The sequence below is a fragment of the Pristiophorus japonicus genome, chromosome 1 (genome assembly GCF_044704955.1).
Source record: "Pristiophorus japonicus isolate sPriJap1 chromosome 1, sPriJap1.hap1, whole genome shotgun sequence".
NCBI lineage: Eukaryota > Metazoa > Chordata > Chondrichthyes > Pristiophoridae > Pristiophorus > Pristiophorus japonicus.
In genome coordinates, this window is record NC_091977.1 from 34,282,835 (window position 1) to 34,354,923 (window position 72,089).

The 72,089-nt window shown below is 44.3% G+C and overlaps 1 protein-coding gene across 1 annotated transcript; it reads right to left on the reverse strand.

Annotated features, from left to right (window-relative positions):
• Positions 1-6,832: 6,832 nt before the first annotated feature.
• LOC139278311 (N(4)-(beta-N-acetylglucosaminyl)-L-asparaginase-like) lies at positions 6,833-51,207 on the reverse strand. The gene is made up of 9 exons (XM_070897009.1): positions 51,015-51,207; positions 39,728-39,881; positions 38,985-39,097; positions 34,580-34,692; positions 34,320-34,437; positions 34,098-34,173; positions 32,851-32,958; positions 25,312-25,445; positions 6,833-10,738 (listed from the first exon to the last, which is right to left on the reverse strand). Exons 1-9 carry the CDS (start codon positions 51,130-51,132, stop codon positions 10,644-10,646), a joined length of 1,029 nt encoding a protein of 342 aa, XP_070753110.1. The 5' UTR covers positions 51,133-51,207; the 3' UTR covers positions 6,833-10,643.
• Between the last annotated feature and the right edge of the window lie 20,882 nt (positions 51,208-72,089).

The following is a 72,089-nucleotide window of genomic DNA, read 5'->3' on the forward strand; positions in this document are numbered from 1 at the left end:
CATAGCTTGATAGAAATTGCAGCACAGGGGGAGCCCCCTCCTCTAATTCTATTCCTCCCTAGATCCTTTAGTATTCTCCTTTTCCAATCCTATTCCCTTTTACTATGAACTTTTTTCTTAATTAAACAATAAGAAGACACTGGTACAAAAGCAAAATACTGTGGATGCTTGTATTTGGAATAAGAACAGAATATGCTGAAAATCTTAGCGGGTCAGGCAGCATCTGTGGCAAGGAAGCAGAGTTAACATTTCGGGTCGATGACTCTTTGTCAGAACCAGAGAGTGTTCGGAAAGAACAGATTCTTACCAAGCACTGAAAGATGGAGGGGAAGAAAGAACAAAAGGGAAGGTCTGTGATAGGGTGGAAGGCAGGAGAGATTAGAGAGACAAAAGGGATGATGGGCCGAATTGAAATGGTAAAGCCAGGAGTTAGAAAAACATTTCAAGATATGATGTGAATGGCAGAATAATGACTAGCTGCCATTAGAGACAAGGAGAAAAAAAAGAAACAGAGAAACAAGCTCGGAGTGGGGGGGGGTGGCGGGAAGGGGGGAAGGGAGGAGGGGGTGGGGGGTAGGGAGCCAAAGAGTGGCAGCGGTTATGCTCTGAAATTGTTGAACTTGATGTTGAGTCCAGAAGGCTGTAAAGTGCCTAAACGAAAGATGAGGAGCTGTTCCTCGAGCTTGCGTTGAGCTTCATTGGAACAGTGTAGGAGACCGAGGATGGAAAGGTCAGAGTGGGAGTGAAGTGTAAAGTGACAGACGACCGGAAGCTCAGGGTCACACTTGTGGACTGAACGGAGGTGCTCCGCAAAGCGGTCACCCAATCTACGTTTGGTCTCCCCAGTGTAGAGGCGACCACATCGTGAGCAGTGAATACAGTATACTAAATTGAAAGAAATACAAGTAAATCGCTGTTTCACCTGGAAGGAGTATTTGGGCCCCTGGAAAGTGCGAAAGGAGGAGGTAAAAGGGCAGGTATCGCATCTCCTGTGCTTGCACAGGAAGGTGCCGTGGGAAGGGGAGAGTGTGCTAGAGGTGACTGCAGAATGGACCAGGGTGACGCGGAGGGAGCAGTCTCTTCGGAATGCTGAGGGGGAAGGGGAGGGGAAGATGTGATTGGTGGTGGGATCACGCTGGAGGTGGTGGAAATGGTGGAGGGCGATCTGCTGAATGTGGAGGCTGATGGGGTGAAAGGTGAGGACAAGGGGAACCCTGTCGTGGTTCTGAGAGGGAGGGGAAGAGGTGAGAGTAAAGGTGCAGGATATAGAACAGACACAGTCGAGGGCCATGTTAACCATGGTGGAAGGGAATCCTCTGTTGAGGAAAAAGGAAGACATATCAGAGGCACTAGTGTGAAAGGTGGCTTCATCAGAGCAGATGCGACAGAGATGAAGAAACTGGGAAAATGGAATGGAGACCCTGCAGGATGCGGGGTGGGAGGAAATGTAGTCCAGGTAGCTGTGGGAGTCAATGGGCTTATAGTGAATACTGGTCTTTAGCCTATCCCCAGAGATGGAGACAGAGATGTCGAGAAAGGGAAGGGAAGAGTCAGAAATGGACCATGTGAAGGTGAGGGAAGGATGGAAATTGGATGCAAAGTGAATGAAATTTTCAAGTTCGGGGCGAGAGCAGGAAACGGCACCGATACAGTCATCAATGTACCGGAAAAAGAGATGAGGGAGTGGACCCGAGTAGGACTGGAACAAAGAATGTTCCACATATCCCACAAAAAGGCAAGCATAGCAGGTTCCCATAGCAACACCTTTAATTTGGAGGAAGTGAGTGGAGTTAAAGGAGAAGTTGTTCAATGTGAGAACAAGTCCAGCCAGGCGGAGGAGGGCGGTGGGGGATGGGGACTGGTTGGGCCTCTGCTCGAGGAAGAAGTGGAGCGTCCTCAGGCCATCCTGGTGGGGGATGGAAGTGTAGAGGGATTGGACGTCCATGGTGAAAAGGAGACGGTTGGGGCCGGGAAACTGGAAACTGTTAAAGTGACGGAGGGTGTCGGAGGCCTCGCGGATGTAGGTGACAAGGGCAGAAAAGATAGAGTCGAGATAGCAAGAAATAAGTTCTGTGGGGCAAGAACAGGCTGAAATGATGGATCTATCGGGGCAGTCCTGTTTGTGAATCTTGGGAAGGAGGTAGAAGTGGGATGTGCGGGGCTGGGGAACTATGAGGTGGTGGCTGTGGAGGGAAGATCTCCAGAGGAGATGAGGTTAGTGACGGGAAATTATGGCTTGATGTCCCAGTGTCATCAAACTAAAAACCTAATAAAAGTGCCCCCTTTTTAAAGGGGCACAACTAATTTAAAAAAAAACTAAACCAAAGGAAACTTATGAAAATTAAATAACGACAGTCACCCGTGTCCACTGTGCCCACCAGTCCCCACAGTACCCACTAGTTGTACAACTTCAAGCATACCGGCAGACACCACCACATGGTCCTCATCCAAGGCCACGCAGGGTGGCCAATCCCATGGGCTGGGTCCAACCTGGACCTGTGGATGGCCACCTTGGATATGGCCAGGAACAGACCCAGGAGGCAGTCGTCCGATTTACTCTCTGCACCGGGTGGCCAAAGAACAGGAGTGTGTGACTGAAGTGGAGCCAGAGGTTGAGGAGTTGCCCCTTCAAATAATGAAACAGGGGCTGCAACCTTCCACACTCGGTGAAAATGTGAAACACGGATTAATCCAGGTTGCAGTAGTTACAGGCCGGCCTAGGGGTCCATGAAGTGACTTAAAAATCTGTTTTTTTAATAAACATCTCCATGCATCACTCTCCACCCCAATTCAATGTGAAGAAGTGTGAAGTGATGCACTTTGGGAGGACAAATATTGAAAGACAGAATATTATAAATGACATGATTTTGAAAAGTGTACATGAGCAGAGAGACCTTGCTGTCCATTTAGACAAATCCTTACAGGTAGCAGGGCAGGTTGATAAGGTGGTTAAAAAAGCATAATGGTTAATTGAGTTTATAAACAGAGGAATAGAATATAAAAGCAAAGAGATCATGCTAGAACTTTATAAATCACTAGTTAGGTCTCAGTTGGAGTATTGTGGACAATTCTAGGCACCATACTTAAGAAAGAGTAGAGAGGAGGTTTACCAGGATGTTACCAGGTATGAGAGACGTCAGTTATGAGGAGAGGCTGTAAAAGTTAGGACTGTTTTCTTTGAAACAGAGAAGGTTAAGAGGTGACCTATTAGAGGTTTTCAAGAGAGGTTTTGATAGAGTAGATAAAGAAGATTTGTTCCCTCTGTTGTTTCCCACATTACAACAGTGGCTACACTTCAAAAAGTACTTCATTGGCTGTAAAGCACTTTAGGACATCCGGTGAGTGGGTCAATAACTGCAGGTCATAGATTTAAAATCATTGGCAAAAAATCCAGAGGGAAGATGAGGAGAAATGTTTTCACTGAGAATGGTCGGGATCTGAAATGCTCTACTTGAAAAGGTGACAGAAGCTGATTCCATAAATTACTTTAAAAGGAAGTTGGAAAGGTACTTGGGGATGAGGAACTGACAGGATTATGGGACAAAAAGTGTGGATGTGGGACTAAGCACGACTGTTCTTACAAAGAGCCAGCACAGGCCCGACGGGCTGAATGGCCTCCTGTAAGTTTCTATGTTTCTATGATTCCTAACTTTCACTAGCCATAGCAACTCTGTATATTTACAGACTAATTCACTCATTTTAAAATTAAATATTCAAAGCTTTGGGGGTCATATTGTTGAGAAATTGAATGTGTTTGGAAGAGTCCTGGGCTGTTACAGTGGATTAGTCCACTATATTTTGGCAGTTCTGGGACCAAAGTTTCTTCTCTGATACCTTTGATTTTGCAATTATATTGCACTTTTATCACTGATTCTGTGATACCTTGGGTGATAAGCTTGCACGTCAGTAAATAGGATTTGCGATTGCAGTATGTCAGTGATCGATCAGGAGACTCGTGCCTAAAAAAACAGCACAAATTGGGGGCAGGGATCAAGTGGTGCAGGTGCAGGTCCTATTTTGTTACATACAACAATATGCCGGGTGGTGCACTTCTGGCTGATAATGAGTACACACTTCCTGCCCACCATATTGGGGGCTTAGGTGACCATTAAGCACCTGAATAACGCTCCAATCACACTTGAATCTCTTGGCCTAGGTTTCTGCATGGCAGGAGGACTCATTTACATTGTACCAACCAGTCAGCTGCAATACAGTTATATCATCATCATCATAGGAAGTCCCTCGAAACGAGGATGACTTGCTTCCACGCCAAAAAAGGATGAGTTCACAGGTGTTTCAATGAAGGACCTAATATTGCAGGTCCTGAACTACATCCTGAAGTTTGGAAGATGCCAGTGCGTGGATTTTTTTAACGAGTGGTGGCCGTTGCACACCAGCCACCACATGGGCTTGACAGAGTTCGGTCTTGGTCCAGTGGCAAGGGTTATCCAAGACGACTGAAGACCAGCTCTGCTGCATGAACCTAGTGCGCACACATATCGCAGTGTGGGCTGGCCCATGCTGCCCCTGGGCTCCTGGCCCCAAACTCATGCCTCTCCTGGGCCCCAATCACATCCCTCCACAATCTTTTGCCACTCCTGCTGTATCTGCCCACGCTCCAATCACCGACCTGGACCGTGATGACGTCACTCTTCGCTGCCGTCGCCCTCCTTCACCAGCTCCCACTGCTCCCTGAAGTGGTATGCCTCCATGCTGCTCCCGGGCTGCCGCACCTCCGCTCCTTTTATGGCCCCGGCCTGCCACTGGTGTTCTCATGCAGTGAGAACCAGTTATAACATTGCTCAACACCTAACTTGGCAGAAATTAAATCAGTCTTGCCCAGGGAAGACAGCTGCGTATATACCTGAATACAGAAGGGGGCATTACTCTATTTCCAATATTTAAAAATGAAAATGTTTAGAAAGCAGAGGACTAACTTTCAAAAGGGAATTAGATAAATACTTGAAGGGGAAAAATTTGCAGGGTTATGGGGAAAGAGCAGGGGAATGTCTAATATGATAGATTTGAAAGGTACAGGCAAGATATGGCCGGTGTGGCCTCCTTTTTTTGTGGTCGTCCTTTATTGGCCATCTCTAATTGTCCTTGAGAAGGTGATGGTGAGCCGCCTTCTTGAACTGCTGCAGTTCACGTGGTAAAGGTAAACCACGGCTTCTATTCTCCACAGTTAACCGTCATTTTAAACCCCTCTCCCCAATCTCCCCTCTCACCTCCGACAATGAGTGAGGAGCTCATGGACTTCTTTGTCTCTATGATTGAGACCATCCATTCGGCCGCCTCTGCCTCTTCCCTTCCTTCCCCTAGCCCACCAGACCATGCTTCCTCTGTGGTTCCCCCCTGCCCTAGCCCTGATCTCACATTTTTCTCTCCGATCTCTCCTCATGATCTTTCGGAGCTCATCCTGTCCATGAGACTTCCTGCTCCCTTGACCCTATTCCCAGCAAATTGCTGATCACCCAATTTCCTCTTCCAGCTCCCATGTTAGCTGACATTGTTAATGGTTCTTTCTCCTCAAATCTGCCATCATCATCCATCTCCTCAAAAAAACCCTTGACCCATCCGTCCTTGCAAACTACTACCCCATCGCCAAGTGGTATTCAACTTGGAGGAGTACTGATTCATCAGCTGAGGGAGGGCTGTAGGTGGTAATCAGCAGGAGATTTCCTTAACCTTGCTTGATCTGAAGCCATGAGACTTCATGGATCCGGAGGCAATGTTGAGGAATCCCAGGGCCACTGTATACCACTGTACCCTCACTTCTGGTGAGTCTGTCCTGCCGGTGGGACAGGACATACCCAGGGATGATGATGGAGGAGTCTGGGACATTGATAGAATGGTATGATTCTGTGAGCATGACTATGACTAGTCTGTGGGGCAGCTCTTCAAATTTTCACACAAGCCCCCAGATGGTAGTGAGGAGGCCTTTGCAGGGTTGACTGGGCTGGGTGTGCTGTTGTCGTGTCCGAAGCCAGTGAGGTCAATGCCGGGTGGTCCGTCCAGTTTTATTCTCATTGTTTCTTGTAGCGATTTGTTACAACTATGTGGCTTGCTAGGCCATTTCAGAGAGCAGTCAAGAGTACAATTCTGGAGTCACATATAGGCCGGACCAGGTAAGGACAGCAGATTTCTTTCCCTAATGGACATTAGTAAACCAGATGGGTTCTTACGCCAATGTGACAGTTTGATGATCATCATTACTGATACTAGCTTTTTATTCCAGATTTATTTAACTGAATTTAAATTTCACAGCTGATGTGGTGAGATTTGAAATCACAGCTGATTTTTAATCAGGTTATTACTCCAGTTCTCTGGATTACTAGTTCATTAACATAACCACTATGCTACCGTTCCGCGCTGTATGATTCCAGACTTCTAGAATTCTCTTCCTAAAATCAGAGTTTAAAACTGAGACATATACTATTTTCTGGGCCAACATTTATTACGCCGTGAAATTTTGTGAAGCATGAGAAGGAGAGCTCTTGTATTGGGCATTGGACTAATATCAAAATGGTTTCACTCAACTTAATTTGAAAGAAAACTATGCAGCAGCCTCCTTGCTCTTTCCAACAGTTACTGTTTGGATCCATCTGCTAATTTGGTATTTTGGCTTCTTGCTTTTCCAAGCCAAGCTGGCTTTAAATCCTCATTACTTACAGTTATTATCTTTATTACTTTAGTGTCAAGTCACAAATGGTTTTCCTCTGACTGAGTGCTTGAAGCTTGTTGTGAATGTAAGATTTCTAAATCTCTGGCATTAAATGGACAGCAAGACTGATTCTTTTAAAACAATTTGGAATAGTTTATTAAACACACACACATGCACATCTATCTGCAGTTGTCAGCTATCCTACGGATCGATTTAGTTACAACAGATACAATGTTGTTACAATAAAAACGGTATACTTTACTTCCTCTGGCAAAGCACACAGTCTGCTTCTTTGTCTATAGAGTGAGGTCCTGCTTTTGTCATGTGCTAAGGAGAAAAGAGAGAGCAATCTTTGGCTTGAGTTTTTATATCTCATAAGGCCATTGTTTCTCAGGAAGCCTCAGGATTGGATCTTGGTTCCAGGGCCGTTTCCGATTGGCTTCTCCTCATACATGTGTCTGTCTGGAGGGCCGGCGCCACTCCCTGACTAGGTTAATGGCTTTCCAATTAACACCTTTTTTCCTTTAAGCTCTGTCCAGCCAGAAGACAATAGACAAACAGAACATGCTGGAAGACTGTGAGCTTCCATTTTGTTTCAACACTGCAGCCTTTCCATATAATCTACACTTTTAACATTGTTATATATAAACAGAATCAATTTTGTCATTACTAAACACTTTTATTCTTACATGAGGAAGTTTATTCAGCTTCTCTCCTCGTAAAACAATCAAAGAATTGAGACTAGATTGGCCAGAAAGGGATCATTTGCATGGTGGGGCAGGGGAAGCGTGTGGATTTTCTCAAGAAGAAAATATTAACAATGAATGATATGGTTTTCCCTTCCCTCCCTGCTGCAGTCCCTGTCCCATTTATAGAACCTCCTATTACATGTGTGGTGGGGGGGAGCTTCAATGAATGGGAAAGACTGCAGTGAAAATAAGCAGTCACAGAGGATGGCCAAGTGAGATAAGCATCATCCAGTTGAGCAACGCCTCGATTTAAAAATTCTCATCCTTGTTTTTCAATCCCTCCATGGCCTCTCCCCTCCCTATCTCTGTAATCTCTTCCAAACCTACAACCCTCCGAGATCTCTGCACTCCTAATTCCGGACCCTTGCACATCCCCGATTTTAAATCGCTCCACCGCTGGCGGTCATGCCTTCAGCTACCGAGGCCCTAAGCTCTAGAATTCCCTCCCTAAATCTCTCTGCCTCCCTTTCCTCCTTTATGACGCTCCTTAAAACCATCTGCCCTAATATCTCCATATGAGGCTCAATGTCAAATTTGTTTGAGAATGCTCCTGTGAAGTGCCTTGGGACGTTTTACTATGTTAAAGGCGCTATATAAATACAAGTTGTTGTTGTTGACATGTAGAAATGTTCACAAACACAAAACCATTCTCCACAAAAATGCAAAATAGTCTTGCCAACTGAACTCTTTTCAATAGCAGTTACTGTATATACAAATAATTCTGCTTTTTTAAAATTATATTCCATTTTTTACTGCTGATTTGTAATCATTTTGTTTTAAGCTTGGAGTTGAGGTAGAAGATCAGCCATGATCTAACTGAATGGCAGAGCAGGCTCGAGGGGCCGTATGGCCTACTCCTGCTCTATTGCTTCTGTTACAAGGGCTGAGTTACACTGGCATGGGGAACACAACAAAGCTTATTCCTATGTGGTAAATGGAGATCTGCTTAACAATTGAGAACAGCTGACAGGCCACGAGCTAAATGGAAAATTAATATAGTACTTGTTCCAAAAGTTCATTGCAACAGCCGCAGCTGCAATACAACAGCACTTAAATGTTACAACTTTATCTGCTAATTCCAATGCTAGTGTCCAGTATTTAAACAAAACTGAAACAACATGACACAACACAAGAAAAGCATGTTAAGCGTTTTACTGTAACTATTCATCTCCAACCTGTATCTGTAAAATGCAACATTCAGATGTAAGTCTGCACTGGCTAGGAAACTGGCTGAGCGGCAGGAGAGAGAGTAGGGATAATGGGCAGGTACACTAATTGGCAGGATGTGACTAGTGGTGCGTTGGGGTCTCGCCTATTCACCGTATTTATTAACGACTTAGATGATGAGATAGAAAGTCACATATCCAAATTTGCTGATAGATAGGTGACATTGTAGGAGTGTAGATGAAAGAATAAAGTTACAAAGATATTGATAGATTAAATGAATGGACAAAACTGTGGCAAATGGATTTCAATGTAAGCAACTGTGAGGTCATCCATTTTGAACTTAAAAAGGATAGAGTAGGGTACTTTCTAAATAGTGAAAAACTAACAGTGGAGGTCCAAAAGGACTTAGGGGTCCAGAAAATAATCAAAAAGACTAATGGAATGCTGGCTTTTATATCTACAGGACTAGAATACAAGGGGGTAGAAGTTATGCTACAGCTATACAAAGCTCTGATCAGACCGCACCTGGAGAACTGTAAGCAGTTCAGGACACTACACCTTAGGAAGGATATAGTGGCCTTGGAGTGAGTGCGGCGTCCGTTTACCAGAGTGATATCCAGACTCGAGATTAAATTATGAGGAGAGATTACACAAACTAGGGTTGTATTCCCTGGAATTTAGAAGGTTAAAGGGTGAGTTGAGAGAAACTATTTCCCCTGGTTGGGGATTCTAGGACTAGGGGGCATAGTCTAAAAATTAGAGCAAGACCTTTCAGGAGTGAAATTAAGAAACACTTCTTCAATCAAAGGATGGTAGAAGTTTGGAACTTTCTTCCGCAAATGGAAATTGATGCTAGATCAACTGTTAGATTTAAAATTAAGATTGGTAGTTTTTTGTTAAATAAAGGTACTAAGGGATATGGGCCAAAGGTGGATATATGGAGTTCGATCGCAGATCAGCCATGATCTTATTGAATGGTGCAACAGGCTCGAGGGGCTAAATGGTCTACTCCTGTTCCTATGTTTGAGAGTCACACTTTGATTGCATCTCTCACTAAGTTCTCTCTCTTTACCAGTTTATATAAATACCCAGAGCTCTAGTTATGTTATTGAGTGAAATGGAGTGTCTGTTATTTAAACATTAAAAGTTTTGAGACAGTTATTGCAGTGAACTCCTAGACCCTTGTGAAATGTAGTTTTTCCACTGGGCTGATGTGATTGTATACCCAGTACAACTCAAAGCAGCGTGAGATTCTTTCGCAAAGAGATGGTCTTACATTTCTCAGTGCATTCAGGAATCAGAAGGCCGACCTGAGTCTTCAGTTTCATCACCACCCCGTTGATGCAGATCTGAAACTGTGGCTTTTCGGTTCTCAGACTTAAACTACATTTTGTTTTTACAGATTCCCACAAAAGGCAGCTAATGCTGGGTAAATTTAAACTTTCAAGACTTGAGATCGATAGATTTTTGTTAGGTCAGGGAATCAAGGGATTGTGGATCACAAAAGCAGATAAATGGAGTTGAGTTACAGATCTACCACTCCCTGACTGAATGGCATAACAGGCAGGAGGGGCTGAACAGCCTGCTCCTGTTCTTATAGATTTCATATATTTGCAAACAATCCCAGGAGTGGCTGCTACTATACAACTTTAGGGTTCTCCATTTATTTACTAGTTTTTTGTTTTTGTAAAGGTTCAAGAGATCAAAAGGTGGGTAACTGGTGTTGAGGTACAGATCAACCATGATCTAACTGAATCATGGAAGAGGCTGGAGGGCTCGATGGCCTGCTCCTGTTCCAATGTTCATGCATGAAATGTAAAAAAAAAGTAAATGCTTACAGTACCCCTCTGAAACCTTAGAAACTTAATCTACATGTACATACTTAATTGGCAATTAAATATGGCTCAATCTCCATGGCACATTCTCAACAATGTTCGGTACTAAATTTAGCAGATTGCAGGTGAATTTTTGTTAAAGTTGACATTTAGTTTCACAATTTTAGTGCAAATGGTTTGAATTTCACCAAGCCTTTAAAGTCTTGAAAATGATGCATCACAGCAGCTTTAAATGCAGTCCACTATCTCTTCCTTGGCCTTTGAGGGATTGTAAACCATAAAATGAAACTGATCGAGTCCTGGAGATTTGCTGCATGCAGCACCTGAAAGAAAAGACAACAATTTCAGGGGAACCCAGCTGCGGTTAATGTAACACATCAGAAGCAGGCCTGTTATTTTGAAGTAGCTGGCACTTATTCTAAAATGTTGCTAATGGTTTTGAGTGGTTCATATTTCCAAGTGAAATCGATGGAATGGTTTTCAGCTTTATACTGCGCTAAAAGTGAATGATATTTCCATTGAAAGGTAGCAGTCAATTTCCAAGTATTTGTATAAGTGGATGTACCAGCTGGAGAGCTTTCTCCCCACTTAAACCATTTTCATAGAATCATAGAAATTTACAGCATGGAAGGAGGCCATTTCGGCCCTTTGTGTCTGCGCCAGCCGACAAAGAGCTATCCAGCCTAATCCCACTTTCCAGCTCTTGGTCCATAGCCTTGTAGGTCACGGCTCTTCAAGTGCACATCCAAATACTTTTTTTAAATGTGGTGAGGGCTTCTGCTTCCAACATCCTTTCAGACAGTGAGTTCCAGTCACACACCCGCTCTGTGTGAGAGAGTATTTCTGTCTTGCTTTTGATGAGTAACTTCCAGAGTTGCTATTATGGTGCACGCACGAGAGGTCCTGTTGTCTGAGAGGTCCTGCACAGGCCGCTCACCGGATTTTACATTGTAAATACTGCACATATGCAAAAAATTTGAATGCGCCATACATTGGGGGAGGCAGGCCATGCAGGGGGCAGTGCAGTTTACAGGGGAAATTGGAAAAGTAGCAGAATGTATATAGAGATTAAAAAGCTGCCAATCCTTAATAATCAATAGTACTGATCATGCAACTTATGACTAATAACGTGACTACATTGTAATGCTTACTAATCAGCCAATACGTTCAGTGTCATCATAGGCGGTCCCTCAAACAAGGATGACTTGCTTCCACAAGAATTCACAGATGTTTCAATGAAGGACCCGATGTTCCAGTCCTGAACTCCAATTGAGGGTGTGGAAGATGCCTGTGCGTGGATTTTTTTTTAAACGTGGGGTGGCCGTTGCACACCAGCCACCACACAGGTTTGACAGAGCCAAGGCCTTTATCCAGTGGCAAGGGTTAACCAGGACGACTGGAGACCTGCTCTGCTGCACAGACCTAGTGCGCACACATATCGCAGTGTGGCCTAGATCATTGATGTGTACCACAAAAAGCAAGGGACCCAGTACTGAGCCCTGCGAACCCCAATGGAAACATCCTTCCAGTCACAAAAGCAGCCATCAACCATTACCCTTTGCATCCTAACTTTAAGCCAATTTTGGATCCAACTTGCCACTTTGCCCTGGATCCGATGGGCTTTTACCTTCATGACCAGTCCGCCATGTGGGACCCTATCAAAAGCTTAGGCATTAAAGGACTCCGCTTTCGGATGGAACTGCTGTCCCGTTAGATGAATTGCTTGTTGACTGAATGTTCCAGGCACAGGACAGCCAATGGTCAAAAGTGGTTCAAAATAAAAGGCTTGCATTTGTATAGCGCCCCTCATGATCTCAGGACATCCCAAAGCACCTGACAGGTGATGAAGTCGCTGCTGTAGTGCAGAAAATGTGGCAGCCAATTGCACGCAGCAAGCGATACCTGACAAAAACCCTGCACATGCGTGTCCAGGTAACAAAGGGATAGTTGGGGATTGGTGGAGATTTGCTGAGAAAACGCAGAGAGGGAGAGGAAATGGAAGGGACTGAGTGAGAAGGTGATTTAGTAGAAGGCTAAAGAGACGGCACCAGGGAAGGTGAAGGAGAACGAGAGCAGTGGGAAAGGGGAACGGAATCACGATTTCTACCCAAAGAACAATGGGGTAATATAATTCTCAATTTTACATTGTAAACTATTGCTTAAATACAGTAATGTATTCATTCTTACTTGTGTCAAATATAGTTATAACTATTACTTGCCTGGATGAGTGCAGCCCCTACAACACTTAAGAAGCTCAACACCATCCAGGACAAAGCAGCCCACTTGATTACCACCCCATCCACCACCTTAAACATTCGCTCCCCCCACTACTGGCGCACCGTGGCTGCAGTGTGCACCATCTAAAGATGCACTGCAGCAATTCGCCAAGGCTTCTTCAGCAGCACCTCCAAAACCCTCCAACTCTACCCCACTCATCATCATAGGCAGTCCCCCAGAATCGAGGAAGACTTGCTTCCACTCTCAAAATATGAGTTCCTAGGTGGCTGAACAGTCCAATACGAGAGCCACAGACCCCACCATTAGTGGGACAGACAGTCGCTGTGGGAAGCGGAGGGTGGGACAGATCCGCCACACGCTCTTTCCGCTGCCTGCGCTTGATTGCTGCATGCTCTCGGCGACGGGACTCGAGGTGCTCAGCGCCCTCTCGGATGCACTTCCTCCACTTAGGAACTCCCAGTTGTCAGTGGGGATGTCGCACTTTATCAGGGAGGCTTTGAGGGTGTCCTTGTAGCGTTTCCGCTGCCCACCTTTGGCTCGTTTGCCGTGAAGGAGCTCCGAGTAGAGCACTTGCTTTGGAGTCTCGTGTCTGGCATGCGAACTATGTAGCCTGCCCAGCGGAGCTGATCGAGTGTGGTCAGTGCCTCAATGCTGTGGATGTTAGCCTGCACGAGGATGCTGATGTTGGTGCGCCTGTCCTCCCAGGGGATTTGAAGAATCTGGCGGAGACATCGTTGGTGATATTTCTCTAGCAACAGCAATGTGATAATGACCAGATAATCTATTTTTAGTGATGATGATTGTGGGATAAATATTGGCTAGCACACCAATGATAACTCCCCTTCTGTTCTTCGAAATAGTGCCATGGGATCTTTTGCGTCCACCTGAGAGAGCAGACAGGGCCTCGGTTTAACGTCTCATCTGAAAGATGGCACCTGCGACAATGCAGCACTCCCTCAGTACTGCATTGGAGTGTCAGCTTAGATTGTTGTGCTCAAGTCTCTGGAGTAGGACTATGAACCCACAACCTTCTGATTCAGAGGCGAGGGTGCGACCCACTGAGCCACTGCCGACACTCAAAGTTACAACTTCCTTCAGTTTTTAAGATTTTGAAAGTTAGTGCGGAAAGCTAGAAGCCCCTGTAAAATGATATATTTAAAAACTGATTAATGAAGAGCTGAACCGAATAAAGCTTCTATGGCAGCATGGAATATTCGGGTGACATGATGACTTTGTTTTTAAACAACTCAGTGCTAAAAGAATCAGATAAATAGCGTGTTCTTCTCTTAACCTATTAACCAAGCTAGCTAATAAAATCTGTGGGAAAAATGTCCCAGAAGAACATTTAATCCAGACTGATAGAATATTTTTAAATATGCAGAATATCATGCCACCAAAGACACCATTCTCTGGCAACAACTCTATGAACCTGACTCCAACATCTATTTCATTCTTTTGACAAAACCTACTGGTTACCAAAATGTAAGCAACTGTTACAAAAATGTTACCCGGACAGAAAGGTATCAAAATATAATTGATTTGATATTCAGATGCCAAATACTCTATCCTACAGTGGTGTCGCAAGGCATTAATGCACAAACACAAGTGGGATTGTAACAGATTAGCAATATTCCCAGCGGGTAATGGATAGCATGAGACAAAACTAATCTAGCTAGCCGATTACAAATTCAAACTGTTTCTTTTCCAGCAGCTTTTGTTACCAGGTATTTCTCTATTGTGTTTTGATCTTATACAATGAAAGTATTTTGTAAAAGAACCACAGTCTTCAGTACATTTGTTAAAAAACGGTTGCAGAACCAGGAGGTAGAGCTACACCTGCTGAATTATGCATCCTCCCTGCAGATCAGAATCACATTTCAGATTACTCATGGGATTATCCACTTTAGTAAAGTAAATACAGTAGAGAGCACTGTATTCTGTCAGCTGAAACAATTTCAGTCCTAAATGGCCTGCCCCTTATCGTAAGACTGTGTCCCCTGGTTCTGGACTTCCCCAACATCGGGAACATTCTTCCCGCATCTAACCTGTCCAGTCCAGTCAGAATCTTATGTTTCTATGAGATCCCCTCTCATCCTTCTAAACTCCAGTGTATAAAGGCCCAGTTGATCCAGTCTCTCCTCATACGTCAGTCCAGCCATCCCTGGAATCAGTCTGGTGAACCTTCGTTGCACTCCCTCAATCGCAAGAATGTCCTTCCTCAGATTAGGAGACCAAAACCGAACACAATATTCCAGGTGGGGCCGCACCAAGGCCCAGTACAACTGCAGCAAGACTTCCCTGCTCCTATACTCAAATCCCCTTGCTATGAAGACCAACATATCATTTGCCTTCTTCACCGCCTGCTGTACCTGCATGCCAACTTTCAATGACTGATGAACCATGACACCCAGGTCTCGCTGCACCTCCCCTTTTCCTAATCTGCCACCATTCAGATAATATTCTGCCTTCGTGTTTTTGCCCCCAAAGTGGATAACCTCACAGTTATACACATTATACTGCATCTACCACGTACTTGCCCACTCGCCTAACCTGTCCAAGTCACCCTGTAGCCTCTTAGCATCCTCCTCACAGCTCACACCGCCACCCAGTTTAGTATCATCTGCAAACTTGGAGATATTACACTCAATTCACTCATCTAAATCATTGATGTATATTGTAAAGAGCTGGGGTCCCAGCACTGAGCCCTGCGGCACTCCACTAGTCAGTGCCTGCCATTCTGAAAAGGACCCGTTAATCCCGACTCTCTTCTTCCTGTCTGCCAACCAGTTCTCTATCCACATCAGTACATTACCCCCAATATCATGTGCTTTGATTTTGCACACCAATCTCTTGTGTGGGACCTTGTTAAAAGCCTTTTGAAAGTCCAAATACACCACATCTACTGGTTCTCCCTTGTCCACTCTACTAGTTACATCCTCAAAAATTCCAGAAAATTTGTCAAGCATGATTTCCCCTTCATAAATCCATGCTGACTTGGACCAATCCTATCACTGCTTTCCAAATGAGCTGCTATTTCATCCTTAATGATTGATTCCAACATTTTCCCCACTACTGATGTCAGGCTAACCAGTCTATAATTACCTGTTTACTCCCTCCCTCCCTCCTTTTTTAAAAAGTGGTGTTACATTAGCAACCCTCCAGTCCATAGGAACTGATCCAGAGTTGATAGACTGTTGGAAAATGATCACCAATGCATCCACTATTTCTAGGGCCACTTCCTTAAGTACTCTGGGATATAGACTATCAGGCCCTGGGGATTTATTAGCCTTCAATCCCGTCAATTTCCCTAACACATATCTATAGAACTTTTGCAGTCATTTTTTACGTTTCCGGCAAGCTTCCTCTCGTACTCTATTTTCCCCCTCTTAATTAAACCCTTCATCCTCCTCTGCTGAATTCTAAAATTCTCCCAGTCCTCCGGTTTGCTGCCTTTTCTGGCTAATTTGTATGCCCCTTCCTTGGAATTAATACTATCCTTAATTTCCCTTGTTAGCCACGGTTGAGCCACCTTCCCAGTTTTATTTTTACTCCAGACAGGGATGTACAATTGTTGAAGTTCGTCCATATGATCATTAAAGGTTTGCCATTGCCTATCCACCGTCAACCCTTTAAGTATCATTTGCCAGTCTAATCTCGGCAATTTGTGCCTCATACCATCAAAGTTACCTTTCCTTAATTTAAGGATCCTATTTTCTCAATTAACTGTGTCACTCTCCATCTTAATAAATAATTCTACCATATTATGGTCACTCTTCCCCAAGGGGCCTCGCACAACAAGATTGCTAATTAGTCCCTTCTCATTACACATCAAGGATGGCCAGCTCTCTGATTCCTCGACATATTCGTCCAGAAAACCAACCCTAATACACAAACAACATCACTGGTTTTGCAAGAACCACTGGACTCCAGACCTTATTACAGCCTTGGAACAAACATGGACAAAAGAGCTGAATTCCAGAGGTGAGATGAGAGTGACTGCATTTGACTGAGTGTGGCATCAAGGAGCCCTAGTAAAACTGAAGTCATCAGGAAGCAGGGGAAAAACTCTCCACTGGCTGGAGTCAAACCTAGCACAAAGGAAGATGGTTTTGGTGGTTGGAGTTCAATCATCCCAGCCCAAGGAGTTCCTCAGGTCCTAGACCCAAACAGCTTCAGCTGCTTCATCAATGTCCTTCCCTCCATCATAAGGTCAGAAGTGAGGATGTTCACAGCTGATTGCACAATGTTCAGTTTCATTCGCAACACTTCAGAAAATAAAGCAGCCCATACCCGTATGCAGCAAAACCAGGACGACATTCAGGTTTGGGCTGATAAGTGGCAAGTAACATTTGCATCACACGTGCTAAGAAATGCCCATCTCCAACAAGCGAGAGTCTATAACCACCTCCACATGATATTCAACGGCATTACCATCGCTAAATCCCCCATTGACCAGAAACTTAACTGGACCAGCCACATAAATACTGTGGCAACAAGAGTGGGTCAGAGGCTGGGTATTCTGTGGCGAGTGTCTCATCTCCTGACTCCCCAAAGCTTTCCATCATCTACAAGGCACAAGTCAGGAGTGAGATGGAATACTCTCCACTTGCCTGGATGAGTGCAGCTCAAACAACACTCAAGAAGTTCAACAGGACAAAGCAGCCCGCTTGATTGGTACCCAATCCACCACCTTCAACATTCACTCCCTCCACCACTGGCGTACTGTGACTGCAGTGTGTACCATCTACAAGATGCACTGGAGCAACTCAACAAGGCTTCTTCGGCAGCATCTCCCAAACCCGCGACCTCTACCACCTAGACTCATGGGAATACCATCACCTGCAAGTTCCCCTCCAAGTTACACGCCATCCTGACATGGAAATATATTGCGGTTCCTTAATTGTCGCTGGGTCAAACTCCTGGAACTCCGTCCCTAACAGCACTGTGGGAGTACCTTCACCACACGGACTGCAGTAGCTCAAGGTGGCAGCTCACCACCGCCTTCGCAAGGGCAATAAAAGCTGGCCTTGCCAGGTGATGCCCACATTCCAGAAGGAATAAAAAAAAAAATTGAAGCAGATTACAGGAAACAAAAACTTGCATTTATATAGTACCTTTCATGGCCATAGGTCATCCTGAAGTGCTTTACAGCAAATAAAGTACGTTTGTACATAGGAAATCTGTTCATTTATCTCATTGTTGTTTGAGAAACTTTACTGTCCAGATTATCTGCCACGTCTCCTACATCACAACAGTGACAATACATCAAAAATACTTAATTGGCTGTAAAGCACTTTGGGACATCCAGTGGTCATGAAAGGTGCTATATAAATGAAAGATCGTTCTCTCTTTACCCAATGTTAATCATATAATTCATACCAATGTTCTATAGAGCTGGCTGGTTTACATTTGGGACTGGGATGGGAAGGAATTTCTTCTCTCGGAGGGTTGTAAATCTGTGAAATTCGATGCCTCAGAGGGCTGTGGAAGCTGGGTCATTAAATAAGTTTAAGACAGAGATAGACAGTTTCTTGACCAATAGGGGAATGGGGGGTTTTGGGGAGCGGGCAGGGAAGTGATCCATGATTGGACCAGCCATGATCGTATTAAATGGCAAAGCAGGCTCAAGGGGCCGTATGGCCTACTCTTGCTCCGAGTTCTTATGTTCTTATGTTTAGCAATTCTCAACTACCAAACATTGAATTACTAACAGCCACTACTTTTACAAATAAAGATCTCCATAGATCAAAATGGCAGTGCAGCCATTTATTTAATAAAACATAGTGTAGTCCTAGATAACAAGGGTCAATGCCTGCCTTGCAAATTGTTACAAGGTTGCTAAATGCATTTCCAAGTCCAGATTTATGCAACTTTCTCCCCAAGCTTCCCCCCAAAAATCAAGTAACGTTGCCTCAAAGAAATTTATATTTAGAAATATTTTTAAATAATCAATGCCCTGAAATCGCGGCCTCCCTGGGTCCGTACGGAGTGTGTGCAGACCTGGGAAGGCACACACCTTTTTTCGGCACCCAATGCACACGCGCCAAAAAACAGCTTTTCTGATCTGTCAAGTTCTGGCTTTACAGATCTCCGCATCTTCAGGAGAAGGATATTCGCATGGGCACGATTACGCTAATTTCCCATTTCTTGCCCAGCAAATGTCCTTCAAACTCTTGCACCTGGAAAAAGCAGGCGCGTAGCCTACCTTTACCAGTGTAAGAGTTTTAAAACATAAAAAAAGTATTAGAAATAAAATTTAAAAACACATTGTTTAAAAACCCTGTCCATTAAGGCAAGTTTATTTTAAACCCTAATTAAAACACCTAAAAAAAAAAACCCCCACAAAATATATTTTTTTTCTAAACATTTAAATGAACTTTAATTTCAATTAAAGTTAAATATGTGAGGTGTGTTTTTTATTTTTTATGTTGTGTTTGTTTTTTTCTCATTAATAGCAATAAGAACTCGTAGATACGGAGTTCTCATTGCTATTAATGAGAATACTGTACCTGATTGATTGTGTAGTCACATTTGACTGCACCTTCTGCATCCAAACATCGAGGACGGGAGCCCACTCCGAAGCGCGGGAATAGAAAACATAGAAAACATAGAAAATAGGTGCAGGAGCAGGCCATTCAGCCCTTCTAGCCTGCACCGCCATTCAACGAGTTCATGGCTGAACATGAAACTTCAGTACCCACTTCCTGCTTTCACGCCATACCCCTTGATCCCCCGAGTACTAAGGACTTCATCTAACTCCCTTTTGAATATATTTAGTGAATTGGCCTCAACTACTTCCTGTGGTAGAGAATTCCACAGGTTCACCACTCTCTGGGTGAAGAAGTTTCTCCTTATCTCGGTCCTAAATGGCTTACCCCTTATCCTTAGACTGTGACCCCTGCTTCTGGACTTCCCCAACATTGGGAACATTCTTCCTGCATCCAACCTGTCCAAACCCGTCAGAATTTTAAACGTTTCTATGAGGTCCCCTCTCACTCTTCTGAACTCCAGTGAATACAAGCCCAGTTGATTCAGTCTTTCTTGATAGGTCAGTCCCACCATCCCGGGAATCAGTCTGGTGAATCTTCGCTGCACTCCCTCAACAGCAAGTATGTCCTTCCTCAAGTTAGGAGACCAAAACTGTACATAATACTCCAGGTGTGGCCTCACCAAAGCCCTGTACAACTGTAGCAACACCTCCCTGCCCCTGTACTCAAATCCCCTCGCTATGAAGGCCAACATGCCATTTGCTTTCTTAACCGCCTGCTGTACCTGCATGCCAACCTTCAATGACTGATGTACCATGACACCCAGGTCTCGTTGCACCTTCCCTTTTCCTAATCTGTCACCATTCAGATAATAGTCTGTCTCTCTGTTTTTACCACCAAAGTGGATAACCTCACATTTATCCACATTATACTTCATCTGCCACGCATTTGCCCACTCACCTAACCTATCCAAGTCACTCTGTAGCCTCATAGCATCCTCCTCGCAGCTCACACTGCCACCCAACTTAGTGTCATCCGCAAATTTGGAGATACTACATTTAATCCCTTCGTCTAAATCATTAATGTATAATGTAAACAGCTGGGGCCCCAGCACAGAACCCTGCGGTACCCCACTAGTCACTGCCTGCCATTCCGAAAAGTACCCATTTACTCCTACTCTTTGCTTCCTGACAGACAACCAGTTCTCAATCCACGTCAGCACACTACCCCCAATCCCATGTGCTTTAACTTTGCACATTAATCTCCTGTGTGGGACCTTGTCGAAAGCCTTCTGAAAGTCCAAATACACCACATCAACTGGTACTCCTTTGTCCACTTTATTGGAAACATCCTCAAAAAATTCCAGAAGATGTCAAGCATGATCTCCCTTTTACAAATCCATGCTGACTTGGACCTATCATGTCACCATTTTCCAAATGCGCTGCTATGACATCCTTAATAATTGATTCCATCATTTTACCCACTACTGAGGTCAGGCTGACCGGTCTATAATTCCCTGCTTTCTCTCTCCCTCCTTTTTTAAAAAGTGGGGTTACATTGGCTACCCTCCACTCGATAGGAACTGATCCAGAGTCAATGGAATGTTGGAAAATGACTGTCAATGCATCCGCTATTTCCAAGGCCACCTCCTTAAGTACTCTGGGATGCAGTCCATCAGGCCCTGGGGATTTATCGGCCTTCAATCCCATCAATTTCCCCAACACAATTTCCCGACTAATAAAGATTTCCCTCAGTTCCTCCTCTTTAATAGACCCTCTGACCACTTTTATATCCGGAAGGTTGTTTGTGTCCTCCTTAGTGAATACTGAACCAAAGTACTTGTTCAATTGGTCTGCCATTTCTTTGTTCCCCGTTATGACTTCCCCTGATTCTGACTGCAGGGGACCTACGTTTGTTTTTACTAACCTCTTTCTCTTTACATACCTATAGAAACTTTTGCAATCCGCCTTAATGTTCCCTGCAAGCTTCTTCTCGTACTCCATTTTCCCTGCCCTAATCAAACCCTTTGTCCTCCTCTGCTGAGTTCTAAATTTCTCCCAGTCCTCAGGTTCGCTGCTATTTCTGGCCAATTTGTATGCCACTTCCTTGGCTTTAATACTATCCCTGATTTCCCTTGATAGCCACGGTTGAGCCACCTTCCCTTTTTTATTTTTACGCCAGACAGGAATGTACAATTGTTGTAATTCATCCATGCGTTCTCTAAATGTCTGCCATTGCCCATCCACAGTCAACCCCTTAAGTATCATTAGCCAATCTATCTTAGCCAATTCATGCCTCATACCTTCAAAGTTACCCTTCTTTAAGTTCTGGACCATGGTCTCTGAATTAACTGTTTCATTCTCCATCCTAATGCAGAATTCCACCATATTATGGTCACTCTTCCCCAAGGGGCCTCGCACAATGAGATTGCTAATTAATCCTCTCTCATTACACAACACCCAGTCTAAGATGGTCTCCCCCCTAGTTGGTTCCTCGACATATTGGTCTAGAAAACCATCCCTTATGCATTCCAGGAAATCCTCCTCCACCGTATTGCTTCCAGTTTGGCTAGCCCAATCTATGTGCATATTAAAGTCACCCATTATAACTGCTGCACCTTTATTGCATGCACTCCTAATTTCCTGTTTGATGCCCTCCCCAACATCACTACTACTGTTTGGAGGTCTGTACACAACTCCCACTAACGATTTTTGCCCTTTAGTGTTCTGCAGCTCCACCCATATAGATTCCACATCATCCAAGCTAATGTCTTTCCTAACTATTGCATTAATCTCCTCTTTAACCAGTAATGCTACCCCACCTCCTTTTCCTTTTATTCTATCCTTCCTGAATGTTGAATACCCCTGGATGTTGAGTTCCCAGCCCTGATCATCCTGGAGCCACGTCTCCGTAATCTCAATCACATCATATTTGTTAACATCTATTTGCACAATTAATTCATCCACCTTATTGCGGATACTCCTTGCATTAAGACACAAAGCCTTCAGGCTTGTTTTTTTAACACCCTTTGTCCTTTTAGAATTTTGCTGTACAGTGGCCCTTTTTGTTCTTTGCCTTGGGTTTCTCTGCCCTCCACTTTTCCTCATCTCCTTTCTGTCTTTTGCTTTTGCTTCCTTTTTGTCTCCCTCTGTCTCCCTGTATAGGTTCCCATCCCCCTGCAATATTAGTTTAACTCCTCCCCAACAGCACTAGCAAACACTCCCCCTAGGACATTGGGAAGAGAAGGGCTCCCCACCGGAATCACAGGTGCCTCTGGGACCTCCAGGTAAATTCATTAAAAATTCTCGGGACGGAGGCATTCGAGCAAAGGAAGTCTCCGACCCGAATTTCAGACCCAATATTTAATGGCTCTCTGCATCGAGTCGTCATTATTTTTAATAAGCATTATTTAAACCTTTGGACTCGTCTTTCAAAATGCTTATTGTGATACTATAGCTGGGATAAAGCTAATCTCAACATGATACACAGTCGGTCTGGATGTAGAATGCCATCGGCGCCCCCTCTACTTCACCTTCCAGTATATCCTCCTTTCCATCTTCTCACCCTAGCAACTAGCTGGTTCTAATGAGCCCAACATCCTGGCTCCAGCCACCCTTTCAGGATTGACCACAGCTCTGTACAGCTTCAGCATGAGTTCTGGGGTCTGATTTGGCAATATATCCCAGCATCCTGTTCATTGTGTTTTCTGGCTTCACACTGTTTAGATGTGGTGAGCAATCAAGTCTACCAGCATCCTTGGGTCTCTCAATATCCCCTTTGGTACACGTAGCTCCTATTTTTACTTTGAATAGTTAGTGCCTTGCAGTGTCCAGTGAACTTCATTGGCCACTGTTCTACCCTATTGCGCCTTCTTTCCGGGATTGTGACTGCCTATTCCAAGTCCATCCCAGACCCACTTAATATTCCTTCCCCATTTTGACCTAGATTCCCTTATGATTACCGCTATTTCCTTTCTATTAGTCAGCTACCAGTCCACATCTTACCCACTGAACTTGGTTTATCAAAAGGAATCTCTCATTCAGGACTTTATCATAAGCCTTTGGGAGGTCTAGGTACTAAACCACATGGTCTCTCTTATCCACTCCTATCAATTTGTCATCTCAAAAAGTCCATGATGCAAGTCACCATTTAATTGTCCTGCGAACATTAAGAAATCATGAATTTTCAACATTATGACATTTTCTTTGCATAAATAGGGTGTGGGCATCGCTGGCAAGGCATTTATTGCCCATCCTTAATTGCCCTGGAGAAGGTAGTGGTGAGCCGCCTTCTTGAACCACTGCAATCCGTGCAGCGAAAGGACTGCCACAGTACTGTTGGATAGGGAGTTCCAGGAATTCGCTAAGTTCGCCAAGTGGCTAAGTACATAATTGGTTAAGTGACAGGAAGGAGAGAGTAGTGGTGAATGATTGTTTTTCAGACTGGTGGCGTTCCCCAGGGGTCGGTACTAGGACCACTACTTTTCTGGATATATATTAATTACTTAGACTTGGGTGTACAAGGCAGATTTTCAAAATATGCAGATGACACAAAACTTGTAAGTATAGTGAACAGTGAGGAGAATAGTGATAGATTTCAAGAAGACAGACAGGTTGGTGAAAGGGGTGGACACGTGTCAGGTGAAAAGTGCAAAGTGATACATTTTGGTAGGAAGAATGAGGAGAGGCAATTTAAACTAAAGGATACAATCCTAAAGGGGGTTAATCAACGAGAGACCTGGGGGGATATGTGCACAAATCATTGAAAGTGGTAGGGCAGGTTGAGAAAACGGTTAAAAAAGCATGCGGGATACAGGCCTTCATAAATATAGGCGTAGAGTACAAAAGCAAGGAAGCTATGGTGAACCTTTATGAAACACTGGTTCATCCTCAACTGAAGTATTGTGTTCAATTCCGCACTTTAGGAAGGTTGTGAAGGCCTTAGAGAGGGCATAGAAAAGATTTACGAGAATGATTCCAGGAATAAGGATTATGTGCACAGACTAGAGATTCTAGGGTTGTTCTCCTTAGAGCAGGGAAGGTTGAGAGGAGATTTGATAGACGTATTCAAAATCATGAGGGGTCTAGACAGAGTAGATAGAGAGAAACCGTTCCCATTGGCAGAAGGGTTGATAACCAGAGGACACAGATTTAAGGTGATTGGCAAAAGAACCAACGGCGACATGAGGAAAAACTTTTTTTTAAACGCAGCAAGTAGTTAAGATCTGGAATGCACTGCGTGAAAGGGTGTTGGAGGCAGAATCAATCGTGGCTTTCAAAAGGAAATTGGATAAGTACCTGAAGGAAAAATATTTGCAGGGCTACAGGGAAAGGGTGGGGGGGGGTGGGACTAGCTGAAGTGCTCTTGCAAAGAGCTGGCATGGGCTCGCTGAGCCGAATGGCCTCCTTCCGTGCTATAACCATTCCATGATTCTATGAATTTGACCCAGCGACGATGAAGGAACATCAATATATTTCCAAGTCAAAATGATATTTGACTTGATGGGGAACTTGCAGGTGGTGGTGGTGGTGGTGGTGTTTCCATGCACCTCCTGAACTTGCCCTTCTAGTTGATAGAGGTCGCGGGTTAGGACTACTTGGCATCACAATGGTTTCACTGCAATTACGCATAGGTCAAACAGCATGTTTCAACTATGGATAGAGTCAGTTAATCAAAGTGTACCTCTGGATATCATGTTAAAAGAAAGAGAGGTCTAGAAACAGGACATGTTTCTATATTCTCCCCCTTTTGTTCTTTATTTGCTCTAACAAATACAAACCTGTACCCAATACAAAAGCAAAATACTGCCGATGTTGGAATCTGCAATAAAAACAGAAAATGCTGGAGATCTCAGTGGGTCAGGCAGCATCTGTGGGAGCAACAGATTTAACGTTTCAGGTCGATGACCCTTCATCAGAACTCGGCCTGAAACATTAACTCTGTTTCTTTCCACAGATGCTGCCTGATCCACTGACAAACCTGTACCCACATGGGCAAGGGTGCATTTAGCATTCCAGCCCCATGCAGGCTTTCACCATATGAATTTATTTTCTATATATTCTGCTTGATTATAGTTAAGTGCAAGACAAGTTTACTCAAGGTTATTTATGTCTGTATGGTTTTAGCTTTGCACACTTATCCTATTGACAGGTTTTGGTTTAAAGACTTACCATAACCCCCAGTTCTGTTGGCACAGATAAGTGCGCCAAAAAACTTTGGGTAATACTTTTGGATTCTTGCAATAGTCTTCTGGCAAGCCACGGTTGGTTCAATCCCCAATCTCATGTATTCCACTGCTTGGTAGCTAATTGGAGAGACAAAAACACCAAACTAAGATAATGGTCACATTGTAAATACATTGAACAGCAAAAATCACACAATTTGGAGAACAAGCTTACCAAGCAGTTTTTCTGCAGAAGAAGCAACATTTATCAGTACTAGTAAAAGACATTTTTAAATGCTAACTGATTAAAAAGCCTATGGCCCGAACTTGGTGGAAGCGAAGTTCTGCCCAAAGCACCACTGAGATACCAGACGGTACTCTGGGTGGGAGTTTCATTAAAAAGTCCTTGAAAGACTGCCCGGTAGCAAAATGTGACTTACCACGTGGCAGCAGGCGTGAGCTCCCAATTTCGGCAACAAATGCAATCCTCGCCAAAGTGCCACCGAGGATTGAGTCAGGCCCGGGGAGGGTGGAGGACATAAAAATAAAAATGTACACACAAAAAAAAACACTGGAAGACCATCATGGGACCCCATCCACATAAAATCTCAGAAAAAAAAATAAAAGAAGTTCATGGAGATTTTTTTTTTGCAGGTCTTCATACTTACTGTTGGGGTTAGACCTGCCTCCACACAGCGGTCCTTCCCCCTGCTGCCGCCAACTCCCGCCCGGGAGGAATCTGCCAGCTCGGTGGGCGGGAGGCCACTTACGCGCCTTGTGGCTGTCAGCAGGCGGATCCCAGCGGTCCTCCCTCCCGCCGGCAGGAGGCCTAGTGAAAACTGACACCGAGGAGAGACCGCCCAAAAAACATGGTGGCAGCCGGCAGTAAGGCCATCAAATTCAGGCCCTAAATATTCATTTCTGAACCGCTGTAAGAATACAGCATACAGAGCTGGGAACTTGTACCTATCAGGAAAGAGTGAATAGGCTGGTGCTTTTCTCCACAAAAAAAGATTGAGGGGGTGACCTGATAGAGGTCTTTAAGGTTAAGAAAGGGTTGGATAGGGTAGATGTAGAATATGTTTACACTTGCGGGCTTGACCAGAACTAGGGGCTAGTGCTGTTGGGGAGGAGTTAAACTAATATGGCAGGGGGATGGGAACCAATGCAGGGAGACAGAGGGAATTAGAATGGGGGCAGAAGCAAAAGATAGAAGAAAAGTAAAAGTGGAGGGCAGAGAAACCCAAGGCAAAAAGCAAAAAGGGCCACATTACAGCAAAATTCTGAAGGGGCAAAGTGTGTTCAAAAGACTAGCCTGAAGGCTCTGCCTCAATGCGAGCAGTATTCGGAATAAGGTGGACGAATTAACTGCGCAGATAGCAGTTAATGGATATGATGTAATTGGCATCACAGAGACATGGCTCCAGGGTGACCAAGGCTGGGAACTCAACATCCAGGGGTATTCAACATTTAGGAAGGATAGACAGAAAGGAAAAGGAGGCGGGGTGGAATTGCTGATTAAAGAGGAAATTAACGCAATAGGTCGGATGATGTGGAATCTGTATGGGTAGAGCTGCGGAATACCAAAGGGCAGAAAACGCTAGTGGGAGTTGTGTACAGACCACCAAACAGTAGTAGTGAGGTTGGGGACAGCATCAAACAAGAAATTAGGGATGTGTGCAATAAAGGTACAGCAGTTATCATGGGTGACTTTAATCTACATATTGATTGGGCTAACCAAACTGGTAGCAATGCGGTGGAGGAGGATTTTCTGGAGTGTATTAGGGATGGTTTTCTAGACCAATATGTCGAGGAACCAACTCGGGAGCTGGCCAACCTAGACTGGGTGATGTGTAATGAGAAAGGACTAATTAGCAATCTTGTTGTGCGAGGCCCCTTGGGGAAGAGTGACCATAATATGGTAGAATTCTTTATTAAGATGGAGTGTGACACAGTTAATTCAGAAACTATGGTCCTGAACTTAAAGAAAGGTAACTTCGATGGTTTGAAGCGTGAAATTGGCTAGAATAGATTGGCAAATGTTACTTATAAAGTGTTGACGGTGGATAGGCAATGGCAAACATTTAAAGGTCACATGGATGAACTTCAGCAATTGTACATCCCTGTCTGGTGTAAAAATAAAACGAGGAAGATGGCTCAACCGTGGTTAACAAGGGAAATTAAGGATAGTGTTAAATCCAAGGAAGAGGCATATAAATTGGCCAGAAAAAGCAGCAAACCTGAGGACTGGGAGAAATTTAGAATTCAACAGATGAGGACAAAGGGTTTAATTAAGAGGGGGAAAATAGAGTACGAGAAGAAGCTTGCCGAGAACATAAAAACTGACTGCAAAAGCTTCTATAAATATGTGAAGAGAAAAAGATTAGTGAAGACAAACGTAGGTCCCTTGCAGTCGGATTCAGGTGAATTTATAATGGGGAACAAAGAAATAGCAGACCAATTGAACAAATACTTTGGTTCTGTCTTCACGAAGGAAGACACAAATAACCTTCCGGAAGTACTAGGGGACCGAGGGTCTAGTGAGAAGGAGGAACTAAAGGATATCCTTATTAGGTGGGAAATTGTGTTGGGGAAATTGATGGGATTGAAGGCCGATAAATCCGCAGGGCCTGATAGTCTGCATCCCAGAGTACTTAAGTGACCCTAGTAATAGTGGATGCATTGGTGATCATTTTCCAACGGTCTATCGACTCTGGATCAGCTCCTATGGACTGGAGGGTAGCTAATGTAACACCACTTTTTAAAAAGAAAGGGAGAGAGAAAGCGGGCAATTATAGACCGGTTAGCCTGACATTAGTGGGGAAAATGTTGGAATCAATTATTATGAAATAGCAGCACATTTGGAAAGCAGTGGCAGGATCGGTCCAAGTCAGCATAGATTTCTGAAAAGAGGAAATCATGCTTGATAAATCTTCTGGAATTTTTTGAGGATGTAACTAGTAGAGTGGACAAGGGAGAAGCAATGGATGTGGTGTATTTGGACTTTCAAAAGGCTTTTGACAAGGTCCCACACAAGAGATTGGTGTGCAAAAATCAAAGCACAGGGTATTGGGGGTAACATACTGACGTGGAAAGAGAACTGGTTGGAAGACAGGAAGCAGAGAGTCTGGATAAACGGGTCCTTTTCAGAATGGCAGTCAGTGACTAGTGGAGTGCCGCAGGGCTCAGTGCTGGGACCCCAGTTCTTTACAATATACATCAATGATTTAGATGAGTGAATTGAGTGTAATATCTCCAAGTTTGCAGATGACACTAAACTGGGTGGCGGTGTGAGCTGAGGCTGCAGGGTGACTTGGACAGGTTAGATGAGTGGGCAAATGCATGGCAGATGCAGTATAATGTGGATAAATGTGAGGTTATCCACTTAGAGGGCAAAAACACAAAGACAGAATATTACCTGAATGGTGGCAGATTCGGAAAAGGGTGGTTGCAACGAGTCCTGGGTGTCATGCTTCATTAGTCATTGAAAGTTGGCATGCAGGTACAGCAGGCGGTGAAGGCGGCAAATGGTTATGTTGGCGTTCATAGCTAGGGGATTTGAGTATAGGAGCAGGGAGGTCTTACTGCAGTTGTACAGGGCCTTGGTGAGGCCTCACCTGGAATATTGGGTTTAGTTTTGGTCTCCTAATCTGAGGAAGGACGTTCTTGCTATTGAGAGAGTGCAGCGAAGGTTCACCAGACTGATTCCCGGGATGGCTGGACTGACATATGAGGAGAGATGGATCAACTGGGTCTTTATACATTGGAGTTTAGAAGGATGCGAGGGGATCTCATAGGAACATGTAAGATTCTGACAGGACTGGACAGGTTAGATGCAGGTAGAATGTTCCCGATGTTGGGGAAGTCCAGAAACAAGGGACATAGTCTTAGGATAAGGGCTAGGCCATTTAGGACGGAGATGAGGAGACACTTCTTCACTCAGAGTTGTTAACCTGTGGAATTCCCTTCCGCAGAGAGTTGTTGATGCCAGTTCATTGGATATATTCAAAGAGGGAGTTAGATATGGCCCTTACAGCTAAAGGGATCAAGGGGTATGGAGAGAAAGCAGGAAAGGGTTACTGAGGGAATGATCAGCTATGATCTGATTGAATGGTGGTGGAGGCTCGAAGGGCTGAATGACCTACTCTTGCACCTATTTTCTATGTTTCCATGTTTCTATAATTAATAAGTCCAATGGGGAATGCAGGAGAAATTTATTTACTCAGTGAGTGTAACTCACTACCACAAGGGATAGTTTAGGCAAATAGCATAAATGTATTTAAGGGAAAGCTAGATAAATACATGAGTGGGAAAGTAATAATGGGGTTAGATGAAGAGGATGGTAGGAGGCCAGTGTGGAGCATAAACACCTTCTGACATCCTTTCTAAAGTGTGGTGCCCAGAATTGAATGCAATATGCCAGCTGAGGCATAACCAGTGTTTTATGAAGGCTTAGCATACCTCTTACTTTTGTATTCTATTGCTTTATTAATAAAACCAAAGATCCCATACTTAAACAGACTTCTCAACCTGTCCTGCCAATTTGAAAGATTTGTGTACATACACTCTCAGATCTCTCTCATCCTACACCCCTTTAAAATTGTACCATTTAGTTGATATTGCCTCTCCTCATTCTTCCTAGCAAGATGTCTCGCTTCGCACTTCTTTGCATTAAATTTCACCTGCCGTGTGTCTGCCCATTTCACCAGTCTATGTTCTCTTGAAGTCGGTTACTATCCTCCTCGTTGTTTTCTGCATTTCAGAGTCCATGTCATCTGCAAACTTTGAGATTATGCCCAGCCAAGTCCAGGTTATTAATATAGATAATGAAAAAGAGCAGTCGTCCTAATACCGATCACTGTGGAACACCACTGTAGGCCTCACTGCAGTCTGAAAAACAACCATTCACCACTACTCTCTGTGCCTTGACCAATTATAGCTACGTTGCCACTGTTCTTTTAATGACATAGGCTTTAATTTTGCTAGCTATGTGGTTCTTTGTCAATAGACTTTTGAAACTCAGACAATATCAACCCTTTGTTACTTCAAAGAACTCGATTAAGTTAGTCAAATACAATTTGTCTTTAACAAATCTATGCTGACTTTTATTTATTCGTCCATACTATTCCTGGAATAACTCCTTTTGGTCCCCAATCGGCCCCACCCTTTTACTATTTATAAAAGACTTTTGGGTTCCCTTTTATGTTAGCTACTCATCCATTCTCATACTCGTTGTCCCTCTTATGCCCATTTTTAGATCCCTGTACTTTCTATATTCAGCTTGGTTCTCTATTGTATTATAAACTTTACGATTGACACAAGCATCCTTTATCGGTTTCATTCTAACCTCGATATCTTTAGTCATCCAAGGAGCTCTAGCTTTGGGTGTCCTATCTTTCCCCCTCATAGGAATGTGTCTACTCTGTATCCCAACTATCTCATCTTTAAAGGCTTCCCATTGTTCAATTACTGTTTTGTTTACCAATTTTTAATTCCAATCCACCCGAGCCAGATCCCTTTAACTCACTGAAGTTAGCCCTCCTCCAGTTAAGTTTTTTTTAACGCTTGATTATACCTTGTCCTTTTCCATAACTATTCTAAACCTGATGATAATGGCCTGGAATTTGTAGTTGTAATGACTACAAACTGACGGCTCTTCATTACTGTGTAAAACTGACAGCAACTCCTTGCGTCCGCACATGCGCAACTAAATGTGAAAATCCGTATGTTGCTGTCAGTGATAACCTTCTCAACCATAGGGTGCTCTGTTGTAGTCTTCTCAGATGCAGTCAACACAGAATCAGTGATTTGAGGGGAACTTCAACTTTTTAAACCACAATTCTCGCTGTAGAAAACACTGAAAAAGTTGGGCCTTGTTGAATGAGGTGTAACTGAGTTTTTAAACATCATACTATGTCATATTTACTGCTGAACAACTGCTCTGGCCCTGAAAAACTAATTTTATAATTATGGAGCACCATTCCCTCCATTCCATGATAAAAATTCCATAGATTTTTTAAATAAAATGTTAAATTTTTAAAGTTTATGATATTTCAGCTTCTACCTTAATCCCAACCTTTATTTTGTTTTCTGTATAATTATTAAAAAGTTAATGATAATCAGTACTTTCTACTTCTTGTTTTGCTGTTTGTGAGAATCCTTCAATGTGATTGGCTGCGCAGCCTGCTTGATGACATCATTATTGCTCGAAGCCACAGATCCCCTATAGATAGCGCCAGATAAAAAGAGTCATGTCAGAATAGTGGAAATCCACACCAGAGAGCCCACTAAATTTTTTGTGGGCAGGTCTCTTCGAGATCAGCAGCAAGCACCGTGCCTTTGTCGCTGACTGCAAAATCCGGGCCATTATGAACTGTTCCCCAAATGCTCTCCCATTGGAACATGCTCCACTTCATTTCCCAGAACTAGATCCAGCACAGCTTTCTTCCTCGTTGGGCTAGAAACACATAGATCACGAAAGTTCTCTTGTACACATTTCAGGAATTCCTCCCCTCTTTGTCCTTTACTGTTACTATCCCAGTCTATATCACTACTCTGTAACTTGCACCTCCTTTCCACTATTTGGTGTCCTATAGTATACAGTCAGTAAATTCTCTATTGTTCCTTAATTCTAAGGAAATAGACACTGCTTTTGTCCCTTCAACTACATCATTCCTCTCCAGTGCTATCATAGTTTATTTGATCAATACTGCCACCATCTCCTTTTTTTCCCTCTCTATCTTTCTTGAATACCTTGTAGGTCGGATTATCAAGTTCCCAATCCTCTCTGTTAATGCTACTATATCATAACCCAAATTTTGCTGTAACAACAACAGTAAAGCCTTTTAGAGCTCAACGTTATTATGAGATAAACTGAACAGCAACTTCTGGTGTACGCACGTGCGCAGTTAAAAGCGGAAATGTAGAAGTTGTTGTCAGAGATACCCTGTTGCAGTTCTTGCCAATAGACACGGCATTGAAATGGCTGCAACAGCGCGAACTTGACATACTTACCCACTAGTTCCGCATTAAAAAGACAGCTAAAAATGTTAGGGCTGGTGCATTGAGGAGTAAATTAGTTTTTAATGACGTGGTAAGTGATACTTACTGCTGAAAATCCTCTCTGGCTCTGAAAAATTAATTTTACAATTCTGGAGTCACATTCTCTCCAGAAAATTAGTGTTGGAGATTTTTTTTTTTATAACTTAGTGTTTTTGCCCTGCTGACAGATGCCACAGATGCACTGAAAAGGGTGCAGCGCCGGAACAGACACCAGATCACAGCAAGTCTACGCTCTAAAGTCAGTCAAATCTTTGTGGGCAGCTCAGCGAGGTGAATGGCAAGCGCCATTTCACCGACTGCAAAATCCAAGCCTTTGTGGTGACTTGTGCCTGCAGCTCACCAGCCTCCTTTACCACATTGTTGCGATACGTACATCTATTTATGTACAAACCCATCTTGGATTGCCTCGCGTCTGCCCTGTCTGACCCCTCCCATTTCTGAACTACATCTTCCACCAAAAGCAAATTTGCTAAGAATGACGTACCTCGGAAGGAATCGCATCATAATATCTCCAATTCCAGTAGCAGCTGCAGCTCCAGCTGTGCTGTCGGCATAAGAACCTGCTCCAGCTATTGGTGAATCCCCAACACGGCTGTGAGAAACACAAATAGAACATCCGACAATTGTTAGCATTTTGAACAAATGTACTTCTGGATTGTGCCTAAGTTAGATTTCACTGTTGAAAGTACAATACCGTTACCAACCTGGTGCATCATCATCATCATAGGCTATCCCTCAGAATCGAGGAAGACGTGCTTCCACTCTTAAAATGAGTTCTTAGGGGCTGAGAAGTCCAATATGAGAACCACAGTCTCTGTCACAGGTGGGACAGATAGTCGTTGAGGGTAAGGGAGGGTGGGACTGGTTTGCCGCACGCTCTTTCCGCTGCCTGGGCTTAATTTTTGCATGCTCTCGGCGATGAGATCTAAGGTGCTCAGCGCTCTCCCGGATGCGTTTCCTCCACTTTGGGTGGTCTTTGGCCAGGGACTCCCAGGTGTCAGTGGGGATGTTACACTTTATCAGGGAGGCTTTGAGGGTGTCCTTGAAACGTTTCCTCTGCCCACCTTTGGCTCGTGCACTAAAGCAAGCAGTGCAGGCTTGGCTGGGATGAGAGGGTCCCTGGCTTCCCAGGCGGCTGATTGGCCTCAGTGGGCTGGGATGGGTACCAGGTCCAGACCCCAGGCCCGGCTTGGTAATCCCCTGAAACCGTTACCGTGAGGCTCCGCTTGGCAGTGCAGCCGCTCCTTGGCCTGTCCGGAGGTGCCAAGCCTGCAGCGTTTCCAGAACCTTCCGTTGTCACTAAAGTTCAGTCACTGAATGAGTGACTGAAACGCAGAACCAATCGCCACCCCCTCCCGGCAGACTGTGGGACAAACTGTCTCTCTCCTCCTGTCCCGCCCCCAATTTTTATACAGAACAAATACTTGTGTTGTGTTACGGAGGACCGTGAATTTATTTTACAACACTGGAGGGAGGTGTGCCTCGGAAGCAAAAAGTTTGAGAACCCCTGGCTTGTAATAACCTCAAATATTGACTGAGGTTCACTCAAAATTGTTTATATTAAAATAGACGAGGATATCGTCTTAAATAGAATAAAGAACTTTAAAAATAGATTGGGCTGCCAGCCCAATTGATACCTGTTCAAGAGTCCTTATGCTGCTGTGTAAAGGAGAGAGAGAGACAGAGAAAGAGAGATTGTTCACTAGAAGCTTAAAACCCAAGAATGCATACCCTGAGATTTTGTGCGTTAGACCATTAGTAGACGTCCCAGCAGCTATACTTCCACCCTTCTCAATCGCAATCATACCTAAATTAAAAATCAGCAATTTAGTGAAATCACTCACGAATCCACAACTCCTCAGTATAACTGCACAAAATGTCTTCATGCTAGAAATCCCATTTACTTTCCATATACACAAGACATATCTATATCAAAATAAGAAAAGGACTTACCAATGGTGTCATGGTTGTGAAAATTGACCCGCTGTGCTGGCATTTTATGTTTTTTTGACCATAGTCCCTTCTTTCGCTTGTATGGTCCACACGACGTTTTAGCATTGGGTAATACATTCTGTGAAAATCAATTGTTTCTTTCACAATAGTTGACAGTAATGTAAAATTTATGTATTTATTTTCATTTCGGACCCGACATCCCATCTTAAAAGCATCTAAAATAGTAAGTGGGACTTGTCCTTTATAGAAAGGACACTCACCTTCCAGAAATTGGGCTGGCACTTTCCAGCCAGCCATTTTGAGTGTATGCACAGAGATGTATTCGTTGTTAAATCTTCACTTAGGAAACCCATATTCTGAGCAAAAATTGATGCTGTTGGAAAAATATTGTATTTACACGAAGTGTTTAAAGATATCTAGATACATGAAAATTATTATTAAATGAACAGCACACATTACTGTTGTAATGAACTTTTCAATTCACTGCCTTTTAGCCACTTAAATATTCTTTGGGAGCACAATGGGGGATAAATTGCCCTGCACAATGGAGGGCGGTCAGGGTGGGACTTCCTGCACCCGGCGTGTTAGTCCTGCCCCGGCCGCAGAATTGGCCTTACCGCCCCTCAGAAGAAGTGGAGCGCAATATCGCGCGCTCCAATTCCTCATGGGGCAGGTCCAACAATGCTAACGAGGCGTGATTGCAATTCGCTTAAAAATGGGAGGGCCGCTGCGCACTCTGCACGACTTCTGATGGCCTCCACTAGGCCACCAGGTACTAGGCGCGAGCCCAGCACCTAAAATGGAGTGCCGGACTGCATGGTGGTGGCCCGGACCACCCAAAGGGGGCAAGAATTCGGGCCGACCGGTGAGTCGGCAAAACCACCAAGATGGCGGCGAGAGGCGCACGTGACCTCCCCTTTAACTTCCGCCTCGCGAGTGGATGTCAGACTGCTTCGCAACCCGCGAGGCTGGCCATGACAACTGCTTGCGCCAGCATCGCGGGGCAATATCCGCCGCGGGGCAGAAAGGGGTCAGTGCGCATCGCTAAGGTGTCGCCGCGCATGACGACAATGTCATCGCCGGCTGTGCAGTGGCCCAGGGCACTACCCATGGAATGTGGCCCTGCCATGGTAACGCATCCGCTAACTCCCATGCAATTTCACGGGTGCTAGTAGCACCACCTCCCCGGGAGAAAAGTGTTTTGCGCCCAGTTAGCGGCTCTGGGGTGCGCTAACGGAATCGCCAAAAGGGGCAATTTCGACCCAAATATTTTTCAGATGAGAAAATTATTCTGGACAGACTTTTTTGTTTGAAAGTACTTCCCTCATCCCTTTTTATACAAGACAAAATTAGTCAAAAAATGTTCAATTAGCATTTCTAAAAATATTAATTTTCTTACCACCATGGAGACCCAGAAGTAGAGCCTTGACTATCTGTAACGTGACCAGTGAACATTCCTAAGCAATGGCATAAGATATGGCTAGGGCCATGAATTCATATGGGACCCACAAGAGCTAATTCAGACCTGCTCAACCTCAGGAAACCAAAAATGCTAGGGATCCAAATTCTCAACTTGTATCGGGGTTTCCGGAGTTTGGATTGATCTCAATTGGCCATCTTCCTCTGGAGACAGTTGGGAGCATTGCCCATCAATACAGCCCATCAGGAAGTGAGACTTGACCAAAGTAAATTCAACATAAAATAGCTGTCAATTATACATTTTAAGAACATAATAATTAGAAGCTGTAGGCAGCCATTTGGCCCCTCAAGCCTGCTCGGCCATTCAATGAGATCATGGCTGATCTACTACCTCAACTCCACCTGCCTGCACTATCCCCATATCCCTTCATTCCCTTAATATCTAAAAATCTATCGATCTCCATCTTGAATATACTCAATCACTGAGCCTCCACAGCCCTCTGGGGTAGAGAATTCCAAAGATTCACCACCCTCTGAGTGAAGACATTTCTCCTCATCTCAGTCCTAAATGGCCGACCCTTATTCTGAGACTGTAGCTCCCTGGTTCTAGACTCCTCAGCCAGAGGAAACATCCTCCCTGCATCTACCCTGTCAAGTCCTGTAAGAATTTTGTATGTTTCAATGGGATCACCTCTCATTCTTCTAAATGCTAGGGAATATAGGCCTAATCTCCTCAATCTCAAGTTGGTATCTATGCCTTCAAGTGTCTTCTTGACTGCAATGGTACATCTCTTGTTTCTAAACTCTGGAGAATAGAGGCCTAGTCTACTCAACCTCTCCTCATAGGACAATCCCCCAGGAATCAATCTGGTGAACCTTGGCTGCACTCCCCCTATGTCAAGTATAACTTTCCTTAGATAAGAAGAAATAAAGATTTAAGTGAAAGAAAGGATTAAGTCCATCCCACTCTGCTGTGTATAGTATTTTCTGTGCATTAACGGAGACAGCAGGCAGAGTTTCCACAGAATCATGAAAGCTTGTGTCAACTACCCATTATCTCACTAGATCAGTTAATTATTAAGGATCTGTTTCTAACCTAATTACCAAGATCTTGCATAATATTTTAGATTGACCTGATTTATACTTCTCCCCAATGAATAAACTTTAAGCATTATTTATACTGTAGCATAACTATGATTGATCATAATTTGCTCATGTTTTTCCATTATGTTATGAATCTTTTCCAAGAACTTATACCCAACACATTGTTTTAAAAAGTCATTCTGTCTTCCAATAGTATTAATTGTTGATAGGAGACTGGTCCAAAATTAACGATGTCTCTATATTCCTTTTAAGGGTGCACTTGCAGGAACTGACTGACTTTGAGAGCTTTAACAAACAAATTGCCTTACCGTTTGAATAACGTTTCCAATGTTAAAAGTCACCCGAATAAAAAAGGTAAAATTAATTGCAGTTGGTCTTTTTATTTTGGACTAGTCATTCAATCCTTTCAGTAATTAAATCTATAATGCGTGATTTTTTTTGTCGTGAATTTACCATTTGTTTACAATCTTTTATTGAATTGTTTCTCACGATGTTAGCCATGGCTCAGTGAGTAACACTCTCACTTCAGTCAGAAGGCTGTGGATTCAAGTCCCACTCCACAGACTGGAGTACAATATCTAGGCTGACACCAGTGCAGTACTGTCGGAGCTGTTGTCTTTCAGATGAGATGTTAAAATCGAGGCCTCATCTGCCCCCTCAGGTGGATGTAAAAGATCCCATGACATTATTTCGAGCAGGGGAGTTCGTCCTGCTATCCTGGCCAACATTTATCCCTCAACCAATGTCACAAACAAATTATAGAAACATAGAAATTTACAGCGCAGAAGGCGGCCATTTTGGCCCATCGTGTCTACGCCAGCCGACAAAGAGCCGCACGGCCCTTGGTCAGCAGCCCTGAAGGTTACATATAAACCTATGAACAATGACGGAAAGGCAAAGAGCACCCAGCCCAACCAGTCTGCCTCACACAACTGCGACACCCCTTATACGAAAACATTCTACACTCCACCCCAACCGGAGCCATGTGACCTCCTGGGAAAGGCAAAAACCAGATAAAAACCCAGGCCAATTTGGGAGAAAAAAAATCTGGGAAAATTCCTCTCCAACCCATCCAGGCAATCGAAACTAGTCCTGGAGATCTGGTCGTTATCATTTTACTGTTTCCTACATTACAACAGTGGCTGTAACAACAAGAAGAACTTGTATTTAGATAGCACCTTTAATGCAGTTAAACATCCCAAGGCACTTCACAGAGTATTATGAGAAAAAAAATTTGACTACCGAGCCACATAAGTAGAAATTAACACAGGTTTGGTCAAAGAGGTATGTTTTAAGGAGCGTCTTGAAGGAGGAAAGAGAGGTAGAGAGGCGGAGAGGTTTAGGCAGGTAGTTCCAGAGCTTGCGGCCTAGGCAATAAAAAGCACGGCCACCAATGGTTGAGCAATTATAATCAGGAATGCTCAAGAGGGCAGAATTTGAGCAGCGCAGACATCTTGGGGCGTTGTGGGGCTGGAGGAGATTAGAGAGATATGGAGGGGCGAGACCATGGAGAGATTTAAAAATAAGGATGAGAATTCTGAAATTGAGGCGTTGCTTAACCAAAAGCCAATGTAGGGCAGAGAGCACAGGGGTGATGGGTGAGCGGGACTTGGTGCGAGTTAGGACATGGGCTGCCGAGTGTTGGATCACCTCTAGTGTACGTAGGGTAGAATGTGGGAGGCCAGCCAGGAGTGCATTGGAGTAGTCAAGTCTAGAGATAACAAAGGCATGGATGTGGGTTTCAGCAGCGGATGAGCTGAGGCAGGGGCAGAGACGGACAATGTTATGGAGGTGGAAATAGGCGGTCTTAGTTATGTCGTGGATATGTGGTCAAATGCTCATTTCAGGGTCAAATATGACACCAAGGTTGCGAATAGTCTGGTTCAACCTCAGACAGGAGTTGGGGAGAGGGATGGAGTCAGTGGCTAGGGAATGGAATTTGTGGTGGGGACCAAAAACAATGGCTTTGGTCTTCCCAATATTCAATTGGAGAAAATTTCTGCTCATCCAGAACTGGATGTCGGACAAGTAGCCTGACAAGTTAGAGACTTAGGGAGTAATGCGCTTAGGGATGTTCGGAGGTCGTAAAAGGAGCTATAAATTATGCAAATTCTTTCTTCCTCAATGAGGACTAGAGATTACCTGACTCGCCCACCAACAGTGTATGACTGCTGTGTTCCATCACTACTCGAGCAACACTGATCGCATTTTTAATTCTTCGAAGGTTTCCAACCCCTCCAACCTCGATCGTGTTGCTGAGGAGTTAAAAAAATTATATAATAGTGATAAATCTCAATATCCATCTTTTAGTCAGCAAATTATATGCTGTGAGTTTTCATTCCCCCTACAGTTCTGTCTGACTTTGATGTTCATGTCTGTTGTGTTCTCATTAAAAATATTAAATGGTCATCAAAACACAAAATGAAATGTAGTATACAAATCACATACAACATTCATATATGTTGCATTCAACTTCTTGGACTGCTTGCAATTACATTAAAATGCATTGCAAAACCAGAGTGCAACCACATACAAGAAGATGGGGACCATCACAAGCAGTTCTGCGATTTGGAGAGGGGAGACATAAGCCATTCCAAAACAATTGGGGGATGCGGGAGAGAAGAGGAAAGACACTCCTTATACCCTCCGGTGATACACCGACATTGGAAACCAACACAAAACATGGCGGACTGAAGCGAAACAGTAATGCAAAGGTTTTGAAACCTGTTTATTTCTTTTCACAGGTATTTATAGAACATCGATATGTTATTACACAAGGGCAGTCATAACAAGAAGTGTATTTCATCGCAAATTTGGTCGTAAGATCCAATTTGTAAGTAGATACATTTTCCCAGTATGCAGTAGTGGTCAGGTACATTACTTACCCATTCATTATCATAGCATCCAGTGTTGTCTCCCCATGTTCATCTGGGCTTCCTCCATATCCCACAGTGCCATCACACTGCTCAACTTCACACTGGCTGCAACCCTTTTCCACTGCATCCAATGCTGAACCTCCAGATTGAAGCGTGCTCCATGCTAAATGTAACACACATGCAATTTAATCCAAAACATAGTAGAAAGCAGTTTACACAGAGAAGATAAAGTTTCAACTGGTTGATGATGATGCTTGTGATAACTTTAAAAAAAAATCATGTCTTATTCTGGCCCTATAAAAGTGTTAACATAAAAATAAGTTAGAGCCAGTTTCAATAGAGAAGACAACAGTTTTGACAATATGTGCAGTACATCTTAAAAATAGATAAATCACCACATCACATCTTATGGCAGAAAATGGGTGAAGATATAGTCATTAAATGATCTAGTCATCGAAGCAAAAAGTACAGCGTTATGACCAAAGCTTTAAACCAAGTTCTCCATTATTCGATTGACATTATTTAATGGAGATATTAAGGCAATAGCTCAAACCGCACAGTGCAAGCACCTCCAGTTTTGGAAGAATCAGGAGTAATTTCCTCGGCTTCTCCTGAACTTTAGAGAGAGTTTAAGGGAAAGGTATTCTGCATAGGTAATAACAGTTGTCGCTCGTCAAATTTTAGAGCAACTGTTAGCATCAGCTCGAATGTGACAGATCTTTCCATTCTTGAAGTGTTAATATCTTCTAACATAACAAAAAGGAACTTCTGTGCTGAAGTGGCATCAGTTCAATGTTGATGTGCTAATTTGAATGGAAAGAGCAAAGTACTATGAAGAATGGATGCCTGAAGTATAGATGTCTGTGATTATTTTCAATGGCGAGTGTATTTAAAAAAAAATACTTTTATCATCAAACAAAAATCACACCACATCATACTTCTGATCTACACCCTGTATAAAATCCTTGCAATACTGCTTGCTTCGCTTGTTTTGACATTCCAAGCCCCACTTTGACGGAATAATACAAGAATGTAAGAACATTCACCTCTTTAAATGAGATCTGCTTACTGAAGTTGTTCAGACCATTTTAAACTTCTAGAAGTGTAGAGCACGAATTGAGGCCATTCAGCCCATCGTGCCTGTACTAGCTCTTTGCAAAAGAGCTGTCCAATTAGTCCCACTCCCCTGCTCTTTCCTCATAGCCCTGCACATGCTTCCTTTTCAAGTGTTTACCCAATTACCTTTTGAAAGTTACTACTGAATCTACTTCCACCACCCTTTCAGGCAGTGCATTCAGATAATCATAAGTCCCTGCATAAAAAAAAAATCCCCTCTTCTCCTCTCTGGTTCTTTTGCCAATTATTTTAAATCTGTGTCCTCCTCGCTCATCATAACAACTCTCCGGTTTATTTACAGAGCAGTTCATTAACATTGGGGGGCATATTGTTGAGATATTGTTGAGGAAGTCAAGGGTTATTGGGGAGCGGGAGAGGAGGTGGAGTTGAGGCCATGATCTTATTGAATAGCGGAGCAGGCTTGAGAGGCCAAATGGATTACTCCTGCTCCTATTTCTTATGTTCTTATGTTAAATAAGTGTTTGGAAGAGGACTGTGTTGTTACAATGAGTACTCCACTATATTTTAATAGCTCTGGGACCAAGGTTTCTTCTCTCGAACAGCTTCAATGTTGCACTGATTCTTTGATGCTTTGGGTGATAAGCTTTCAAATCTTGAAATAGGGTTTGTCATTGCTGCATGTCAGGTTTAAATCAGGACACTCAGGCTTAGAAATTTGTTGGCACTGACCTGGTGGTGATAACTAGATTTAAGGAACAAGCCCAGTGCCTGAACGGGTTGGCCTGAGGCACACACGATACAGGGCCTCAGGCCTGAGACCAGTGAACTGTGGGCGTCTGCTAGTTGTCACAAGGCAGCTCGTCGGCGGTGTGGCGTCAAATTTTGAGCAGTTGAGTCACCCAGAAGCTGTTTTTAGGTAGGTCGTTGAAGCGATTGCGGGGGGGGGACACGAGGCGGTGGTAGGGAGACAGGTGCCCAGTTGTAAACAGCGGCCTGTAGTTTTAATGTGGGAACGGGAGAAATACTCCTGCAACTCCAGGCTCCAGAGTCAAGTATTTTTTAACAAACTTACCTTTCGGGTGTGCGGCCTGCAGAATTCCCTTTAAGGATCAATGTAGACCTGTTTTTTTTCTGAACTCAGCCAGCCAGATGCCAGCTGCGTTCAGAGCAACCCAATTTTGCACAGGGGCCTCATAGAAGTTTGGCCCTTTATTTGCATATGCAAAGGACCAGTTTTAGGTAGGGGTCATGGACGCCTATCTTATTACCCACATCAATTTGTCAGTGGTGAATTTCTAGCTCGTGCTTCTTACCCGTCATATTGGACGCTTAGGTGCCCGATAAAAAGACATGATGCTGTCAAATTACTTGTCTAGATTCCTACGTGGCAGGAGGATGCATTTACATTTACATTGCACCTACCAAGTCAGACTGGTGGATGCAATTTGGGCTCCACTAAGTTACAAATGTATCCAGCACCGACATGGAACTAAATCAGTCTTATCCCGGAGAGAGCTGTATATAAATCTGGACATAGAAGGGGGAAATCGTGCTCTCCCAACTATTAAATATTTAAAATAATTAGAAAGTATTGAGGAGTGAATCCCATTTTAATTGAAGTGAGATGGATCTACAAACTGTCCGGAGAGTCCTGAACACTCTCTGAGCACTACCAGGTTTGAGACCACAGTGCAGTGTGTGAAACCAAAGCAGTCTGACACTATCCTTTAAACATGTCTCACGAGTGAGGTTCGGACTCCAGATTTACAGTCAACATCAACACGAAGTATAAATGTATGCTCCAGACTCGAGACTTGAGCTCAAAATCCTGGCTGACACTTCAGTGAAGGAGTGCTGCACTGCCGGAGGTGACGTCTTTAGATGAGATGTTAAAGCAAGGCCCTATCTGCCCTGAGGTGGTTGCAAAAGATCCCATGGTACTATTCGAAGAGCAGGAGAGTTCTCCCAGTGTCCTGGCCAATATTTCACTCACTCAACAACGCTATTACAGATTATCTGGTCATGATCCCTTTGCTATTTGTGGAACCTTGCGGTGCGCAAAATTGACTGCCGCATTTCCTACATTAGAAATGCAAGTTGTTATTACAAAACTGACCGCATTTCAAAAGTATTTCATTGGCTGTAAAGCACATCCTGAGGTTCTGAACAGCACAATACAAATGCAAGTTCCTTTTTTCCTTGTATAAAAAGCAGTTTATTCGACATATGACCATATTTTCAGTACATCAGTCCTTGGCCACTGACAATTTCAACCATAATGGCCCGGATTTTGCAGTCAGCGTCAAAGGGACGGCATTAGCCACTGACCTCAAAGAAAGCTGCCCACAAGCATTTAAGCAGGTTCTGTGGTGTGGATTTCACAAATTTCAATGTTAATTTTATTCTGGCGCCATCTATAGGGGATCTGAGGCATCCAGCAACAGTGATGTCAGCAAGCAGGCTGAGCAGCCAATCATATAGGAACATAGGAACAGAAGAAATAGGAGCAGAAGTAGGCCATAAGGCCCCTCGAGCCTGCTCTGCCAATCAATAAGATCATGGCTGATCCGATCATGGACTCAGCTCCACTTCCCCGCCCGCTCCCCATAACTCCTTATCGTTTAAGAAACTGTCTATTTCTGTCTTAAATTTATTCAATGTCCCGGCTTCCACAGCTCTCTGAGGCAGCGAATTCCACAGATTTACAACCCTCAGAGAAGAAATTTCTCCACATCTCTGTTTTAAATGGGTGGCCCCTTATTCTAAAGATCATGCCCTCTAGTTCTAGTCTCCCCCATCAGTGGAAACATCCTCTCTGCATCCACCTTGTCAAGCCCCCTCATAATCTTATACATTTCGATAAGATCACCTCTCATTCTTCTGAATTCCAATGAGTAGAGGCCCTACCTACTCAACCTTTCCTCATAAGTCAACCTCCACATCCCCAGAATCAACCTAGTGAACTTTCTCTGAACTGCCTCCAAAGCAAGGATATACTTTCTTAAATATGGAAACCAAAATTATCTGGACTCTGGGGAGGTACCAGCGGATTGGAAAGCAGCTAATTTAACGCCTCTGTTTAAAAAAGGGGGCAGACAAAAGGCAGGTAACCATAGGCCGGTTAGTTTAACATCTGTAGTGGGGAAAATGCTTGAAGCTATCATTAAGGAAGAAATAGCGGGACATCTAGATAGGAATAGTGCAATCAAGCAGACGCAGCATGGATTCATGAAGGGGAAATCATGTTTAACTAATTTACTGGAATTCTTTGAGGATATAACGAGCATGGTGGATAGAAGTGTACCGATGGATGTGGTGTATTTAGATTTTCAAAAGGCATTCGATAAGGTGCCACACAAAATGTTACTGCAGAAGATAAAGTACGCGGAGTCAGAGGAAATGTATTAGCATGGATAGAGAATTGGCTGGCTAACAGAAAGCAGAGAGTCGGGATAAATGGGTCCTTTTCGGGTTGGAAATCGGTGGTTAGTGGTGTGCCACAGGGATCGGTGCTGGGACCACAACTGTTTACGATATACATAGATGACCTGGAAGAGGGGACAGAGTGTAGTGTAACAAAATTTGCAGATGACGCAAAGATTAGTGGGAAAGCAGATTGTGTAGAGGACACAGAGAGGCTGCAAAGAGATTTAGATAGGTTAAGCGAATGGGCTAAGGTTTGGCAGATGGAATACAATGTCGGAAAGTGTGAGGTCATCCACCTTGGGAAAAGAAAACAGTAAAAGGAAATATTATTTGAATGGGGAGAAATTACAACATGCTGCGGTGCAGAGGGACCTGGGGGTCCTTGTGCATGAAACTCTTTTGAGTTTACCTGAAAAAAACAAACATTAACCCGTGCCACCCGCCTGGGTGACACAGCAGACATTTTCAAGGCCCCTTTTTTTCCTTTTTTTGTGTTTTTTTTTTGGGTTTTTTTTGGGGGCGCTAAAATTACATTTTTCCAAGTGCCCCCTATAAAAGGGGAGGGGGACACTAAAAGCACCGGCAATTAAAACAAATTAAGCTTTAAAACGTAAAATCAAATTAAAATTTAGTTGCCGGGCGTGATGATGCACTCCAGTCCCTCCGGTGCCCACCTCTCGCGGAAGGCCACGAGCGTACCGGTGGACACCGCGTGCTCCATCTCCAAGGACACCCTGGACCGGATGTAAGAGCGGAAGAGAGGCAGGCAGTCAGGTTGAACGACCCCCTCGACCGCCCGCTGCCTGGACCGGCTGATGGCACCCTTGGCCGTGCCCAGGAGCAGTCCTACGAGGAGGCCTTCGGACCTACCCGCTCCCCTCCGCACAGGGTGCCCAAAGATCAGGAGAGTGGGACTGAAGTGCAGCCAGAATTTCAGGAGCAGCCCCTTCAAATAATAAAACAGGGGCTGCAACCTTGTACATTCCATAAAAACATGGAACACGGAATCCTCCAGACCGCAGAAATTGCAGGTGGCCTGGGAGTCCGTGAACCGGCTTAAAAATTTGTTGCACGGTACTGCTCCGTGCACCACCCTCCAGGCCAAGTCCCCGATGAATAGTGGGAGGACCCCTGCGTAGAGTGCCCTCCATCGGGGACACCCACCTCCTCCGGACGGCAAGATGGTACGCCATGGCGTGTCCGGACGGCCGGCGAGGATGGCAAAGTTGAGAGTGTGCAGGAGCAGCCCGTACAGGAAACCCCTCCGCGCGGAACTGAAAGGCACGGAGGGGATTTCCCCGAGGCGGCTCAAGTTGTGAGGCGCCGGCCCCCGAGGGAGGTTCCGGGGTTTGGCGCCGATGAGGAATTCCATCCGGACGGGGGTCAGTTCGGACGGGATCTCCCCACGAGCTTGGGCCTCCTCGATGCACCTAACGGAGTCAGGGCCCAGAGCTGTTTTTAGCGACTCGATGGCATCGGCCGCGTGGCGGACGTTGGCAGAATTTAGGCGCCGCGCCAGCGTGTCTGGCGCCATCCAGCCCGCTCCTCCGCCATCGAGCAGGTCCCTGACCCTGGTCACCTCACCAGCCACAGCCCTCTCTTCCGACCGCCACATAAAGCCTCGGCCGTGGAGGTACGGATTCCCGAGCAGCGGTTCCTGCAGGACGGCCGCCACTCCAGCCGGCGGAGAGCTGCGCTTGGTGGAGACTTTGTTCCAGACCCTGATGAGTTCCCTGTAAAAGACAGGCAGCTCCCGGAGGGCGGTCCTGGCACCCCCCAAGTTCACAAACAGGAGCTGCGTGTCATAATTGAGGTCGAGCTGCTGGCGGAAGAAATACCTCGCCAGGGCGCACCACCTAGGAGGGGGCTCGACGTAAAGGTATCTCTGCAGGGTCTGAAGACGGAAAGTCGCGAGCTGGGCGCTGACGCACACCAACGACTGACCGCCCTCCTCAAGCGGGAGACTCAAGACCGCGGCAGAGACCCAGTGCTTCCTGTTGTTCCAGAAGAAGTCCACCAGCTTCTTCTGTATCTTGGCGACAAACGCAGGGGGAAGGGTCAAAGTGACCAGCCGGTACCACAGCATTGCGGCCACCAGCTGGTTTATGACTAGCGCTCGACCCCTGTAGGACAGCACTCGGAGCAGTCCTGTCCAGCGCCCTAGGCGAGCGGCGACCTTGGCCTCCAGCTCCTGCCAGTTCGCCGGCCAGGCTCCCTCGTCGGGGCTAAGGTAGACTCCCAGATAGAGGAGATGGGTCGTGCTCCAGGCAAAAGGCCTGAGCTCCTCCGGCAGGGAGTCCACCCGCCACTGACCCACCAGGAGTCCGGAACATTTCTCCCAGTTGATCCTGGCGGAGGACGCGGCCGAGTAAATCTCCTGGCACTCACGCATCCTCCGCAGGTCAGCGGGATCCTCTATCGCGAGGAGCACGTCATCGGCGTAAGCCGAGAGGACGACCTCCACGCCCGGCCCTTGCAGAGCCAGTCCCGTCAACCTCGTCCGCAAGAGGCGCAGGAAAGGCTCCACGCAAACTGCGTATAACTGGCCGGACATGGGGCATCCCTGGCGCACCCCTCTCCTAAAGCGAAGGGGCGCCGTCAAGGACCCGTTAACCTTAATCAGACACTCCGCGGCGGCGTACAAAAGTCGGATCCGGGCGACGAAATGCGTCCCGAACCCGAAAGCGCGCAGAGTCCTTGTGTATGAATCCCAAAAAGTTAGTTTGCAGGTGCAGCAGGTAATCAGGAAGGCGAATGGAATGTTGGCCTTCATTGCGAGAGGGATGGAGTACGAAAGCAGGGAGGTCCTTCTGCAACTGTATAGGGTATTGGTGAGGCCGCACCTGGAGTACTGCGTGCAGTTTTGGTCACCTTACTTAAGGAAGGATATACTAGCTTTGGAGGGGGTACAGAGACGATTCACGAGGCTGATTCCGGAGATGAGGGGGTTACCTTATGATGATAGATTGAGTAGACTGGGTCTTTACTCGTTGGAGTTCAGAAGGATGAGGGGTGATCTTATCGAAACATTTAAAATAATGAAAGGGATAGACAAGATAGAGGCAGAGAGGTTGTTTCCACTGGTTGGGGAGACTAGAACTACGGGGCACAGCCTCAAAATACGGGGGAGCCAATTTAAAACCGAGTTGAGAAGGAATTTCTTCTCCCAGAGGATTGTGAATCTGTGGAATTCTCTGCCCAAGGAAGCAGTTGAGCATAGCTCATTGAATGTATTCCAGTCACAGATGTAGATTTTTAACCAATAAGGGAATTAAGGGTTACGGGGAGCGGGCGGGTAAGTGGAGCTGGTTCCACGGCCAGATCAGCCATGATCTTTTGAATGGCGGAGCAGGCTCGAGGGGCTAGATGGCCTACTCCTGTTCCTAATTCTTATGTAAAACTTTGCGCAGTATTCCAGGTGTGGCCTCACCATTACCTTGTATAGCTGTAGCAAGATTTCCCTGCTTTTATACTCCATCCCCTTTGCAATAAAGGCCAAGATAGCATTGCCCTTCCTGATCACTTGCTGTACCTGCATACTATCCTTTTGCGTTTCATGTACAAGTACCCCCAGGTCCCGCTGTACTGAGGACTTTGCAATCTTTCTCCATTTAAATAATAACTTGCTCTTTGATTTTTTTTCTGCCAAAGTGCATAATCTCACACTTTCCAACATTATACTGCATCTGCCAAATTTTTGCCCACTCACTGAGCTTGTCTATGTCCTTTTGCAGATTTTTTGTGTCCTCCTCACATATTGCTTTTCCTCCCATCTTTGTATCATCAGCAAACTTGGTTATTTTACACTCAGTCCTTTCTTCCAAGTCGTTAATATAGATTGTAAATAGTTGGGGTCCTAGCATTGATCCCTGTGGCACCCCACTAATTACTGGCTGCCAACCAGAGAATGAACCATTTATCCTAACTCTCTGGTGTTAGCCAATCCTCTATCCATGCTAATATATTACCCCCAACCCTGTGAACTTTTATCTTGTGCAGTAACCTTTTATGTGGCACCTTGTCAATTGCATTGTGGAAGTCCAGATACACCACATCCGCTGGTTCCCCTTTATCCACCCTGTTCGTTACATCCTCAAAAATTTTTAGCAAATTTGTCAAACATGACTTCCCCTTCCTCTGCCTGACTGAATTTTGCCGATCCAAATGTCCTGCTGCTGCTTCTTTAATAATGGACTGCAACATTTTCCCAACCACAGATGTTAGGCTAACTGGTCTAAAGTTTCCTGCATTTTGTCTGCCTCCTTTTTTAAATAGGGGCGTTACAGTCACAGTTTTCCAATCTGCTGCGTCCTCCCCAGAATCCAGGGAATTTTGGTAAATTACAACCAATGCATCCACAATCCCTGCTGCTACTTCTCAAGTATCCATCAAGTCCAGGGGATTTATCTGCCTTTAGTCCCATTATCTTACTGAGTACCACCTCCTTAGTGATTGTGATTGTGTTAAGTTCCTCCACCCCATAGCCCCTTGACTATCCACTGTCGGAATATTGTTAGTGTCCTCTACCGTAAAGACTAATACAAAATATTTGTTCAGAGTTTCTGCCATCTCTATGTTCCCCATTACTAATTCCCCGGTCTCGTCCTCTAAGGGACCAACATTTACTTTAGCCATTCTTTTCCTTTTTATATACCTATAGAAACTCTTGCTATCTGTAAGTGTAAGTGTTAGTTTACTTTCATAGTCTATCTTCCCTTTCTTAATCATTTTTTTTAGTCATTCTTTGCTGGCTTTTAAAACCTTCCTAGTCTTTTGTCCTCCCACTACTTTTGGCCACTTTGTATGCCCTTGTTTTTAATTGGATACCGTATTTTATTTCTTTAGTTAGCCACAGATGGCTATCTTTACTCTTACACTCTTTCCTCCTCACTGGAATATATTTTTCTTGAGAGTTGTGAAATATCTCATTAAATATACACCACTGTTCTGCACTTTAATCTATTCTCCCAGTCCACTTTACCCAACTCTGCCATCATACCTTCATAGTCTCCTTTATTTAAAGGTTAGTAAGAATTCTTACAGACAGCAAATCAGGAAGTAACAAGCAAGTATTATTATTCACTTTTCATAATCTTGCAGAAAGCAAAATAAAGACTGGGACATGCACATGGGAGCAAGGTAGAAACTGAAAAATCATAGAAGCTGGCATATCATAGACATTGAAAGAAATTATAATTAAAAAAAATAATTTTATCATGGAATGGAGAAATTTCACATTCCACAAATATCAGGCCGGGAAATTGCAGTCGGAGACTCCCTTCGTACGAACGCCTCTAAATTAAAAAAAAAAATCTACGAAAATACCTGTTGTTCCCAGAGGAACGTAGAATTCCAGTCTGAGGCCTTCATTCACATCTGCTAGAATCACGTGGGCCTGGACCAGCATCACGCCCAGAGAATCGGCTTTTGCGAGGCCTTGCCGGGTTGGTGCGCACTTCGCACTTGTTGAGGCCACAATTTTCGGCCCATAAAATTAGTTTTTCAGGGCCAGAGAGCTTGTTCAGCAGTAATTATGACTTAGTACCAATGCTTCTCGTAAGCTGCGCAGCTGCGCAGTGCTCCAGGGGTCCTGCACAGCCGGCTTATAAATAGAAAAAACGCACATGCCTGGTATTTTAAATAGGTCACGGGTCACGCGGCCCGAAAAAAAAAACTCGGCTACACCTCATTCAACAAGGTTTAACTTTATCAAGGGTTTTCACAGCGAAAATTGAAGTTAAAATTCACATCAATTCAGTTATTTCTAATTGACTCCATCTACAAGGACTGCAATTGCACACCCTCCACTGACAGCAACTTCCGGATTTACACATTTAAATGCAGGTGCAGACTCGAGATGTTGCTGTCAGCTTTACACAACAACAACAGCAAAACTGACAGTTTCGCCGTTATTATAACAGTAAATTCTTTATTCTCCCCAATTTTATCAACATAATGACACAGGTGGGAGGGAATAGCAGCATTTAGGCTCAGCATCATCATCATCATCGGCAGTCCCTCGGAATCGAGGAAGACTTGCTTCCACTCCCAAAGTGAGTTCTCTGGTGGCTGAACAGTCCAATACGAGAGCCACAGACCCGGTCACAAGTGGGACAGACATTCATCGAGGAAAGCGGTGGGTGGGGCTGGTTTGCCGCACGCTTCTTCCGCTGTCTGCGCTTGACCTCTTCACGCTCGCAGCGTTGAGGATCGAAGTGCATCCGGGAGGGCGTTCTTTCTCCACCTCGGGCGGCCTTCGGCCAGGGTCTCCCAGGTGTCAGTGGTGATGTCGCACTTTACCAGGCCGTGACCACACTCGATCAACTGTGCCGGGAAGGCCACATCGTTCGCATGCCAGATACGAGGCTCCCGAAGCAAATGCTTTATGACAAGCTCCTTCATGGTAAACGAGCCAAAAGGTGGGCAACGGAAACATAGAAAATAGGTGCAGGAGGCCGGCCATTCAATAAGATCATGGCTGATCATTCATTGTAGTACCCCTGAAGCGTTAAGCTCAGCACTAACTGCCTGGATCACCACTGGTGGTGGAATGTATATACTATTGCTCATGCCTTCGAACTCATGTGGAAGCAAGTCACCGTCGACTGCCGAAGAGGAAGCGACGCATTAAAAGTTCCTTTTTTAGCAACCTCCTAAAAACAAAGCGGATTAAGGGAGTCCAAGCAGCAAACAGTGTGCAGCAGTTTACAATGACGGATCGCTGTGCAAATGCAGACGGTGCAAAACGTACACCAAAGTGCTGCCACCTTGGCAGTGCCTGCTTTGCGCTTACCTCGCTGCGCCGCGTCTTTAAAGGGCCAGGTGTTGATGACCAGCGGCAGCTGTGCGGCCGCCAGCGAGCAGCAGCTGCCGAGCGCGAGCACCAGTGGAACGTAGCCCGGGAATCCCATAGCGCCGCGAGTCCGACCGCCCGCTCTCTGATAGCGCCCCGCGCCCGCTGCGAACTTATACCGGCCCAGCTCGCCGCTTCCCACCGCACCCACCACGTACGGCGGCTGCAAAAGGACAGCGAGGAAATGACAACACTTCAAATCGGCAAATCAAACCCTGCTGCTGAGTTAGTTCATTTGCAAGCTTTGCCACCTCCCCCCAAGCTGTCACCCAGACACCACACCCCTGTTCTCTCCCCACCCCACACTCAAGACAATACAGGGTACTTGAATTGCAAATTTAACATGCCACCCTCACAGTTATTTGAATAGAATTTAACATTTTACAAATTCTGCTCCCCGGCTGGCTAGAAACATAGAAACATAGAAAATAGGTGCAGGAGTAGGCCATTCGGCCCTTCTAGCCTGCACCGCCATTCAATGAGTTCATGGCTGAACATGCAACTTCAGTACCCCATTCCTGCTTTCTCGCCATACCCCTTGATCCCCCTAGTAGTAAGGACTACATCTAACTGATGCCACAGGCCTGCCCGCCCACTGGCGAATCAACCGCTCAATCTGCCTGGCTGAGCGAAACAAATGTTAAATTGCTGCTGTTAAATTCGGCAGGGCCTGAGAGAAACCCGTTCTCCTCGGACCGCAATCCAGCACTAGCCCGTCCCACTCCGTACCTATCTCCCTCGTTAAAATCCTCCCCGATACCTCTGTTTATAAAGCTAAGGATCCCATATGCCTTTCTCACAGCCTTCTCAACTTGTCTTGCCACCTTCAAAGACTTGTGTGCATACACCCCAGGTCTTTCTGATCCTGCATGCCCTTAAAAATAATACTCTTTAGTTTATATTGGCCCAGAAATCCCTGTTTCTTCTTCCCGCAGGCATTCGACTAAAAGTAAGAGAAAAGATGCACACTTACCTTTTGGTCGAATGCCCGCCAGAGATCCCGGACTCAAGGCCTCTTCTTGTGCAATGGCACGTGATCACGTTGGGACGTCCACAGGGGTGACGTGGGCCTGGACACCAATCAAGGTAAAGAATTTTCTCATTCCTAGTAATAGGAGTTTCTTAAATCCGAAACTCCTTTTACTATGAATGAGAAACACACCCAAACACTTCATAAAACATTAAAAAAACCTCACATAAAACACTACAGAAATTAAAGTTCATAGAAATGTTTTTTAAAGAAAAAAATTGCGGATTTTTAAAAAAAGTTTTAATTATGGTTAAAAATAAATGTAACGCAGTGGGCAGGGTTTCTAAAAATGTTTTTTAAATTTAATTTAATTATATTTTTGTATATTATTAAACTCTTACTCCTGCAAAAGTAGGCTATGGCACCCGTTTTTATCAGGCACAAGAGTTTAGAGGACATTTGTTGGGCAAGATATGCGTAAATCAGCAATCTTGCCCTGGCAAATTTCCTCGCTCCCGAGATACGGAGGATCTGTCAAGCCAGAAACTTGACAGATTGGAAAAGCCGGTTTTCAGCGCATGCGCATGGCATGCTAAAAACCGGCTTTTCCGATGCCTTCCCGCGGCCGTAGAAATGCCATACGGACCCGGGGAAGCCCCGATTTCTGGGCCATTGCCTTTCCTCATTCTCCCCACCAAAATTAATCACTTCACACTTTTCTGAATTACATTCCATCTGTCATGTGTCTGCCCATTTCATCAGACTATCTCATGTCCTTCTGAAGCCTGTTACTATCTTCTTCAGTGTATACTATTGGCCTAGAAATCCCAGTCGGCCGCTTTCCGCGGGCAATCGGGTAAAAAAGTTAAAAAAGATGTGCACTTACCTAAAGCTGCTGCGCCCATGAGAGATTCCGGTCCTGAGGCCTCCACGGACTGCGCTTCGGAGCGCGTGTATGTCAGGATGTCCGCAGAGCTGGAGCTGCAGTCACATGGCTCTGGGCAGCCAATCCAGGTAAAGTATATACTCATTCATAATAATGGGGACTCCGTAAGTTGGAGTTCCCATTATTATGATTGAGAAACAACCCCAAATACCCAAAACACATATTTTTATTAATTTAATTAAAGTTACTTATGTATTATAAAAAATATATATTTTTCCGATTTTTTAATAAGTTTTTTAAATTATGGCTTAAAATAAACTTACCGTAGTGAGGAGGGTTTTAAACAATAACATTTGTTTTTAAAATTTTATTTTATTATGTTTTTGTGTATTTTAAAACTTATGCCTGTATAAGTAGGCTATGCACCTGCTTTTATCAGGTGCAAAGGTTTTCAGGACATCCGCTGGGCAAGATATGGGTAAATATCGCAATCTTGCCCATGTGAATGTTCTGGCTGCCGAGATACGGAAGATCTGTCAAGCTCCAGCTTGACAGATCAGAAAAGCCAGTTTTCAGCACATGTGCATTGTGCACTGAAAACCTGCTTTTGCAATGCCTTCCCGGGTCCATACACACTCCATACAGACCCGTGTGGCCGGAATTTCTGGCCTATATTTCCGAGTTTGTGTTGTCTGCAAACTTTTAAATTATGCCCTGTATACTCAAGTCCAGGTCATCAATATACTGTATATCAAAAAGAGCAGTGGTTCCAACACTGACCCCCGGGGAACACCACTGCACACCCGTCTGAAAAACAACCATTCTCCACAACTCTCTGCTTTCTGTCCCTTAGCCAATTTTGTATCCACACAGCCACTGCCCCTTTAATACCGTGGGCTTCAATTTTGCCGATATCTATTATGTGGTACAAATGCCTTTTGACCGTCTATATGCAAAATTCTCATCAACACTCTCCATTAGTTCATCAAAGAACTCAATCAGGTTAGTAAAACACGATATGCCTTCAACAAATCTGCTGGCTTTCATTTATTAACATATATTTTTCCAAGTGCCAATTAATTTTGTCCCGGGGTATTGTCTGTTAAAGTTTCTCCACTAACTGGCTGACAGGCCTGTCGTTGCTGGGCTTATCCTTTTCCATTTTTTTTGATCAGGGGTGTTAACATTTGCAATCCTCCAATACTCTGGCACCACTCCCATTCCTATGGAGGATTGTAAGATTGTGGCCAGAGCCTTAATTCCCTCAGCAACCTAGGATGTATCCCATCCGAACTGGATGACTTTTCCACTTTGAGCGCTGCCAATTTTTTAAGTACCTTCTCTTTATTTTTATTTGATCCAATTCATAAGTTAGTCTTGGTTAAACGATTGCTCACTAAGCAGTAAAGGTTGCTTGGCGGAGAGGTTGAAGAAGCAAAATATTTTTAAACGAAAACGTGTACACAAAAAATGGCATTGTTTTGTTGGCATTGCATTAGCACATTTCTAAATCGGCTGATTTCAGATCGGTTTCACTGGCAGATGCAAGGTCATCTGTTGGACAGGCTGCAAAATAGCATTAACTTACAGATGAGTATGGGGTGTGCCACTACATTCTGAGAGAGTCTTTCTACATTCACAATGGTAGCTCTGTCAACAACAACAACAACAACAACAACAACAACAACTTGTATTTATGTACCTGTCAGGACAGATGTGTGTGCTATTCTGTACTGAAAATTAATTGGAAAAGCTGAATATATTGGCATTTTTGAAGATAAAGCCACAATATTGTTGGACCTTTTAAATATTGCTTGCTTCCATAACGAAACGACCAGGCTGATGTACTGCAGCGATGCTGTATAAGTGACTTCTTAAACCATTGCCATCCTCACTGATGCTATGTACTAAATGGCATAAAGATTTTTAAGCCTCATGTCATTCTCAAGAGGTTGCTCCCTTTTGGCACCGAGAAGAGCAACTGCTGTTCTACATATGGTGGCAACATTGCCACTGTCAAACACGGCAGCTTAAAATTAAATTACATTAAATTAATTTCTAGCAGGACTGACATATGAGGAGAGACTGGATCGACTGGGCCTGTATTCACTGGAGTTTAGAAGGATGAGAGAGGATCTCATAGAAACATATAAAATTCTGATGGGACTGGACAGGTTCGATGCAGGAAGAATGTTCCTGATGTTGGGGAAGTCCAGAACCACGGGTCACAGTCTAAGAATAAGGGGTAAGCCATTTAGGACCGAAATGAGGAGAAACTTCTTCACTCAGAGAGTTGTTAACCTGTGGAATTCCCTACCGCAGAGAGTTGTTGATGCCAGTTCGTTGGATATATTCAAAAGGGAGTTAGATGTGGCCTTTACGGATAAAGGGATCAAAGGGTATGAAGCGAAAGCAGGAATGGAGTACTGAAGTTGCATGATCAGCCATGATCATATTGAATGGTGGTGCAGGCTCGAATGGCCAAATGGCCTACTCCTGCACCTATTTTCTATGTTTCTATGTTGATGGCTACTAACAACAGCTTGAAAAACTCAGCATGTGTTCCAAATTGGCATTACCATCCACCAAAGTCAAAATGCCAAATGTTCCCTCTGCACATATGCAGCATTATTTATTTTTTTAAGTAAGGGGTCATCCTGGAATGGTATGAATTGGATCATTATTTAGATTGTTCTAAATGTTTCATTATGATCCTAATTCATATTGACCTTAATTCATAAAATTGCTTCAACACTTAGGGCCCAAGTTTCCACAAGAAACAAAACGGGCGCCCCTCCGAGCTGGGCACCCGTTTTTCGCGCCACGAAGTGCGCCTAAAAAAATCCTCGGTATTCTCCACCTACTTGCAGGTCCTCTGGCCCTCGGCGCAGCCAGCACGAGCTGTAGGGGGGCGGAGCCAGGTCCCTGCGCTGAAAACAGTGCCGGGACCTCTGCACATATGCGCTACAGTGGGCACGCAAGTGCAGTAGCTCCAGGCGCTGAACTGTGTGGGAGGGGCCCGAAGCACGCAGCCTCTAGCCGTGGCCCAATGGCCTCACTGGGGCTGCGTGAATAAGGCTCCTCCCACGGCCAGCTCCTGCTCCCCCCCCCCCGACCAGACCCGACACTCGCTCCCCCCCCCCCCCCCTGCCTCCGGACCAGACCAGACCCTACACCCGCCCCCCCCGCCTCCGGACCAGACCCGACACCCGCTCCCCCCCCCCCCCCCGACTGACCCGACCGACCCGCGCTCCTGTTCCCGCTCCCCGCCCCCCCGACTGGACCCAACCCGACCCGCGCTCCCGCCCCCCGACCCGACCCTCCCCCCCAACTGGACCCGACCCGACTCCCGCTCCCGGACTGGATCCGACCTGACCTCCCCCACTCTCCCCCTCTCTCTCTCTCTCCCTCCCCCCCTCTCTCCCTCTCTCTCTCCCTCCCCCCCCCTCTCTCTCTCTCTCTCTCCCTCTCCCCCCCCCCTCCCCCGACCCGAACCGAACCGAACCGAACCTCCCCGACCCGACCCAACCCAACGCCAGCTACCTGTAAATCTGGTGCTGGGGACGGGCCCTGCCTGAAGTCTCGGGCCGGCCCGTTCAGCCTTGGTCCCGAAAGGCCTGCCTGAAGCACTTTCACACAGGTATGAAGATGGTTTATTTAATCTTTTCTTTGCTTATAAATGTTTATTCAGGTTGGATTTATTTGTATAATATTTGTATAAGTATAAATAAGGATTTATTATAGAATTTAATGACTTCCCTTCCCCCCCCCACCTCGTTCTGGACGCCTAATTTGTAACCTGCGCCTGATTTTTTAATGTGTAGAACAGGTTTTTTCAGTTCTACAAAAATCTTCACTTGCTCCATTCTACTTTAGTTTGGAGTACGTTTTCACTGTGGAAACTTTCAAATCAGGCGTCAGTGGCCGGACACGCCCCCTTTTGAAGAAAAAATTCTGTTCCAAAGTAGAACTGTTCTACCTGACTAGAACTGCAGAAAAAAAAATGTGGAGAATTGCGATTTCTAAGATAGTCCGTTCTCCACCAGTTGCTCCTAAAAATCAGGCGCAAATTATGTGGAAACTTGGGTCCTATGTCACAACAGAATAGTGGGTATGAAGGTTTACCGTTTGATTATCCAAAAATTATGAGCCATTGAGGACAAAATTACTAGGTGCGCCCAGAAATATAAGATAGTCATTAATAAATCCAATAGGAGATTCAGGAGAAACTTCTTATCAAAGGAGTGTTAATAATTTGAAGCAAATAGCATGGATACATTGAAGGGGAAGCTAAATAAACACATGAGGGAGAAAGGAATACAAGGTTATGCTGATCAGGTGAGATGAAGAGGGGATGAGGAGGCATTTCTTCACTCAGAGGGTTGTGAATCTTTGGAATTCTCAACCTCAAAGGGCTGTGGATGCTGATTAGTTGAGTATATTCTGAGATAGGTAATTTTTGGACTCTAGGGGAATCAAGGGTTATGGAGATCGGGTGGGAAAGTAGAGTTGAAGTTGAAGATCAGCCTTGATAATATTGAATGACGGAGCAGGCTCAAAGGGCTATATGGCTATATGGCTTACTCCTGCTCCTAATTCTTATGTTCTTATCTTCTTATACAACCCTGACCATCATGCTTCTAACTCTCCCGTATATGGTAAAAGTCTCTCACCTGAAGGTTGCCATCTGCATGTGTTGCATTGCAATTGGTAAAATGAATAAATACAGTAAATTGTCTCCCGGTAGGTATATTTATATACAAATAAATATATTTGAAAAACGAATACATATATGTTGGCAGGAATACACAACACAGCTGCTAAGTCGAAAGTGACTCAGTGGGATTGGGATATCAGAATAGCGCAGCAAAACGTCATTATGTAAAGGTGGTACGGTATCAGAAGTGCTACCTCAATTGGGTTGCAAATCAGACCATTTGCAATGACACACTTGGTTCAATCTTGCATATTAATGGCATTTTCTTTATTGTACAAATTATATATTTTTAATAGTGTTAGACACCGTGTAGCAATTAAAGGAAAGCCGTAATTATGTGTTGACATATTCATTGTTAATACTGTGCAGCAAAATTCCAACCCCAAAGTGGTTAGACAAAGTGAAGCTGACAATGCAGTGCTGCTAGAAGTAAGCTCCTCAGGTCATCTGAGTGCCTGTGAAACTCTTATGTGGCCTGTTGTCACTGTGGCAGTATAACTTGCCTCACTCCTGGACCTGGCCACTGTCTTTGGTCTAGTTGGGCTAAGCTCACTGCTACGGCTGATGCTGCCACTATTTTGGCCAGCTCGGATCCATAGCCTTTGCCCAATTCCAGGCAAACTACCTAAGCTTTTTCCTCTTAATCATATTAACCATTATATCCCCATAATTCAGACCATTCCACAACAGGTGATATGAGCTTAGACACTTCTACTTCTTTCACCCCAGCTACGAGTAAATCTCTAGCTGCACTTTGGCTGGCAGAACAATTGACCAGGATGAGACCATGGATTTAGACTATCCTACCTTCTATTAATGCATTTATATAACACCTTTTACAACCTCAGGATGTCCCAAAGTGTTTACAGTCAACAAAGTGCTTTTGAAGTGTAGTCACTGTTGTCATGTACTCACTGGCAGTTCCACACCAGGTGCAGTAGAATGAGTGTTCATCCTGTATCATGTATTCCTTTGGTAAGCCAAGCATTAACTGAGACAGGACTTAGAAATGCTGACTAATTCCTTGCATCAGGTGGCGTTACACATCCAATGACCTCAAGCCTCATGACTGGATTCCCAATTGGGCCCAACAATCGCCCACAATGTGTCCCACATTGCAACAGTACCTGGCCAGCTCTCAGGACTGTGGGTCTGACTGCGTGTCTATCCTCTTGACTAACCAGTGGGGGAAAGTACTGGGACGCTCATGTGATCATAAAGTGAAGTTTGTTCTGCTAACTACTTCTGATCAAGCAACCATATATTTAGATCATCTGAAACCACTTCCAGGAATCAATTCCGTAACAATTTAAAAGAAATTCCGATGTCCCGGATCCGTACGAAGTTTCTACAGACCCGGGAAGACATCGGAAAAGCCGGTTTTCAGCAAGCAATGCGCATGCGCTGAAAACCGGCTTTTCCGATCTGTCAAGTTTCTGGCTTGACAGGTCCTCCGTATCGGGAGCGAGGACACTTGCAGGGCAAGATTTCCGATATTTACGAATATCTTGCCCAGCAAATGTCCTTTAAAATCATGCGGCTGAAAAAGCAGGCGTATAGCCTATTTTTACAGGCGCAAGTGTTTGAAAATACACAAAAACATTTAAATATTAAGTTATAAAAACACATTTTATTGTTAAAAACCCTCCCCACTATGGTAAGTTAATTTTAAGGCTTAATTAAAAAAACTTTTTAAAAAGTTGGGAAAAATTTTTTTTATGACGGCTTTAATTTAAATGAATGTTAAATATGTAGTTTATTTTCTATTTTTATTGTGTTTTAGGTGTTTGGGGGGAGGGGTTTCTCATTCATAGTAATAGGAGTTCCGCACCTACGGACCTCCTATTACTATGAATGAGAATGGATACTACACCTGATTGGCTGCTGCCTCCAGGTCCGGCTTGCACACGTCCTCACGTGCATGTGCTGCGATGTGCAGTCACGAGTGGCCTCAGGCTCGGAAGTTCCAACGGGCGCAGCAGCAACAGGTAAGTGTGCATCTTTTTTCTCTTTTTTTGCCGTTTGCGCGCGGGAAGAGCTCGACTGGAATTTAAGGGTCAATAAGTTGACTCAGAATTTTAGAATCTGTTGCATTCTTCCCATCGAGCCACAATTTCTAAACATCCTCTAGCTCTGTGACTAATTCTCTGCACCATATCGAGTTCTCTGCAACTTCTTAAATTCAGACATTAATCATAAGAAATAAGAACAATGGGCTAGAATTTCCATTGGTTTACCGCCCGATACCTGGGCGGTATTGATCTGGGCGGTATGGGCCATTGTGGGTGATAACCAGGTGAGCAAGAAATTCCCTACCTGAGTTACGCTGGCAGTTTCAAGGTACCGCTGGGGAGCGGACTGCCGGCGTGCACCATCCTCAGATTGCCCAGGCGCAATATTTGGCTGAGCGGTAAGCCGTAGGTAAGTATGAAAAAAATACCCACGAGGATCAGCAAAGCTGGGCGGTAGGTGAGTAGCTCTGCAAGAGAAAGATTAGTAACTGTTTTTTTACTCATTATTTTGAAATTCTGTTGTATTTTGGTCAAAAGGGTCCTGAGAATGTTTTTATGAGTATTTATGTGATGTTTTTTGAAAAAAATATTTTGAGTGTTTATCTGCTGCTAGGCCCAACCCGCAGACTCGGGGTAAATTTTTATTGTTTTTTTAATTTATCACTCATTTTGTTTAGGAACCGCCTGCAGAGAGCAAAATGCACAAGAAACCCCCCCCCCCCCGGTGTTTGGGCTCATTTAATTTGGGACTATCTACCGAAAAGTTTGGAACTCTAAAGTGCTTATGGAAGAAACTACGAACTTTAATAGAATTATAAACTTTAACAAGACAAATTGAAGCCTGTGGGCGGACCTAGGGAAAAAAAGAAGCCCACTTGATTATTGGAACTGTCTGGGTGTGAGGACGGAGTTAACCTGTCTGGAAGAATGAGTATTTGGAAATCTTCCTCCACAAGAGACATTACCATCACAGTATCACCCAGAGATAGCTCCCCATCAACATGGGTCTGGACAAACCATTTGAGCATATACATCACAAAGAGGCCCAATCCAGCATGTATGCGAGAGACTAAGCACGAAAGGACATTGCAATTACCAAACTAATATTTCCATCAGGAAACAGTTTTCAAACATCAACCCACCCAAGACATATCAACTTTATCGAGCCTGACAAAATATTACAAAGAAGAACCAAGCCCGCCAAAATTATACGAAGGATTGTGAACAGATTGGTCGGTAAGATTAGAACAATGAAATCGTATAACTGGCCACTGTTTTCAACAGAGGTTAGAGAGAGAAGAGAGACGAAGAGAGAGGAGAGAGAAGAGAGAGAGGAGAGAGAGAGAGGGGAGAGAGGTGGTTGCTGCTACCTCATCAAGACAAGGAGAGAAACCAACGCAACAGTTGTAAAACTAACTTCTCCAGCCTCGAAGTCTTGAAGTCCTGAAGGAAGGCAGAATATCACCATCTACCATTAACTACCAAAGGACTGGTAAGCATAAGTCCCTGCCTGCCCTGGAGTCTAACCTAGCTAGAATTAGGTATTGGGAGGTGGGAGGTATAATTTTACTGCAACCCTCTTTGAATGTGTAGTGCATGGTACTTTATTAGAGTGATTTTAAGTTTTACCTTGTACCTTTCCCTGTATTCTTCTTTATTAGAGTGATTTTAAGTTTGACCTTGTACCTTTCCTTCTACTCTCCTTTATTAGAGTAATTGTAAGTTGGGCCGTGTATTTTCTTACCAGAGTAATAAGCCAGTATTACCCTGACTGTAATAAAACCAAAGTTCTTTGCATCAAACCAGTGTCCTCTGCACTTTTGTCACCGCTCCCCGCCCTCCCCAAATAAATCCAGAGTACAGAACCCAAGGGAGGGGGAGCGATTCGAAACCGCTCAAGTTGGTCAGAAGGAAACCTGACCCCCTCACATAGAGACACACACAACGCCCCCCCACTCCCTTACATGCCCAATCTACGCAGATAGCTGTTAACAGATATGATGTAATTGGCAGTACAGAGACATGGCTCCAGGGTAACCAAGGCTGGGAACTCAACATCCAGGGGTATTCAATATTCAGGAAGGACAGACAGAAAGGAAAAGAAGGTGGGGTAGCATTAGTGGTTAAAGAGGAGATTAATGCAATAGTATGGAAGGACATTAGCATGGATGATGTGGAATCTATATGGGTAGAGCTGTGAAATTTGGTCAGAAGGGAACCTGACCCCCTCACATAGAGACACACACAGGGAGGGATTCAAATTCCTGGGGCATTGGAACCGGTTCTGGCGGAGGTGGGACCAGTACAAACCGGATGGTCTGCACCTAGGCAGGATCGGAACCAATGTCCTGGGGGGAGTGTTTGATAGTGCTGTTGGGGAGGAGTTAAACTAATGTGGCAGGGGAATGGGAACCAATGCAGAGAGACAGAGGGAAACAAAATGGAGACAGAAGCAGAAGACAGAAAGGAGATGAGTAAAAGTGGAGGGCAGAGAAACCCAAGGCAATAAACAAAAAGGGCCACTGTACAGCAAAATTCTAAAGGGTCAAAGTGTAATAAAAAGGCAAGCCTGAAAGCTCGGTGCCTCAATGCGAGGAGTATTCGGAACCCAGGAGAGGGCTCTGAGATAGTTAGAGTGGGTGAGAGGCAGATCAACAGGACCCCAAGAAAGAATGCAAAAGGCAGGAGGCAACAGAGCAGAGTAGCACTGGGGTAAGTGTAAACCACAAGGTGGTAGGAAGGGACAATATGTACAAATATAAAGGGGCTGCAGGAGGGGTCAAAACTAAAAATCATACTTTAAAAACTAGTATTAAAACACTCTACCTAAACGCATGCAGCATTCAAAATAAAGTAAATGAGTTGATGGCACAAATCATTACAAATGGGTATGATTTGATGGCCATTACAGAAACGTGGTTGCAGGGTGGCCAAGACTGGGAATTAAATATACAGGGGTATCTGACAATTCGGAAGGATAGACAAGAAGGAAAAGGAGGTGGGGTAGCTCTGTTCATAAAGGATGATATCAGGGCAGTTGTGAGAGACGATATTGGCTCTAATGAACAAAATTTTGAATCATTGTGGGTGGAGATTAGAGATAGTAAGGGGAAAAAGTCACTGGTGGGCATAGTTTATAGGCTCCCAAATAATAACTTCACGGTGGGGTGGACAATAATCAAGGGAATAATGGAGGCATGTGAAAAAGGAACGGCAGTAATCATGGGGGATTTTAACCTACATATCGATTGGTCAAATCAAATCGCACGGGGTAGTCTTGAGGAGGAATTCATAGAATGCATATGGGATTGTTTCTTAGAACAGTATGTTACAGAACCTACAAGGGAGCAAGCTATCTTAGATCTGGTCCTGTGTAATGAGTCAGGAATAATAAACGATCTCCTCGTAAAATATCCTTTCGGAATGAGTGATCACAGTATGGTTGAATTTGTAATACAGATTGAGGGTGAGGAAGTAGTGTCTCAAACAAGCGCACTATGCTTAAACAAAGGGGACTACAGTGGGATGAGAGCAGAGTTAGCTAAATTAGACTGGGAACACAGACTAAACGGTGGCTCAATTGAGGAACAGTGGAGGACTTTTAAGGAGCTCTTTCATAGTGCTCAACAAAAATATATTCCAGTGAAAAAGAAGGGCGGTAAGAGAAGGGATAAGCAGCCATGGATAACCAAGGAAATAAAGGAGAGTATCAAATTAAAAACCAATGCATATAAGGTGGCCAAGGTTAGTGAGAAACTAGAAGATTGGTAAAATTTTAAACGACAGCAAAGAATGACGAAGAAAGCAATAAAGAAAGGAAAGATAGATTACGAAAGTAAACTTGCGCAAAACATAAAAATAGATAGTAAAAGCTTTTACCGATACATAAAACGGAAAAGAGTGACTAAAGTAAATGTTGGTCCCTTAGAAGATGAGAAGGGGGATTTAATAATGGGAAATGTGGAAATGGCTGAGACCTTAAACAATTATTTTGCTTCGGTCTTCAAAGTGGAAGACACAAAAACCATGCTAAAAATTGCTGGTCACGGGAATGTGGGAAGGGAGGACCTTGAGACAATCACTATCACGAGGGGGGTAGTGCTGGACAGGCTAATGAGACTCAAGGTAGACAAGTCCCCTGGTCCTGATGAAATCATCCCAGGGTATTACATAGAAACACAGAAACATAGAAAATAGGTGCAGGAGTCGGCCATTCAGCCCTTCTAGCCTGCACCGCCATTCAATGAGTTCATGGCTGAACATGTAACTTCAGTACCCCATTCCTGCTTTCTCGCCATACCCCTTGATCCCCTTAGTCGTAAGGACTTCATCGAACTCCTTTTTGAATATATTTAGTGAATTGGCCTCAACAACTTTCTGTGGTAGAGAATTCCACAGGTTCACCACTCTCTGGGTGAAGAAGTTTCTCCTCATCTCGGTCCTAAATGGCTTACCCCTTATTGTTAGACTGTGACCCCTGGTTCTGGACTTCCCCAACATTGGGAACATTCTTCCTGCATCTAACCTGTCTAAAACCGTCAGAATTTTAATCGTTTCTATGAGATCCCCTCTCATTCTTCTGAACTCCAATGAATACTAGCCCAGTTGATCCAGTCTTTCTTGATAGGTCAGTCCCACCATCCCGGGAATCAGTCTGGTGAATCTTCGCTGCACTCCCTCAATAGCAAGAATGTCCTTCCTCAAGTTAGGGGACCAAAACTGTACACAATACTCCAGGTGTGGTCTCACCAAGGCCCTGTACAACTGTAGCAATACCTCCCTGCCCCTATACTCAAATCCCCTCGCTAGGAAGACCGACATGCCATTTGCTTTCTTAATCGCCTGCTGTACCTGCATGCCAACCTGCAATGACTGATGTACCATGACACCCAGGTCTCGTTGCACCTCCCCTTTTCCTAATCTGTCACCATTCAGATAATAGTCTGTCTCTCTGTTTTTACCACCAAAGTGGATAACCTCACATTTATCCACATTATACTTCATCTGCCATGCATTTGCCCACTCACCTAACCTATCCAAGTCACTCTGCAGCCTCATAGCATCCTCCTCGCAGCTCACACTGCCACCCAACTTAGTGTCATCTGCTAATTTGGAGATACTACATTTAATCTCCTTGTCTAAATCATTAATGTACAATGTAAACAGCTGGGGCCCCAGCACAGAACATTGTGGTACCCCGCTAGTCACTGCCTGCCATTCTGAAAAGTACCCATTTACTCCTACTCTTTGCTTCCTGTCTGACAACCAGTTCTCAATCCATGTCAGCACACTACACCCAATCCCATGTGCTTTAACTTTGCACATTAATCTCTTGTGTGGGACCTTGTCGAAAGCCTTCTGAAAGTCCAAATATACCACATCAACTGGTTCTACCTTGTCCACTTTACTGGAAACATCCTCAAAAAATTCCAGAAGGTTTGTCAAGCATGATTTCCCTTTCATAAATCCATGCTGACTTGGACCTATCATGTCACCATTTTCCAAATGCACTGCTATGACATCCTTAATAATTGATTCCATCATTTTACCCACTACTGAGGTCAGGCTGACCGGTCTATAATTTCCTGTTTTCTCTCTCCCTCCTTTTTTAAAAAGTGGGGTTACATTGGCTACCCTCCACTCGATAGGAACTGATCCAGAGTCAATGGAATGTTGGAAAATGACTGTCAATGCATCCGCTATTTCCAAGGCCACCTCCTTAAGTACTCTGTAATGCAGTCTATCAGGCCCTGGAGATTTATCGGCCTTCAATCCCATCAATTTCCCCAACACAATTTCCCGACTAATAAAGTTTTCCCTCAGTTCCTCCTCTTTACTAGACCCTCTGACCCCTTTTATATCCGGAAGGTTGTTGGTGTCCTCCTTAGTGAATACCGAACCAAAGTACTTGTTCAATTGGTCTGCCATTTCTTTGTTCCCCGTTATGACTTCCCATGATTCTGACAGCAGGGGACCTATGTTTGTCTTTACTAACCTTTTTCTCTTTACATACCTATAGAAACTTTAAAAGAGATAGCGGAAGTTATAGCAGATGCATTCGTTATAATCTACCAAAATTCTCTGGACTCTGGGGAGGTACCAGCGGATTGGAAAGCAGCTAATGTAGTGCCTCTGTTTAAAAAAGGCGGAAGACAAAAGGCAGGTAACTATAGGCCGGTTAGTTTAACATCTGTAGTGGGGAAAATGCTTGAAGATATCATTAAGGAAGAAATAGCGGGACATCTAGATAGGAATCGTGCAATCAAGCAGATGCAACATGGATTCATGACGGGGAAATCATGCTTAACTAATTTACTGGAATTCTTTGAGGATATAACGAGCATGGTGGATAGCGGTGTAACGATGGATGTGGTATATTTATATTTCCAAAAGGCATTCAATAAGGTGCCACACAAAAGGTTACTGCAGAATATAAAGATACGCGGAGTCAGAGGAAATATATTAGCATGGATCGAGAATTGGCTGGCTAACAGAAAGCAGAGAGTCAGGATAAATGGGTCCTTTTCGTGTTGGAAATCGGTGGTTAGTGGTGTGCCACAGGGATCAGTGCTGGGACCACAACTGTTTATAATATACATAGATGACCTGGAAGACGGGACAGAGTGTAGTGTAACAAAATTTGCAGATAACACAAAGATTAGTGGGAAAGCGGGTTGTGTAGAGGATACAGAGAGGTTGCAAAGAGATTTAGATAGGTTAAGCAAATGGGCTAAGGTTTGGCAGATGGAATACAATGTCGGAAAATGTGAGGACATCCATCTTGGGAAAAAAACCAGTAAAAGGGAATATTATTTGAATGGGGAGAAATTACAACATGCTGCGGTGCAGAGGGACCTGGGGGTCCTTGTGCATGAATCCCAAAAAGTTAGTTTGCAGGTGCAGCAGGTAATCAGGAAGGCGAATGCAATGTTGGCCTTCATTGCGAGAGGGATGGAGTACAAAAGCAGGGAGGTCCTGCTGCAGCTGTACAGGGTATTGGTGAGGCCGCACCTGGAGTACTGCGTGCAGTTTTGGTCACCTTACTTAAGAAAGAATATACTAGCTTTGGAGGGGGTACAGAGACGATTCACTAGGATGATTCCGGAGATGAGGGGATTACCTTATGATGCTAGATTGAGTAGACTGAGTCTTTACTCGTTGGAGTTCAGAAAGATGAGGAGTGATCTTTTGGAAACATTTAAAATAATGAAAGGGATAGACAAGATAGAGGCAGATAGGTTGTTTCCACTGGTCGGGGAGACTAGAACTAGGGGGCACAGCCTCAAAATACGGGGGAGCCAATTTAAAACCGAGTTGAGAAGGAATTTCTTCTCCCAGAGGGTTGTGAATCTGTGGAACTCTCTGCCCAAGGAAGCAGTTGAGGCTAGCTGATTGAATGTATTCAAATCACAGATAGATAGATTTTTAACCAATAAGAGAATTAAGGGTTATGGGGAGCGGGCGGGTAAGTGGAGCTGAGTCCATGGCCAGATCAGCCATGATCTTGTTGAATGGCGGAGCAGGATCGAGGGGCTAGATGGCCTACTCCTGTTCCTAATTCTTATGTTCTTAAATACCAAAGGGCAGAAAACGCTAGTGGGAGTTGTGTACAGACCACCAAACAGTAGTAAGGAGGTTGGGGATGGCGTCAAACAGGAAATTAGGGACGTGTGCAATAAAGGTACAGCAGTTATCATGGGTGACTATAATCTACATATTGATTGGGCTAACCAAACTGGTAGCAATACTGTGGAGGAGGATTTCCTGGAGTGTATAAGGGATGGTTTTCTAGACCAATATGTCGAGGAACCAACTAGAGAGCATGCCATCCTAGAGTGGGTCTTGTATAACGAGACAGGATTAATTAGCAATCTGGTCATGCAGGGCCACTTGGGGAAGAGTGACCATAATATGGTAGAATTCTTCAGTAAGATGGAGAGTGACACAGTTAATTCAGAGACTAGGGTCCTGAACTTAAAGAAAGGAAACTTCGACATTATGAGACGTGAATTGGCTAGGATAGACTGGAAAATTATACTTAAAGGGTTGCTGGTGGATAGGCAATGGCAGACATTTAAAGACCACATGCATGAACTACAACAATTTTACATCCCTGTCTGGAGTAAAAATAAAACGGGGAAAGGTGGCTCAACTGTGGATAACAAAGGAAATTAAGGATAGTGTTAAATCCAAGGAAGAGGCATATACATTGGGCAGAAAAAGCAGCAAACCTGAGCACTGGGAGAAATTTAGAATTCAGCAGAGGAGGACTAAGGGTTTAATTTGGATGGGGAAAATAGAGTATGAGAGTAAGCTTGCAGGGAACATAAAAATTGACTGCAAAAGCTTCTATATATATGTGAAGAGAAAAAGATTAGTGAAGACTAATGTAGGTCCCTTGCAGTCAGAATCAGGTGAATTCATAATGGGGAACAAGGAAATGGCAGACCAATCGAACAAATAATTTGGTTCTGTCTTCACTCAGTAAGACACAAATAACCTCCCAAAAATACTAGGGGACCGAGGATCTAGTGAGAAGGGGGAACTGAGGGAAACCCTTGTTAGTCAGGAAATGGTGTTAGGGAAATTGAAGGGACTGAAGGCCGATAAATCCCTGGGGCCTGATAGTCTGCATCCCAGAGTACTTAAGGAAGTGGACCTAGAAATAGTAGGTGCATTGGTGGTCATTTTCCAACATTCCATGGACTCTGGTTCAGTTCCTATGGATTGGAAGGTAGCTAATGTAACCCCACTTTTTAAAAAAGGAGGGAGAGAGAATACAAGGAATTATAGACTGGTTAGCCTGACATCGCTAGTGGGGAAAATGCTGGAATCAATTATTAAAGATGTAATAGCAGCGCATTTGGAAAGCAGTGACAGGATCAGTCCAAGTCAGCATGGATTTGTGAAAGGGAAATCATGCTTGATAAATCTTCCAGAGCTTTTTGAAGATGTAACTAGTATAGTGGATAAGGGAGAACCAGTGGATGTGGTGTATTTGGATATTTAAAAGGCTTTTGACAAGGTCCCACACAAGAGATTACTGTGCAACATTAAAGCACATGGTATTGGGGGTAATGTATTGACATGGATAGAGAACTGGTTGGCAAACAGGAAGCAAAGAGTGGGATAAACGGGTTGTTTTCAGAATGGCAGGCAATGACTAGTGGGGTACCGCAGGGCTCAGTGCTGGGACCCCAGCTATTTACAATATATATTAATGATTTGGACGAAGGAATTGAATGTAATACCTCCAAGTTTGCAGATGACACTAAGCTGGGTGGCGGTGCGAGCTGCGAGGAGGATGCTAAGAGGCTGCAGGGGGAGTTGGACAGGTGAGGTGAATGCGTAAATGCATGGCAGATGCAGTATAATGTGGATAAATGTGAGGTTATCCAATTTGATGGAAAAAACAGGAAGGCAGATTATTATCTGAATGGTGACAGATTAGTAAAAGGGGAGGTGCAACGAGACCTGGGTGTCATGGTACATCAGTTATTGAAGGTAGTATGCAGGTACAGCAGGCAGTAAAGAAAGCAAATGGCATGCTGGCCTTCATCGCGAAGGGATTTGAGTGTAGGAGCAGGGATATCTTACTGCAGTTGTACAGGGCCTTGGTGAGACCACACCTTGAGTATTGTGTGCAGTTTTGGTCTCCTAATCTGAGGAAGGACATGCTTGCTATTGAGGGAGTGCAGCGAAGATTCACCATACTGATTCCCAGGATGGCAGGGCTGACATATGAGGAAAGACTGGATCGCCTAGGCTTATACTCACTGGAATTTAGAAGAAAGAGAGGGAATCTCATAGAAACGTATAAAATTCTGACTGGACTGGACAGGTTAGATGCAGGACGAATGTTTCCGATATTGGGGAATTCCAGAACCAAGGGTCACAGTCTAAAGATAACGGGTAATCCATATCAGACAGATGAGGAGAAACTTCTTCAGAGAATTGTGAACCTGTGGAATTCTCTGCCACAGAAAGTTGTTGAGTCCAGTTCGTTGAGCATATTCAAAAGGGCCCTTACGGCTAAAAGGATCAGGGGGTATAGAGAGAAAGCAAGGGTGGGGTACTGAGGTTGCATGATCAGCCATGATCATATTGAATGGTGGTGCAGGCTCGAAGAGCCGAATGGCCTACTCCTGTACCTATTTTCTATGTTTCTATGTTTACCCTAAATTCCCCTTTTTCACCCAGGGTGCAATACCCATTTTTTTCTTTGGGTGGATTTTTTTCTTTTTTTGTGGGGAATGTTTTCGTCGGCGATAATTTTGGGACACTAGTTTGAGACCCAACTTTCTCACCCTCAAACTGAATTTGAAATTCTAACATACTATAAATCACTCTTCCCTAGAGGATCCTTTATTATGAGATCATGAATTAATCCTATCTCAGTACATATTACCAGATCTAAGATAGCCTGCTCCCTGGTTGGTTCCACAATATATTGCTTTAAGAAACCATCCCGAATATATTCGATGAACTCTTCCGCACAGTTACCTTGGTCAATTTGATTTGTCCAATCCATATAAAGATTAAACTCGCCCATAATCATTGTAGTACCTTTGTTACATGCCTCCATTATTTCTTGATTTGTACTCTGTCCTAAAGTTTAGCTATTATTAGGAGGCCTATAGACTACTCCCACCAGTGACTTATTCCCCTTATTATTTCTTATCTCCACCCAAACTGATCCTACATCTTGATCTTCTGAGCCACCATCATTTCTCACTACTGCACTGATCTCATCCTTTATTAACAAAGCTACCCCACCTCCTTTTCCTTTCTGCCTATCCTTCCAAAATGTCAAAAACCCTGAATATTCAGTTCCCAGCCTTCATCACCTTGCAATCACGTCTCTGTAATGGCTATCAGATCATACCCATTTACTTCTATTTGTGCCTTATCTATCTTGTTACGAATGCTGCATCATTCAGGTGTCTTTGTACCATTTTCTCTGCTCTGACACCAATTTCTGATACACTCTTATGTTTCTATGCTCTGTCTCTTCCTGTCACACCCTGGTTATCATTACCCGTATCACTACCCTGCACTATGGCATTTTCCTTTCTATTTGACTTTTAAAATTTCCGTTCACCTGAACCCATACCCCCACTATTTAGTTTAAAGCTCTATCTATTGCCCCAGTTATTCGATTCGCCAGGACACTGGTCCCAACATGGCTCATGTAAAACCCTTCTGAATGGAACAGCTCCCTCTTACCCCAATACTGGTGCCAGTGCCCCATGAATCAAAACCCATTTCTCCCATACAAATCTTTGACCACGCATTGATCTCTCTGATCTTATTTACCCTATGCAAATTTGCTCATGGCTCAGGTAGTAATCCAGAGATTATTACCTTTGTGGTTCTGCTTTTTAATTTAGCCCCTAGCTGCTTATACACCCTCAGCAGAACCTCTTTTTTGTCCTACCTATGTCATTGGTACCTACGTGGACCATGACAACTGGATCTTCCCCCTCCCGCTCCAAGTTCCTCTCCAGCCCAGAGGAGATGTTCTTAACCCTGGTACCGGGCAGGCAACACAGCCTTCGGAACTCACGCTCTCGGCTGCAGAGAACATTATCTATCCCTCTAACCATATTGTCCCCTGCCACCACTAGATTTATTTTTACTCCTCCAAATTGAATGGTCCCTGTACCATGGTGCTGTGGTCAGTTTGCTCATCCTCCCTGCAGTCCCTGCTCTCATCCACACAGAGAGCAAAAACCTTATACCTGTTGGACAAGTGCAAGGGCTGAGGCTCCTCCGATGCTATTATTCTGTATCTCCATACCTGCCTCATTCGCAGTCACACCCTCCTGTCCCTGTCCACGGACGAAATTTGGATTATTTAACCTAAAGATTCAATTGGCCTTCCTGATCACTTGCTGTACCTGCATACTATCCTTTTGTGTTTCATGCACAAGTACCCCCAGGTCCCGCTGTACTGCGGCACTTTGCAATCGTTCTCTATTTAAATAATAACTTGCTCTTTGATTTTTTCTGCCGAAGTGCATGACCTCACACTTTCCAACATTATACTCCATCTGCCAATTTTTTTCCCACTCACTTAGCCTGTCTTTGTCATTTTGCAGACTTTTTGTGTCCTCCTCACACATTGCTTTTTCTCCCATCTTTGTATCGTCAGCAATCAATATGTAGCTGAAAATAAATGAAGCCACAAAAATGTACACTTAATGCTTGCTGCAGGTCAGAAAGCCAGAGCAATAAAATAAATGTTGAGACCAGCAGCCGATGGAAATAGCACATTTTAAACAGGAGGTGAGTCAGAAATTAAAAAAAAATTATTATTGAAATAATAAATTAAAGCAAATTCTTCCATGTACTAATTCAATCAGTGCTCTTATAAAATTATACAGGCATAGCTAATTTACGGATACTATATCATCATATATCAGAGGGA

Bases quoted from the DNA above. Each gene is read 5' to 3' on its own strand.
- LOC139278311 (XM_070897009.1), bottom strand. From the start codon at position 51,132: ATGGGATTCCCGGGCTACGTTCCACTGGTGCTCGCGCTCGGCAGCTGC. The intron at 39,882-51,014 runs GTAAGCGCAAAG...TGTTACATTTAG, and splicing joins TAAAGACGCGGCGCAGCGAG to CATGGAGCACGCTTCAATCT. The intron at 25,446-32,850 runs GTACGTCATTCT...CTCTCCAATTAG, and splicing joins ATGATGCGATTCCTTCCGAG to CTACCAAGCAGTGGAATACA.